Consider the following 67527-nt stretch of genomic DNA (forward strand, 5'->3'; position numbering starts at 1 on the left):
AGAGATGCTAACAGTGGGGTGTGGTGGCACACATTTTTTTTTTTTTTTTTTCCAGAGCTGAGGACTGAACCCAGGGCCTTGCGCTTGCCTACTGAGCTACCACTGAGCCAAATTCCCAACCCGGCACACAACTTTAAAAAAAAAAATTTATTAATTTAATATCTTTACAGCCTGATCCCACCCCCTCCCTCCTTTCCTCCCAGTCCCACCCCCATGCCTCCACTCCTCCCATTCCCTCCTTCTTCTCAGAGAAGGGGAGACCCCCAAGGGGTATCAATCCACCCTGGCACCTCAAGTTGTGGAAGGACTAAGAGCATCTTCTCCCACTGAGTCCTGACAAGGTGGCCCGTCTAGGGGAACAGGATTTAGAGGCAGGCAAGAGTTGGAGACAGCCCCCACTCCCATTTTAGGGAACCCAACCTGCACTTCTGCTATATATGTGTCCATGCATGGCTCTTAGGTTGGTGGTTCAGTTTCTGTAAGCCCCACGGGCCTAGGTTAGGTTACCCTATAGGTCTTGTATCCTTGACCCCTCTGGTCCCCTCTCACAGAACTCCCTGAGCTCAGCCTATTCTTTGGTTGATTCATTGGTTTGTCATTTCTTCACTCTCTGCTTCATTTTTACCCCTATACTTTTTTTTTTCTTTTTGAGACAGGGTTTGTGTAGCCTTGGCTATCCTGGACTCACTTTTGTAGACCAGGCTGGCCTCAAACAGAGATCCACCTACCTCTGCCTCCCCAAGTGCTGGGATTACTATGCCCAGTTACCCCTATGCTTCTTGTAGGCAAGACAAATTTTGGATTGAAGGTTTTATGAGTGGGTTGGCGGCCTCCCTGCTCTACTGGGAGTACCACCTGGCTACAGAAGGTGGCCACCTCGGGCCTTTGATCCTAGTACTCCCGGAGGCAGAGGCAGGAAGATCTCTGTGAGTTCAAGGTCAGCCTGGTCTGTAAAGAGAAACCCTGTCTCAAACAAACAAACAAAAAACCAAACAAAACAAAACCCAAATAAGTGAGATGCTAGGCTGGGTGTCAATGCTTTTCCAGAGTGGAGCTAAGTTCCAGCCACTATTTTCAGAGCAGACCTACTAGCACCATGCAGTAGGGATAGAAGTCTAGTATAAGCCTCCGCTAACTTCCCAGCATTCGACTTCTCTGTCCACTGAGGCTCTGCTTTCAATATAGCTCCTTTCCTGCGGTATTAAAGAGGCTTCGGAAGGGGAGGAAAATATTCTGCCGTATTTTGCCAGAGATCTCTATATCAAATTTTGAAAATTTCAGGGGTGGAAAACAGAACGGCTCTCGGGGTACTTTGAAGGTGCTTGAGCTTACAGATGTGGTGTCTTGCAGGCAGTCTTAGGGTCTTGAGACTGGATGTAGCTCAAAGCAAATGTCAGGGTAGCTCCTCCTCACACACAGATGAACATATAGATTTAAACATAACTCAGGTTTTGAGGACCAGCGTGCACATTTATTCCCGTGGGACTGTTGCCACAGCACTAGCTGGTGAACCATCTCTTGGGTTCACCTACATGTCGTCCGTTCTAAAAGGCAACTTCCTCACTAGGAAAGAGATCGTGTTTCCAAATAAATGAGGACTCCTGACTTCAGACGGACACTGCAAAGACAGCAGTCTTTTTGTTTCCTGTCTCAGCTGTCTACGAACAGAGTCAGAAGGGATCGGCCACTCTTTTCCACTTTCAGCAAGTGGACTCAACTGAAACGGGGTGCTGGCAAAATAGGTAGACGGAACTGATTCAAAGACGTTAGCCCCGAACGCCGCAGGCCTCTCCGGGTCTCCACTCCCGCACCCAAGCCCGTTCAGCCCCGCCCAACTCGGTCCACGTTCCTTACGTTAACTTCCTGCTCCGCCCCGGAAATACGCTCTAGCCTCCTTCCACGTAGCCAGGGAAAAGATCTTCTATCGCGAGAATTCCGCGTCCGGCGCCCAGATCGCGCGAGACTGTCGAGGGAGCTGGGGCTTGTGGCGCGCGCGTCGGCCGCGACGGACGCAAGATGGCGACGGCGACTATAGCTCTCGTAAGTGAGACCTTCGCGGCCGGGGGCGGCCGTCAGCTGGTAGGAGTGGGCCGTGGTCTGGGACAGGGCGTGGAGGGGCCCCTGGGTGCGCGGCGGCTTGACCAGGCCTCACACGGACCTTCCTGTGGCCCCCGGCACGCGGGGCGGAGGCGGAGCGGGAGCGCGCGGCTCCGGCCGTAGCTGTGGCTGCAGCTTCCGGCTCGAGGACTCCAGTTTCCGGCGACTGGGCGGGGTGGGCTGCCCAGCTGGATCCCCGCAGGGCGGTCCTGGCTTTGCTGAGGTTGGGGCACAGCTGTCTAGGCGGCCGGCGGAGCAGTAGGGCTTGCTCCGGACCTGTGCGACTACGCCCGTGTTGGGGACGCGGAAGGGGCGGACCCATTGGCATTTGGTGTACGCCACGGTGCACAGAGAAGCGGGTTTCCCTTTTTTTAGTTACCCCACGCAGGAGGGGAATGACACCGTCTAACACCATTCGAGTAGACGATGGCCCTTGGCCCTATTTGCCTCTGTTGGAGAACCCGACAGTCAGTGCCTCTCTCTCTAGGCCGCTGGTCTAGTGGGCATCCTAAGACTTCGTTAACTTTGTCTTGTGCTTCGGTCCGCTCTGCTCAGCGTTTTCCCTGATCACTCAGGAATGTTCGGGGGGTGACTCCCACAGGTCTTCCTCCCCAGTTACTGTAGGAACGACTTATTTCTTGGACCTTACCCCACTGCAATCCAGAGGGATGGGTCAGGGTCTGAGAAAACTTAAGCAGGTGGCTGGAGGCAGGACTGATAGGGTCAAGTAGTGTACACAGGCTGTCATTGCTGAGCCCTAGGTGGGAACTGCACCCTCATACTGGGAGAGGGGCACTTGCCCAGTTCTATCCCAGTAGGGGATAGAGCCAGTGTGTGCCACTCATATCATATGTAACTTCTTTTTTTTTTTTTTTTTAAATCATGCTCTGCTGCTTGGAGCTACAGGAGCAAATGATCTTTGTGTAAAGACAGGCAGGGAATTGAGGACTCCGTGACTGACCTTAGGTGGTTGTCAGATGATAGAAAAAAATGGGGATGTAATTTGTACTTTGACAAGCACTGGAGGAGAGCAGATGCCTCATTTCTGAGTGACCCCTGGTGTTCATGAAGACTGAAAAGTTAGCTGGGGATCAGCTCTACCATAGCTTGGTGCCAGGTAGCCAGTGTCATTGTTGAGATGGGCACAGGCAGTAAGTCTCACCCCTGAAGCAGTTGGTGTAGTCTTTGCCAGCAGTTGACCCTGAGGCCCCAAGACTTGTCTTTCTCTCTTCCTTGTTTTGCTGCATCCACAGTGCTCAGTACAAGCCTGGCTACCCAGGAAGTAGCACTGCACCCTGTGAAGGGACCTGAACAGATGGAAGACAGCATCCTGCAGCCAGTCCTGTTGTAGGGCTCTGGCGCTGCTATCAATGGTACAATAACTGCTAGAACGTGTGGCTTGCTTTCCACGTGCAGAAACTAAGGGACTTCATGGAAGATGATAACGTAAAACTTCGCTGCTGCCTGAGAGCTAGGCCATGCCCCTGCACAAGAGGAGCTTGAGGCCGAGATTTTAGGTGATTTGCTCAGGTTATTTAATATGTCTTGTAATGGAAATAACTGTATTCTGAGCTGGTGAAGGGCAGAGCTTGGCTTGTGCACCCAAGACACTTAGCAGCACTGTCTCTCAAGGGGTCTTCCCCTCTCTTGATGCACCACTGCCTGGTGTTGGGGAGCATTCTGAGTACAAGGCCTGTCATTTCCATTGCCCAAGGTGACAGCTTAGAGACTGTTAGGTCTCAAACCTGGGACAAATGAGCTGATTGGTGGTGGCGCATGCTTTTGATCCCAGCACTCAGGAGGCAGAGACAGGTGAGTCTCTGAGTTCAAGACCAGCCTGATTTACTGAGGGAGTTCCAGGACAGCCAGAGCTACACAGAGAAACCCTGTCTCAAAAACAGAAAACCTGGGACAAATGGCCGAGATGCAGATTAGTGACCAGCTGTGATAACAAATGATAGTTTTCTCTAGGCTCACCTGGTGATTGGTTAGAACAGAATTTAGACTGTATTGGAGAACTCTCTCCTTTGGTAAATGGGCTAAATGGGTGACTTGTTGTATGTACTGTCCATGGGTGAGCTTTCTCTGGAATTGCTCATGAATTATCTGCTGCTTTCAGCACTGTCCCTGTCTCTGGGTGGCTAGTCATTTGGAGAGGCAGGAAGTTACACGTGTGCCCCAGGTTCAGCATTCTTTTTGGTGTCTGGCTAGTGTTTGAAGTATGCTTTCACTGTGGGTATTGAGAAGCAGACTCTGTTCTATGGATGCCTGTGCCACAGGAGTCACCATTAAGTCACAGTGGAGCTGAGCTAGGCAGTAGTGCACACTCGTGTTGGTAGTACCAGGAGCAGCTCCAGGTACAGGCTGCGTCAGTCATAGCTTCCAGTCCCATCACTAGATCTTTGCAGTGTATTGGGTTGTGCTGCCATCCCTCCTTTAGAAGCCAGATGACCTGAGAGACATGATTTGTCTAAGTTGGCCAGCCTCTGGCTTTGTCTCAAAGAATGGGTACAACCATCTCTGTCTTTTGATACTTGTGAATCATGTCCTTGAGGGTAAGCACATTCTGTCTTCTGTTCACTTCAATCTCTGAGAAGTTGGGGTGGGTTTTAGGGCCCTTTCATCACATCATCCCACCATATTGCCCACCTTTACCTAAGGTCTATCAGGTGGCAGGGGCCACACCACTAGGCCATGGTAAGAGGTCCATCTGTTGAAAGCTGCCATTGGACAACAGTGTTCTTTATGTCCCCTCTGGTCGTGAGAGTTAAGCTCTCAGCTGTCATCTTAGGACAGCTTTGCACTTTGTCTGCCGGGTGAGGGAGCCCTGGGTTTGACCAGAGCTTGTGGAATTACTGAAATAAATGTTGAGTTAAGAGGCCTGGCCCAAGTTATAGAAGCAGTGCTCCTGCTTCCTTGGGAAGGATGGAAGGACACAGCCAGCTGGTCACCCTGTCATTTAATTTGGCTGAATCTATCAGCAAAAGGGGGTGGCTTTCCTTGGCCTTGGGCTAGAACAGTGCTTGCTCTCTGTCCTTTTCTTCTTATCCTTTCCTGGGAGACTGTCAACTTGGGTCTAGCTGCTGCTCTGCTTTCTGTCAGTATCCTGGGAGGCTGTGTGTGTGCTGGGAGGCTCGAGGTTATAAGGACAGTACAAGGTGGGAGTGATTGTGGGGAATAAATACTCAGTTGGCCTTCTTAAGCCCTTGCCTAGCTTTCCTTTTACTAGATGGGGAAGGCAGCCTTCAGCTTTGGAAGAGGAGAGGGTCTGGGTGATAGGTTTGTATGACTTCGTTACATTTCCTTCCTGCCTGCAGCAGGTCAATGGCCAACAAGGAGGGGGGTCCGAGCCAGTGGCAGCAGCTGCAGCGGCAGCGGCGGCAGTGGTGGCAGCGGGAGACAAATGGAAACCTCCACAGGTATTAACCTTTAAACATCTTTTCCCTCAGGCCTGCCCGCCTGCCTGCCCTTGCATCCCTAGACCTAGAGAGAGCTGACTGGGTCGGGTTGGAAATACGGGTGGGAAAATCTAGTGACCAGTCTCTGTCTTCTGGTTAGACACTGCCCACAGGACTGGGGCCTAGGTCTGGCCCCTCCTCAGCCTTCTTCTGTTTGGCCTCTTTTTTTGTGAGAGTTCATCTAGCCGAAGCCTGGCAGGGCCTGACAGTTGGCCAGCCAAGCAGCTGGGGGAGGAGATGGGGATGATGGGAATAACTACAGCCAGCCCTCAGTGGTGCTGGCTCTGAGCCATTAGCATTGTGCGGAAGGATGGGCCCTCTGTTTCAGAATTGCAATGTTGTGTCTAGGGCCAGAACTAGGATTTCCATTTTAGCTCTTTGTTTTCACATGAGTAAAACAACAAAATAACATGCAAGCATATGTGTGTTAAGGGACCCTCTCCCCATATTTCTTTGGGCTTCTGGGTGGGTATGAATGGATTTTGTTCTCTGGTCGCTGGCCCACGGGAGTAAGTCTTCTGAGATGTAAAGCTGGGCTCTGTTGTTGCTAAGTGATAGGTTCTTTATTCCCGCCTCCAGAGTCCCACAAGGTTTCAACAAGATAGTCTGGTTGGCCTCTGGCTAGGCCCTCCAGGCACTGGTGTGTGTAGGGGGTGCATACAGAGGTGTTGGTATGCAGCTTGGATCTTGGGAAGTTGTGGGGGCTGAAGCTCTCTGTCCTGACTGGCTGGCCAGGGTGCCATTGGTTGGTGGGAGAAGGGCCTTTTGTTCACCAAAACAAAGAAGAGATTGAAAAGTTTCTAGGGGGCTGAGAAGAACTGGCATTGATTTCCATGGTGACAGCCTACTCTAGTGTCACAGTCTCATAGGCTTGGGGCCAGCTGAGAGGGCAGAGGACAGATCTAGTACGAGCCAGACTGCAGCTCTTGGTCCCATCCATTGCTAGCTCTTGAGGAACTTTAGGGTCTTCCTGGGACTCCGTGCCCCAGAGGAGCTTTATAAGCTTCTTGCATTTTGACCCTTGATAAAAAATTCAGCACTCTGGCATTCACAATGGGGTTCACGGGGTTTGAGTCAGCCAGAACCGGCCTGCCTCCTTTGTATTTTAGTCTTGCCTGTTACTCCTATGCTGAGGACTTACCTCTCTCTGCTGTTGCTCTCAAAGGTTGTCTGAAAGCCTAGAAGAGTCACTAGAGGTATTTTGAACTGGTATTTACATAGGCTGCTTCTGTCCATTACTCCCAGGGTCTGCTGGCTCTGATTCTGGGCTTTCCAGGTTTGCAAGAGAGGAACACATGTGTTCCTGCAAACTTGGAAATGGATTTGATAGGAATGTAAACACAATTCTGGTAGCATTTGATTATGTCTGTAGCAAATGTAAAGCCCTGGCTAGCACCACCTGTTCTACATTCATTTGGCTGGGGTGCTGCTCTGCACCTGGTGTGTTTCAGGAGTGTTAATGGAAGTGGATTGTAGCCCCTTTTTGAGAGGTGTGTAGAATATCTTCAGGGCCTAACTGGACATTGGTAGAGGGAGGCCCTTTGCCTTTACTTGTTCTGGGGTGGCCTAAGGCCCTGGCAAGGGCTGTTGAGGAAACCAAGAGGCTAGAGTGCCAGGTAGTCTATGAGTAATGAATCTTTGGTCCTGGTTCTGCTCTTTGGGCTCTAGAGGACCATAGAGGTTGGCTGTTGTACAAAACATGGGACAGATTCTGGAGTCAAATTGTCAACAAGGGCAGGCAAACGGCTCTTCTTAAGTTGCAGTAGAAGGCCATTGTGTGACCCTGCAAGATGCCTGCCTGGTTTGATCTGTTCTACCCATGAGTCATGTCTGTGACAAAGGCCTGAATGGGGATACCAATATCTAAGGGGAAGACCTGCATCCTAACCAGGCAGGCAGTAGTTTGCGCTGGGGCTTGTCTCATACTTTTTGGTTCAAGAATGTAAGGATAAAGGGCCTATGGGGTTTCTGGGACCACATGAGAAATCTTGAGTTTGCTGTTGAGCAACTCTCTTGTTTCCTACTCCAGGGGACAGATTCCATCAAAATGGAAAATGGACAAAGCACAGGCACCAAGCTGGGGCTGCCTCCCCTGACGCCCGAGCAGCAGGAGGCCCTCCAGAAGGTGAGAGTACACCTCCTGGGCACAACTGCCCAGCCAGGGTTGGTGAGGCAGGCTATCCCCCTGCAGACTGGGCCCCCCAGTGCTCCTCACTGCCTTCTCTTGCAGGCCAAGAAATATGCAATGGAGCAGAGCATTAAGAGTGTGCTGGTGAAACAGACCATCGCGCACCAGCAGCAGCAGCTCACCAACCTGCAGGTGAGCTCCACCACCCTCCTGCACGCCACTGCCACTGTCTTGGGGCTGGCTCTGCTGGAGGCCCTCTTGCCCAGCCTGGGCCAGGAAGCCTCCACTGCCCCTCCCCACTACCTCCACCATCTCCTCCTCTTCTTTGCCTCCTCCTGTGCCTGTGGCCGACTGCCCCCAGAAGGTGTTATCACTCTCAGACTCTCAAGATTCATTCTCTGGACCACCAGGGTCCTCTCTGAGGCATGAGCGGCCTGGCCTTTTCTCCTGTTGCTTGATAAGGCCCCTTCTCCACCCCTTCCCACTCCTTCTCTGTGGCTCTGCCCACTTCTCCTTCTTGGTCTTCCCACTGGTGCCTCTGGGTCTCTACCACACCCTTGTCACCCAGGCTGTGCACAGCCATGGTGGCAGCATGTAGATTGTGATCCTCCCTGCCCCTATGGTCAGGCCTTTATCCCTGGGCCCCTCGACTGAAGGGGCAGTCTAGGGGTGTGCTCCACTGGGCCCTACTCTAGGCTGGAGGCTGTGATATCTGTGGGAAGAAGCCTATGTGAAGCTGACAGGTTCCTGGGCCTTGAGCCTTCCCCACCCCCAGGTCCAACCCTCAGACATTCATACTGGCTGTTCACTGTGCTCTGTCCATCCCTCTCCTCCCTCCCTTCCTTCTGCCCTCGCCGGTCCTGCTGCAAAGGCTGTGGGGCGGGGCACCTGGGGCTTTGAAGCCCCCCTGGGCAGGTGCCAGTGACCAGCCAGAGTGGCCAGCAGTGTGGGAAGGCAGGCGGGCCTCCCTGGCAGGGCGGGGACTCCGCGCCTTGCTGCTGTCTGCGTGAGGTGTTGACAAGAGCGGGAGACTGCTCGGCTCCAACAGACTGAACTCTGTCTTTACTGTCTTTCAGATGGCAGCAGTGACAATGGGCTTTGGAGATCCTCTCTCACCTTTGCAATCGGTCAATAGAAATGCTCACTTCTTCTGGGGCTCATGTCCTTAGTCAGGGCTAGAGGGGGGCAGTGCAGCCCACTGCTGGGGACCTTGCTCCCCTGGCCGGCCCTGCCCGCCAGCTCTGGACGAGCACAGCAGAGCGCCAGGCATGGTGGGGCCAGTGGTGTGGGCACTCACCCCGGGACCGCCCCTGGGGAGGCCTCCATCTGCTCTGAGGGCCCACCTTAAAACTAACCGGCCAGGTAACTGCGGAGGGCAGCCGCGGCAGCCAGCCAGGGAGGGTAGCTGCCAATGCCAGGCTCATCTGTGCCTTGCCACCCCATGTGGGGGATGTACCTTCGGACCTCCAGCTCTGACAGTCTCCAGGCTGCCCGGGCTCTTGGGTTGGGGTCAGGCCCCTTGATAAGAGAGGGGTCCTAACTGTGGCCCCATCATACTTTGGAGGGAGGATGGATGGATGGGAGTGGGGATGGGGGCCTTGAGTAAGCAAGAGAGGGAAGGGCAAACAATAACTTGGGCCACAGACCTAGCTCTCAGCAAGGGGTAGAGGTCGTATGGCTATGGCTGCAGTAAACAGAGGAGTCTGGGGAGAAGATGGCTCTTCCTTGCCCAGAGGCAAGTTGAGGTGGCCAGGCCCTATCCTGGGGAGATCCTGTGGGAAAGACATGGCCCTTTCTATGGGGTGTCCACTTGGAGGGCCACCCTTGGACAAGTTGCCCTTATATTTGAGACATACTCTGTCTGCTCTGGGAAGCATGTCTAAAAGGGAGCTGTTGACCCTCCAAGGAGTCCTGGGAGATGTGGTCAGAGAGACCTGTAGTTGGGTAGTCTCACCTCAAAAGGGAGACTTGGCATTCTCTTCTCAAACTGTGACCTGAAGGATAGATGTAGCTTCATGTCTGTGTGAGGCTTAGAGAAGGGGTGGCTCTACCATTGAGGCCCGTCATCTGGGCAGGAGCCGGAGGCTTGTCAGGAGCCAGTTTGAGGGAATGGCCCCAAATTCAGGAAGTTTCTAATATGAGGAAAGATAGGCCCCACCTGGTTATGTTGTGTTGGTGGACCTTTTAGTCCTCTCTCTAAGGGAGACTGGGCTATATTAGGTCTGCTAATCTTTGAAGAAGTAAACTGGTCTCTTGCCACAGGGACTTTTGTTAGGGTGAGAGGAGCCCTTGTTTGTGTTAAGGAGTAAGGCCCTGGCACATAGGGCCCTACCTGTGGCCCATTATGTGTGGCTCTAGAACCCCCTGCCTGGCACATCTCTAAAGTGTTGGAAGGAACCTTTCCCAGGGCATGGGGAGGTCCCTCATTACAGTGCCCAGCTCACTGCTAGTCCTGCCAGCTTCCCAGCCCCAAAGATCCCTGAGGCTTCTTCATTGGGTTCTCTGCTGCCTCGTGATGCTCTTACCTGGGCCAGCTCTTGGGGCTACAGTCATGTGCTCCCAGCAGTTCTTTTTTTGTGGGAGGTATTGGGATGGGGAGAGCATAGAACACTGAGTCCTCACCTATGTCTCCCTGCATGAGCAGCTTGCTCCTTGTTCTCTCCAGAGAGCTCCTGTCTGGGCTCCCAAATTCCTTCCCTGGGATTTCTTCTGGGCAATGGCTGCCCTGTCTTCTGCCACCCTCTCTTCTGGCCTCCATGCCAGTAGGCTTGGACAGCTCCTCCTTCCTCTTCTGTCCCAGTACTTGGCTGGGCTAGTGGGAGGATCTCTCAGCCTAGCCCAGGTACCTGGCCCCCAGACTGGAGAAGTGGGCTGAATTATAGGGCATTCAGCCTTGCCTTCTGACCACCTGTCAGCTCTGCTGCCACAGTCTGTCTGGGACCTGGGTGGGCTGGGTACTTCCATGTCCTGCTGTTGGGCCTAGCCTTCCTTGGGGTGGGGTCCTGCTGACCCCTAAACCCTGGCTGCAAGGGCCCAGCCTGCACCTCACTGCTGTGTGGGGAGCCCTACCCACAGCAGAGTTGGGCGGGTGGGCCAGGACGGGAGAGGGCTGCTGAGTCTCCTGCCTTCCTGACAAGCCAGTGGCTCTCTCCTTCTGTCCTGCTGCAGATGGCAGCTCAGCGGCAGCGGGCACTGGCTATCATGTGCCGGGTCTATGTGGGTTCCATCTACTATGAGCTGGGAGAAGATACCATTCGCCAGGCCTTTGCTCCCTTTGGCCCCATCAAGAGCATTGATATGTCTTGGGACTCCGTTACCATGAAGCACAAGGTAAGCAGATCAGAGCTACCCTGGTACTCTTTCTTGCCTTTCTTTCTGCCTTCCTGGTCTGATAGCACCTTCCTGTGTTTAGGGCTTTGCCTTCGTGGAGTATGAGGTCCCAGAAGCTGCACAGCTGGCTTTGGAGCAGATGAACTCAGTGATGCTTGGGGGCAGGAACATCAAGGTAAGGACCAGAGAGGTTTCGTCTTGGGCCTAGAGCACATGGAGTGCTAGTGAAGTTAGTCAGATACATACAAGCAGTTGCCACAGGCCTAGGCTGGTGGTAAAGATTTTGTTCTTGACCTTCTTTAGGTGGGCAGACCCAGCAACATAGGACAAGCCCAACCCATCATAGACCAGCTGGCTGAGGAGGCTAGGGCTTTCAACCGCATCTACGTGGCTTCTGTACATCAGGACCTGTCTGATGATGACATTAAGAGTGTGTTTGAAGCCTTTGGCAAGATCAAGTCTTGTACACTGGCCCGGGACCCCACAACTGGGAAACACAAGGGTTACGGTTTTATTGGTAAGTTTGGGGAGGGCCAAGGAGAAGAGGGAGCTCACCTAATACTGAGGCTGGCCTTTCTCACTGCTCATCCTGCCCTGCAGAATATGAGAAGGCCCAGTCGTCCCAGGATGCTGTGTCCTCCATGAACCTCTTTGATCTGGGTGGCCAGTACTTGCGGGTGGGCAAGGCCGTCACACCCCCCATGCCCCTGCTAACACCTGCCACGCCTGGAGGTCTCCCACCTGCTGCTGCTGTAGCCGCAGCTGCAGCCACAGCCAAGATTACAGCTCAGGTGAGAGCCGGTGCGGTGCAGTGCTGTGGGCTTGATAGTGGGTGGACGGGTACACGGATCTCTGGGAACTGGCTGTTCAGATGGTTTTGGGTGGGGGTAGCCAGACTAGAGACCAACTGGTTGCCTTTTGGTTGCAGGAAGCAGTGGCTGGAGCAGCTGTGCTGGGTACTTTAGCCACACCAGGACTAGTGTCCCCAGCACTGACATTGGCCCAGCCCTTAGGGGCTCTACCCCAGGCTGTCATGGCTGCCCAGGCCCCTGGAGTCATCACAGGTGAGTCTGAGTGGGTCAGGGTCTCCACCATTCTTTACCCCTCACCTTGAGGCTCTGCTTTCTGTTCCCCAACACATGCTTGTTTCAGTGTAATGCTTTGAACCCAGGGCTTAGCTATAGCCAATCAGCTCTCTATTTAAGAAGGGTGTATGTGTGGCTTTTAAACTTGGTTGGTTTTGCTGCAGGTGTGACTCCAGCCCGCCCTCCCATTCCTGTCACCATCCCCTCTGTGGGAGTGGTGAATCCCATCCTAGCTAGCCCACCAACGCTGGGTCTGTTGGAGCCCAAGAAGGAGAAGGAAGAGGAGGAGCTGTTTCCCGAGTCAGAGCGGCCAGAGATGTTGAGTGAGCAGGAGCACATGAGCATTTCTGGCAGCAGTGCTCGCCACATGGTCATGCAGAAGCTACTCAGAAAACAGGAGGTATGTGGGCCAGCGCCAGTGCCTCTCTAGGGTAGAGTGGGTGTAGTGGTTGATAGGCCACAGCATTCAGTTTCTTTTCCCACAGTCCACAGTGATGGTTCTACGAAACATGGTGGACCCCAAGGACATCGATGATGACCTGGAGGGAGAGGTGACAGAGGAGTGTGGCAAATTTGGTGCTGTGAACCGGGTCATTATCTACCAAGAAAAGCAGGGCGAGGAGGAGGATGCAGAAATCATCGTCAAGATTTTTGTGGAATTTTCGATGGCCTCAGAGACTCACAAGGCCATCCAAGCCCTCAATGGGCGCTGGTTTGCTGGTCGCAAAGTGGTGGCCGAAGTGTATGACCAGGAGCGTTTTGATAACAGCGACCTCTCGGCGTGACTTTGGCCTCATTTCCTGGACTTGCACTTGCCCCTTATTCCCTCTGGGTTTTGTAGAGTGTTACCAGTGGTGTCCCTGGGACCAGGCACTCTGCCCAGCCCACCCTGTAGTGTACATAAAGGTGCAGATATGGCTATCCCTGAAATCCATGTGTCTGAAGTTGGTCCCTTGACCCAGAATGGCTGTGTGTGGGAGATCCTGTACGTGTTGCCAAGACACCAGTGACCGGGAAGGGTGTTGAGCGTGCTATGCAGGGTTGAAGAGGAGGGACGAGGTATGGCGGTGGGAGGTGGGTGTTGCTTTATCTCCACTTGTGGGTAGTGCTGGCTTGCAACCCTCGCTCACGTGAGGTCTGGACCTCAGTTCGGTCCAAAAAAGTGAGGCGCTGTAGGTTAGGAACCCACGTTATTACAGCTGCTGTGATGGGTTACTTTGGAGCGGAGCCGGAAGTTCCGACATGCCCTGCGTGAGACCGCTACGGGTCGTCAGAGGCGCCACGCCGCAGGGCCCTTTGGGAACTGTAGTTTTAAGCACGGAGGGCGGGACTAGGCTTCCCGGCGGGCTGCGCGGCTGGGCGGTTGTCGCGGGCAGCGGCGGCGGTTCCGGCTGCGGTGCTGCGGGCGTACGAGCTGCTAGGTGAGCAGGCCAGGCGGGATGCGGAGCCGCCGCCGCGCCCTCAGCGCCTGAGAAAGCGCTGCCGGGTCAAGTCGCACTACCAGCTGGGCGCTGCCCTCCGAGCCTACAGCTCGTACTGAACGCGGGCCGATCCTAGCGCCGACCCCGGCCGCAGTCCCGGTCGGTCCCGGCTGCCCGCCCCACCCCCGCGCGCGCCGCTCCGCCTGCGCCCGGCGCTCATGCGGGCCGAGCCCCGCCCCCCGGTCCGAGCCCGCCGAGCGACTCCCGAGCCCGCGCTCACTGCCCGCCCGCATCATGCTGAAGTGCATCCCGCTCTGGCGTTGCAACCGGCACGTGGAGTCGGTGGATAAGCGGCACTGCTCGCTGCAGGCTGTGCCAGAGGAGATTTACCGCTACAGTCGTAGCCTGGAGGAGCTGCTGCTCGATGCCAACCAGCTGCGCGAGCTACCTAAGGTGAGCGGTCGCCGCACCTGCTGCCCCGTCCGCGGGCCCGCGCTCAGTTCTCTGGGCAGTGTGTGACTTCTGGGGCGGCCGGCTGGAGCGAGACCTCAGCAGGCGCTGCCCGGGCTCGGCACCGCAACCTCCAGCCGGCCCGGCTGGTTCCTACTGGCCAGAGCCCCGCCCCAGCCAGCCCCACCCTCCCCAAGCCGCCTGTGTTGGCACCTGGTGGCAGCCTGTTTGGGGACTGGGTGGATACTGAGCCTAAAAGGGGAGCCAACAGAGAAACCCGTGAGAGCACAGGAGGTGAATGGGACCAAGGTGCGAGGCCGACCTGGGCTAGCAACTGTTACAGTTTGCTGGGCTGCTTTAAAGGTAGGGGCCTGTTTTTGGTTTTGTTTTTTGGCTTCGTTTTGTTTTTTAAACCGTGTTGTGCTCTCCTTTTTTTTTTTTTTTTTCCCCTCGGTGCAGCGCTGAGTGGTACCATCCTAAGACACTGGCAGTGTCAGATCTATCCTGTCATCTCTCGTGGAGGGCCCACCTCTCACTGCCTGTGTTCCTTCCTGTCGGTTTGTTATTGGTTTTGTTGTTGTTCTGAGGCCACACTAGAAAGAAGACCAGAAGAAGCAAGTCATGAAAAATTTACTTTTCTGAGATGGGGGCTCAGTAGTCAGTAGTCTGATATTCTTGAGGCTTGGTGGCATGCGGGGTAGCCCCACTCTGGGTCAATCTGTGACAGCCCCTGCTCTTTATAGACCTAATGTGACAGCCATATGTGAACCCTGGAAATGTTGCACTTGTGTTTGTCTCGTGCTTTGTTGTTGTTGCCTTTTTGTTTTGTTTGTATTTTGAGACAGGGCTTCTCTGGCTAGCTTTGGCTATCTTGGAACTCTCTCTGTGTAGACCAGGCTGGCCTTAAACTCAGCGATCCACCTGCCTCTGCCTCCTGAGTGCTAGGATTAAAGACGAGTGCCATTCCCTGGCTGTCTCTGGTGCTTTTATTATTGTTCTCTTGATGGTCTTTGTGGATCTCTTGCTGTTTGTTGCTGGGATACTTGAACAGAAACAGTTTGGGTAGTGGGTAGGATACTGGGAGTGACCCATAGGGCAGAGGGCAGGGACTGTCCATTTGGGAGCTGATGACATCTTACCTGGGCTGTCTTATCTGGGATGCAGAGCAGTGTTGGTGCACATGACAAATGACACGAGAGAGACCAGGCATCAAGTGGGCAGGGACATGTTTTGCATGTTTCTCTGCCTGGTTTCCAGCACACTGGGTGTCATGGCTGGACCCCCAGAACCTTGTGTGACCTGGGACACACAGAGGTCTAGGGACCTGTGGCTGGGATCCTCCTGGTTTAGAAACTCAACTCTACCCTTAGGCCTTTGGCTATAGAGCTTGTTCACCTGATCACTTCTTTTGCCCACAGCCTTTCTTCCGGCTATTGAACTTGCGAAAGCTGGGCCTCAGTGACAACGAGATCCAGCGGCTGCCTCCTGAAGTGGCTAACTTCATGCAGCTGGTGGAGCTGGATGTGTCCCGGAATGGTGGGCAAGCAGGCCAGGGCGTCACACTGACTGTGTCAGAGTAGGGTGGGTTGGGGGGGTTGTCCTTCCTGGGAGCTCCTGAGCTGCGTCATCCTCATGGCAAACCCCTGTCTACACACAGATATCCCTGAGATACCAGAGAGCATAAAGTTCTGTAAGGCTCTGGAGATTGCAGACTTCAGCGGGAACCCCCTGTCCAGGTAAGTGTCACCCATGGGAGATTCTGTAACTCTTCAGTGGCTATCTGAGGTCGGCTGTTTCCTTTTCTCAGGCTTCCTGACGGCTTCACACAGCTGCGCAGCCTGGCTCACCTGGCCCTGAACGATGTGTCACTCCAGGCACTGCCTGGAGATGTGGGCAAGTGAGTATCCCCTTGTTGAGTAGATCTGTGTATAGGGAGTTCTTTGTCTTGGCCTTGCCTTCCTCAGCCTTGACCCTTGGTCTCTTTCAGCCTGGCCAATTTAGTGACCCTGGAACTCCGGGAGAACCTGCTTAAATCTCTCCCTGCGTAAGTTTGGGGCCTCCACCCAGACCATGGTAGAGCTGTGCTGGGGGTTGGACTGAGTGGCCACATCAAGACTTTTTTTTTTTTTTTCTGCAGGTCCCTGTCTTTCCTGGTCAAGCTAGAACAGCTGGATCTGGGAGGCAATGATTTGGAAGTGCTGGTGCAGTGAGGGCTGCCTGGGGAAGGGCAAGTGGGGTGTGGAGCAGCTGCTGCTGGAGGATGTTATACCGGACTGGTTTCTCCTGTCTTTGTCCCTTCTTGCAGCCTGACACTCTGGGGGCTCTGCCTAACCTCCGGGAGCTATGGTTAGACCGAAACCAATTGTCAGCACTGCCCCCGGTAAGTGAGGATGGGACTGGCTTTATCCCCCTACTTGATGCCCTTTGACCTCTTGCTTGCCTTCAGGAGCTAGGAAATCTGCGGCGGCTGGTATGCCTGGATGTGTCAGAGAACCGGCTGGAGGAGCTGCCTGTGGAATTGGGTGGGCTGGCACTGCTCACAGATCTGCTGCTTTCCCAGAACCTGCTTCAGCGGCTGCCAGATGGCATTGGTCAGTGTACCCAGAGGGCCCTGGGGACTTTTCACTCTCATTAGTGCCCTCATGAGGTACCAGAAGGTGCCTCGGGTTAGAACCTGACCTTACCCAGACCAGAGGTGTCCAAAAAGGGAAGGTTAACATAGGGCTGGATTTGGATACTTTGTCCAATTAATACTCAAGGGTGAGAGTAGCTTGATATGACAAGAGTAGAGAGTATGGATTTACAAGGGTCAGAGGATGGGGAAGAGCTTTGGAAGCTGAGCTGGTCTGCAGTAAGAAGGGTTGGGGCCATGGTGAGCATAGGGAATCTTGGGAGTCCTCAGAGAAACAGGTTATCGCTGGAACATGGGACCAGGCTATGGCTGTTCTGAGGACCAACATCCTCATGTGCCCTTGACCTGATTCAATCTAGTCACCATGTCTCCTTGATGCCAGGTCAGCTGAAGCAGCTGTCCATCCTGAAGGTGGACCAGAACCGACTCTGCGAGGTGACTGAGGCCATAGGGGACTGTGAGAACCTCTCTGAGCTGATCCTCACAGAGAACCTGCTAACGGTAGGACAGCCTGAGGCACCAAGCCATTTAGGGTGTGCTGAGTGCAGTCAGTGCTAATATGTAGCAGGAACACAAGCACTTGATGGCAGTGGCATGTGCTGGTGGTGGCTTATCCCAAGGGAAGTGCTTGCTAGGGCATCCTCAGGGTCCGGGGAAAGAGCTCACTGGCATAAGATGGCCTAGGACCTAGGACTCTGCCAGCTAAATTAGCTCAGGCTGTGCTTTTTCACATGTGTGGTATCTGGCCAGAGAGGACTAGAAAGAAGGCAGGGGCAAATCAGACAGGAAGGAGGCTGCACTTCAGTATGTGTTGTTCTGTTGTTATGAGGGAGAACAGAAGCTGTAGAGCCCAAACTTGAGGTGTCGTAATGTTAGTCTCAGGCTGAGACATAGACTGTCCTGTGGGTAGTGTGGAACTTTGCTATATGTGGGGTACCCACAATCATGGAAGTGAGAGAAGAGTGTGCCTTGGAAATGAAAGAACAGGTATGAGTAGTAGAGGGCTCACAGAGACACGATGACCTTGATAGACTGAGCTGAATGGCTGTAGGAGAGGGCCAGAGATGACAGTCGGGAGTCTCAAGTAGTCTGACCGAGTGTTTCCTTAAGGAGGGAAAAATGGTGTGGCAACTGGTTCCATGTCCTGGTCACCTAGCCATAGTTCCTGAGGGCTGTGGGGAACCCTCCTGAACTAGCCAGTTTACCTGAAGGGAGACCTTTACTTTCCCAAAGCCTCTTTTTGCTCCTACCCCGGGGGATTTTTTTGTCCGCTTCAGATCCTTCCTTTTCCCGGCCAGGCCTTACCCCGCTCTCTGGGCAAGCTGACCAAACTGACTAACCTTAATGTGGACCGGAATCATCTAGAGGTGCTGCCACCTGAAATTGGAGGCTGTGTAGCCCTCAGTGTCCTCTCTTTGAGAGACAATCGCCTGGCTGTCCTTCCCCCTGAGCTTGCCCATACAGCTGAGCTGCATGTGCTTGATGTAGCTGGGAACCGGTGAGTGTCTATGTGGCCCCTGGGGACCAGCCTACATCCTCTATGTGTGCTGACTATGCCTGCCTGGCTTCCAGGCTGCGGAGTCTGCCGTTTGCGCTCACCCACCTCAACCTCAAGGCACTGTGGCTGGCTGAGAACCAGGCACAACCCATGCTCCGCTTCCAGACTGAGGATGATGCCCAGACTGGTGAAAAGGTGCTTACCTGCTACTTGCTGCCCCAGCAGCCCTTGCCAAGCCTCGGTAGGTTGCTGATGGCAGGGTCTTGAATGGTGGCTGGTTGAGGTAGAGAGACCAGCACAGGTCCCTGACTCTTGCCTCCCACAGAAGACCCAGGACATCAGAGCAGTCCCTCAGAGAGCTGTAGTGATGCCCCTCTGAGCCGTGTCAGTGTCATCCAGTTTGTGGAGACCCTTGAAGGTGATGAGGATGCTGAGGAAGCTGCAGCTGAGAAGCGGGTATGGAGGGGTGGGGACTCTGGGCGGGGCGCTTCCATCCCGCCCCTGCCTGACCCCTTCCCGGCCTCTGTTCCTCATCCCTATCCCCATGGCAGGGCCTACAGCGTAGGGCCACACCTCACCCAAGTGAGCTCAAGGTGATGAAGAGGGGCATTGAAGAGCGCCGGAATGAGGCCTTCATCTGCAAGCCTGACCCAGTCCCACCCTCACCTTCAGAGGAGGTAGGTGTGAAGGGATTAGGAGACCTGGATGTCCTTCCATCCTGGCAATGGGAGCTGTGAGGGCAGAGACTCCACAGGGAAGGGACCTATAGATAAGCTGGCGAATGGGACTGGGACCGCACAGGCAGGCAACAGCTGAGGGTTGTGCTGGGCAAAGGGTGCAGGTGGGTGTGTCTCATGTAGTTCCTGCAGTGGAGTCAGAATAAGGCATAGCCAGGATTGGGGTTTCCCAGGGCCAAGTGCTTGGCATGCCGTGAGGTCGGGCTGAAGGAAGGTTCTATTGTCTTCATTTTCCCATCTGTACCTGGAAAGGAGTTTGATGTTAGAGCAGGCAGATCATTTCCATTGTCAGGGCTCCGGAATGTTTCTAGGTATCTGGGCACAGTGGCTAAGCAGACAGGGCACATGCTGGCCATGCCTGGCTACTTTCCAACTTGGATAGGAATAGAGCTCATTTGAGGCTGATGTCCTCCTGGGATCTTTTTTGTTTATTCTTCTGAATCTGGGAGAAGGCATTGCTAAGGTCTGGGCCATAGAAAAATGACCTTGCATGACTCTGGATGTAGACTGGGAGTGATTGCAAGAAATGAGCCTGCTGGGGATGTTATGATCAGGACAGTGGGAAGCCTAGCAGAGATCTGCCATATGGGTGTCGCCTCTGGGTGACAAACTTCTGTGCAGCCTGACACCACCACTTGCTGCAGGAGAAGAGGCTGAGTGCAGAGTCTGCCTTGAGTGGCGGCTCCGCCCCTTCAGCAAGCACAGCCTCCGAAGGTGAGCCTGAGATCCTCCTGGCTGAGGTGCCAGACCAGCAAGAGGCTATACCTGGGCAGGAGGAAGACACAGAGGAAGACTATGAGGAGGTAAGGGCAGGCAGGAAGGAAGCCCGTAGGCCAGAAGGACTGTCTGGGGTAGATGCTGCCCATCCTATGTGTCTTCCTGAGACAGATGTGTGATTGGGCCATGCCAGATGCTGGCTGAGCAGCAGTGGGGTGTCAAAGGGCTTCCACTGGCAGTTGGTACAAAGTGTGGTATAGGGTGGTGGTGCTGAGGGCTCCTGGGACAGGTTCTGGGGTAGGGTAAAGTTCACTTCTCAGCAGAGCTTAATACTGTCAGGTTTAGCACCTGCATGCTTTTTCTAGATGGTGGCCCCGCTTTCCTGACCCCAGTATATTCGTCCACCTAGCAGGTTCTTAAGTTCCACTTGTATTACTGTGTATGTCTGGGAAGAGCAGTGTCTTCTGGTCTCAGCTGAATTTTCTGTGTCCTTCTACATGCACTGCAGGGAACTGGTCAGCCTCAGGCTGTTCCCTGCAGGGCTCAGCCTGTCAGTGCCCCATAGCTGGACCCTAGAGGAGTGAGCCAGGGCCAGGCTGCCACCTCATCTTTCTACCCACTTAGCCCACAGTGCACTTCGCAGAGGACACACTCCTACCCAGGGAAGATGGTGAATGTGAAGAGGGGCAGCCTGAGACTCCCTGGCAACTGCCCAGTGGCCGGCAGAGGCTCATCCGCAAAGACACGCCCCATTACAAGAAGCACTTCAAGATCTCCAAGCTCCCACAGCCCGAAGCTGTTGTGGCCCTGTTGCAAGGGGTGCAGACAGACAGGGAGGGCCCCACTGGAGGTTGGCACAATGGCCCCCACACACCTTGGGCTCCTCGAGCCCAGGAGGAGGAAGAGGAGGAGGAGAACAGGGTTGAGGAGGAAGGCGAGGCCACCACAGAAGAAGAAGACAAAGAAGAGGCTGTGGCTTCTGCTCCCTCTGTCAAGGTGTGTCATTCATACCCTATCTGACCCAGGCTTCACTGGCTTAATAGGCTGCTTTGGAGACCCTACTGGGTCCAGCAGTATGGTGGGCATCCAGCCCCAGTGTCAGGCCCTGATCCTGACTTTATGGTTGTCAGGAGAAGAGTAAGGATTATGTTTGCTATAATGGACATTGTTGTCACCATGTGCTCATCACTTAGTCCCAGGGATTTCCTGATGTTGATCTTACTTGAAGTTCTGGGCAGCTCTCTGGGGCTGCCTGGTGGGGTGGGAGGTCAGGGGTGCTTGGAAGCTGAGAGCCCCTCTGTCCTGTGTGCTCAGGAAACTTGGACAAAGTCCTCCTTAGGAGCTACTGGCTCTCCCAGTATCCTTCTTGCCTCAGGAAGTGACCAGCCTTGAGGCTGTGTTCCTGGTCTGTGGTCCATCTTGTGGGTCTGGTGGAATCTCTTGTGCCTTGTCAGTTCTTTCTGGGGTTCAGGCAGATCTGTAGGGCGGTGGCACCTCTTCCTTATCCTCATACTTGATTTTGTTGGCTCAAAAAGAACCTACCCACTTAACTGGGGACTCCTTGAGGCCAGAGAAAGCCCCAGCTACTACAGTACTCCTACCCTCAGAGTAAAGGCTGATGATACATGATATCTGGGGCAATTTTGGGCTTATGTCAGGGACAACCAGTAGTGGAACTGCCCCTCTGGATGGAGCCTTCATCCCACCGGCCAATCCGTACCATATAAGTGGGCTACAGAGTTGCGCATGATTTTACAGACTGGGGGGATCCAGGTGAGAAGGGGCTGAGTCAGATCACAGGAGCTTGATGGGATCTTCCTTCTGTCCTGTCTACTCGTGGTGAGGGCTGGGTAAGGTGGTGGCAGTTCCCAGCGGTGGCTAACCTGCATGCCTCGCTGCTCCTGTCCTAACAGGGGGTGTCGTTTGACCAGGCCAATAACCTGCTGATAGAGCCTGCTCGCATTGAGGAGGAAGAGGTCTGTACTGCTCACTGCTGCTCTTTGCTCTGGGCCCGGGGCTACTGCTGACTTGCTTCCTGGGCTGCGGGCTCTCACTTCTCCCCACCTCCATGGCTCCAACTCAGACCCTCTCCCAGAGGAGTTCCTGACAGCTGCCACAGAGCTGGGGTTCTGGATCCCCTGGATCCACTTCCCAGTGCCTCCTGGTCCCCTGGCAGGGTGAGATGTCGCCACACCAGGACAGCCTGCCCTGTAGGGGGGTGAGTGGCAGTATTGGGCCTCCTGTGAGCCTTGAGTTATCCTTATGTACAGGAGCAAGGCTAGCTTCACTTTCTGGAGGACAGCTATCTCTGTACTACATGGGCTAGCTCACAGAAGTTGTGCTTGCCCTGGCATCACAGGAGCCTCCCTGCCTCTCTTTGCTACCCACGTGGGCAGATACCCAGGGGTGAGCTGAATGTGGTTGTCTGTGGCCAGTCCTTCCTGCTGCTGGAAGAACCTGGGCATCTCAGGTCTTTTCAGGCATCTGTGTCCACTCTGTTTTCAGTTAACACTCACCATCGTGCGGCAGACCGGGGGCCTGGGCATCAGTATCGCAGGGGGCAAAGGTTCTACCCCCTACAAAGGAGATGATGAGGTGAGCAGCTGCCTTGTCAATAACCAGGCCCCAGTCTCCATGAGCTCTCTCCTGCCCACACTTGCCGCTCTCGTCTCAGCAGACTTCCTCTTTCTCTAAGGGGTGTCAGTAGTCACTCAAGATGTCCCGCTCACCATCCTTTAAAATGTGTGTTGTGTGGGCCACTCCAGGGCACCAAGCAGATCCCGGCAGGTGGCCAGGCAGAACATTAGGAATCTGAGAACAGCTTACTGGGCAGCTGAGCAATTCCCTCTACAGACAGCTCTTCTGTCCCCATTTTTTTTTTTTTTTTTTTTTTCGTGCCAGCTCTTCCAAAGTTTGATTGGTATATTCTAGCATCTTGGGCTAGAGCCTCTCCAGTAGCTGAGTACAGCCTTTCTGGCCTGCTCTTCTGCTTCATACACTTGAGGTCTTTGAATCCTCCCTAGAGGCCAGGCCAGGCCTGTGTTTGTAGGAAGCAGTTCTCACTGTTGAGTGGCCACTGCACCTTTCACACCTATAAGGAGAAGGTGCTTGTCTCTGCTTGTGCTCTTGTGGACCAGCGCCCGCTTGTCCTCTAGGGCATTTTCATCTCACGAGTGTCTGAGGAGGGTCCTGCAGCCCGCGCTGGAGTCCGAGTGGGTGACAAACTTCTCGAGGTGAGTAGTGACCCCCTTACAAAGGATAGCTGTGCCCTCCTAGGTCCACATAGTCCTGTGGCTGTTTTCATCAGGAAGTGGGGGCCCTGTCTTCCCCATCCAGAAGCCCAGGGTCCAAAGATATTGAGCCTTTAAACAATAAGCTCTCCATGCCAAGTTTCCTCTTCATCTGGGTATAGGGGTATATAGGTTGGTAGCAAATCACTAGCCTACCATGCATGATACTTTGGGTCTAACCCCCAGTATTACAGGGGGTATGGTATAGCAGCTAGGGTCGGACCTCAGCAGTCCTGGTAGGAACTTGGCCCCTCTGTGGAAGCCCTGTAGGTTTTTGCCTGGCTCCTTGGCCATTTGAAATCTCACAGGAAAGCTTTGATTTTCTGTGGGGACAAGGATGAGTGAGGCAGAAGAGTGCTCTGGGGTTCTAGACTAGGAGAGTTTGGGGAAAGGGGTTCTGGTGTTCCTCATGCTTTCTTGCTCAGCACTAATCCCTGCTCTACCTAGGAGCATGTGTAGTTGGCAGCATAATACCTAGGCAGGTGACAGTTTCTGAGAACGAGAGCACCGGAGTAGGATGGCTCCAGGTGTCTGCCTGTGCCTCATGGCTAGCCTGGATCTTGGCATGGAGAGGAGCATAAAAAGCATAAGCGCACTATCTGAAGGTCAGGCTGGCTCTGCCTGGATGCTGACTTGTGCCTTAGTCTTTGTCTTCTGTTGCCCACAGGTGAATGGTGTGGCCTTGCAAGATGCTGAGCACCAGGAGGCTGTAGAAGCACTTCGGGGGGCAGGTGCCGCTGTGCAGATGCGAGTGTGGAGGGAAAGAATGGTGGAGCCTGAGAACGCAGTCACCATCACCCCCCTTCGCCCTGAGGATGACTATAGTCCCCGGGAGCGGCGGGGAGGTGGCCTGCGCCTGCCCCTACTTCAGCCGGAGACTCCTGTACCCCTCCGCCAGCGCCATGCTGCCTGTCTTGTGCGCAGTGAAAAGGGGCTGGGCTTCAGCATTGCTGGTGGAAAGGGCTCCACGCCTTACCGAGCTGGTGATGGGGTGAGGCAGCGGCTTGGGGTGTAGAGGGGCCCTATCCCTGAGGAGCATAGGAATGTCAGGTCTCCAGTATCGTGGCTTCAGTGTGCCTTCTCCATCCCTACAGGGCATTTTCATATCCCGCATTGCAGAGGGAGGCGCTGCCCACCGTGCAGGAACTCTACAGGTTGGCGACCGTGTCCTCTCGGTGAGTGGGGCCAGGTGTGGCCTGACTAGTGTCCTTTGCTTATCTTGTTCACCCTCTCTGATGTGAGTGTCCCTGCAGATCAACGGAGTGGACGTGACTGAGGCGCGGCATGACCATGCCGTCTCCCTGCTGACTGCTGCTTCCCCTACCATCTCCCTGCTGCTGGAGAGGGAGATGGGAGGGACTTACCCACCTAGCCCCCCACCGCATTCCTCCCCAACCCTTCCTGCTGCTGTTGCTGCTACCATGACCACTGCCATCCCCGGGGAACCTGTTCTACCTAGGCTGCCCCCCAGCCTGTTAGCCACTGCCTTGGAAGGACCATACCCTGTGGAGGTGAGGCACCCACCAATATCCCGCTCAACATCCACTCGGCTCCCGGGGTAGAGTAAAAGCCCTCCCAGGATATAACTGGTCATAACTGGTGGAGCACTCTAGACGGAAAGTAGTACCCAGCCTACCTTCTCTTTTTCTTTCTTTTTAAAATTTCAGTTCTTTGTTTTTTGTTTTAAGTGTTCTCTCATATATTACACCCCAACTGCAGGTTTCCCTCCCTCCCCTTCTCCCAGTCTCTCTTCCTCCAGATCTGCTCTTCCTTTTCCCTTCAGAAAAGGGCAGGCCTCCCAGGGCAGTCAACCAGATATGCATGGCATATCAAATGGCAATAAGATTAAGCCCATCCCCTCATGGGCAGCACAGTAGAAGGGAAGGGGTCCCAAAAGCAGACAAAAGAGTCAAAGATAGCTCCTGCTCCCACTCTTAGGAGTACCACAAGAACAGTAAGCTACACAACCAGAGGACATAGCTCAGACCTGTACAGGCTCCCTGATTGTTGGTTTAGTTTCTGTGAGCATCTATAAGGCCTGGTTAGTTGATTCTGTGGGCTATTTGCTTGTGGTGTCCTTGACCCCTTTGTATCACCTTATATGTGCCCAAGAAACTAAGATAACCCAGTCGGCCTCCGAGTTGTTTCCCATCTGCCCTAGCATAATCTGCCAGTGCCTGCTCTGTTGCATGCTCTAGTCAGTAAGGATGTTTAGATGTCAGGCTGTGTGTAAGTCTGGGTAGCAGACTGCTCCACAAGTAGATGGGCCAGCGTGGGCCCATCCATCCTGCCTGCATTCCTTGCGGAGCCCTTGCCCGTATATAATCCCTTTCACCCTTGCCATCTTCTGACTGGGGCCCGCCCTGTGTCCCCAGGAAATCTGCCTGCCCAGGGCTGGTGGCCCACTGGGGCTTAGCATTGTAGGAGGTTCTGATCACTCCAGCCACCCGTTTGGTGTCCAGGATCCTGGTGTATTCATCTCCAAGGTAAATAGGCCTGGCGGGCAGCTCTGCAAGAAGCAGACACCCGTGGCCCTCTGGGCAGCCACCAGTGCAGCCAGATCTACCGGATATGCTCTCCTACCCTATAGGTGCTTCCTCGGGGCCTAGCTGCTCGCTGTGGCCTTCGGGTTGGGGACCGCATTCTAGCAGTGAACGGGCAGGATGTTCGGGAGGCCACACATCAAGAGGCAGTGAGTGCCCTGCTCAGGCCCTGCCTGGAGCTGTGTCTACTTGTGCGGAGGGACCCACCACCTCCAGGAATGCGGGAGCTGTGCATCCAGAAGGCCCCTGGGGAGAAGCTGGGTATCAGCATCCGAGGAGGTGCCAAGGGCCATGCGGGGAACCCCTGTGACCCCACAGATGAGGGCATCTTTATCTCCAAGGTGAGAACTCTCCCTCCTGGGGCCATGGATAGGCATCTGGTTCCGGTCTCACACTGTTCTCCCTATAGGTGAGCCCCACAGGAGCTGCCGGGCGTGATGGGCGGCTGCGTGTGGGGCTGCGGCTGCTAGAGGTGAACCAGCAGAGCCTGCTGGGCCTCACACATGCTGAGGCAGTGCAGCTGCTGCGCAGTGTGGGTGACACCCTCACCGTGCTTGTCTGTGATGGTTTTGACACCAGCACAGCCCCGGAGGTTAGTTGCCTACCCTGTGCCGTCCTAGCACACTGACCTTTGTAGTCTGGCAGAGTCTCTCTGCTTCAGTCTCGAAAGTATTTAGCGGTTGTCAGTTAACTGCATGTGGGAATGGTGGTACTGTGTGTGGAGGCTCTTTTCTGAGCCCTCATCACTCTCCTGTCTGGAGGCTGTGGTCTGGGCAGGCGGGTGTGTAGAGGTGGGTGTATCTGTACGCGTGTCAGGTCCCGAGAGAAGAACTGCAATAGGGCTCTGGGGAGGCAGTACTTGAGAGCATGTGGCAGCTAATTGAAAGGACAAGAAGCCCTGCTCAGAGCCTCCCTGTTCCCCACCCCCCAAAGCAGGAAGGCAGCTTCCTAGCCCTGCTGGCTCTTAGGGTGCCCCTCTGGTAGACCCCTTGGTGGAGCTTACTCCTACCTTCTGGTTACTGGCTTCTCTCTGTGTCACAGGGTAGAGCCTCTTCTGCTGTCTTGCTCGCTGGCACAGAACAAGAATGTCCAGCCATCAGAACTAGGCCTAGGCCTAAGAGGCAGGCACTCTGGAAAAGTTTCCCTCTAGCCTCATTGTTCTTCATAGGGCTCATGCTTTGTCATTGTTCTTCCTTGTGACTGCTGTCCTTGGGAACCCTCAACATCTTCACCTGTAGGTCTGAGTCTTCATGGGATCTTTATGTGCACTGGCTGCCTGCTGTTCCCCAGCATCCTTACTAGCCATGCTGGTTTCCACTGTGTTGGTGGCTGTGTTACCACTCCCTGTAGCTTTTATTCCTTCAGCCTTAGGGACAGGAAACCCTCCTAGGTTGGTCTTCTTTTGCAGTGGATCTTTGGATTAGTGGCTTCCTGTCAGATGCTGGCAGAAAGGTTCACTCTGGCCACATACCCTGCACCTTGTCCCAGACTTACTGGTGAGCATCACTTGGCTGGGACACAGGTTAGCCTTTGTTTTAACATGTGGATGGGTACTGGGCTGGATGGAGCCTGTGCCAGGTGCTATTTATTCCCTTGGACTTAAAGTTGGTCCTTGTCCCACTTTCCAAGAGAATCCTTCATCCTGGTGTGTGTGGGGGGGGGGGGGGGTGACTTCTCCCTGAGTGATGTAATCCCTAGAGAAGACTTTTTATTTACTTACATTAGCACACATTTAAAACTGTGTGTTGCTTTATGCATACTACACATTTTTAGTTCAGAACGAAGCTCTCTGGAAAGAGTGTGAGCTTCCAGCACTGGAGAGCTGCTTTGGTCCTGGTTCCCTTGGCTCTGCATCTGGTCCCTGCTGTTGTAACCCAGGCTGTTCTACAGTATTTGGGTGGCTCATGAATGTAGGGAAGCGGCTGTATGTGAGTCCCGCCAAAGCCCATCTGGATATTCATCTGAATTGTGTTTGGGGATTCACATATAGCTCTGGCTGCCCTGGAACTCATTATGTAGACTAGACTGATCTTGAACTCACCAAGATCTTCCTGCCTCTGCCTCTGCCTCTCATGTGCTAAGATTACAAGTATTTACCACCATGCCCAGCTGTTTTTTTGTTTTGTTTTGTTTGTTTTTTTAATAAAAACTTCCCCTGTGGAAGACTGAAAGCAGCATCCTGTTTTCCAAAACACTGATCCCCTGCCCCTCCCTCCCACATACACACTGTTTTTTAAGACAGGTTTTGTCTGTATAGCACCACTGGCTGTCCTGGAACTCACTCTGTGACCAGGCTGACCTTGAACTCACAGAGATCCACCAGTCTCTGCCTCCTGAGTGCTGGGATTAAAGGAGTGTACCACCTTCCCAGCTTTTCTTCCTAGGCTGTTGGCAGCTGACTGTACCAGATGGTTTCATTTGGAATTACAATGTTTCTGAACTGGCTGTTTTCATGTCATAAGTTGACATAGGCAGAAGAGATAAGTGTCTGTACCATGTCAGTCCTGGGGAGTGAACTCAGCTCATCACTCTTGGCAGCAGGTGCCTTTCAACTCCTTGAGCCATCTTGCTGGCCCGGCACCTCACTTTTCTCAGACTACTTGCTTGAGTCATCTGGGCCTGTTTGACCTGTGGGATCAGTTTGCCAGCTGTTACGGTGGCTTGTTCCGTCATCTTCTACCTCCCTCGGGCTTTCGGGTAGTGGGGGCGCTGGCTCTCTCTTGCCTGCCCTGTGCTAAGGACTGGTGTTCTCAGGGCGCCTGCGGGGGGTGTGCCTAGATCTAGGCTCTCACTTGCCGTCAGACCTGCAGCTGGTCAACTCCCCAGCCTCTCCCCACAGCAGCTGCTGGGTCCTGACAGGGGTGGTGTCACAGGCCAGTGCAGCTCCCCCACCTCACTACTGCTCTAGAGGGCCTGAGTCATTGCGGGCTCTCAAAGGAAACTTTTTATTTTGCTTTCCTGTGTGTTCCGTGTAGAGTGTTTCCTGTTGCTTCTCTAGTTCTCCCCTGCGGGTCACACGGTCATCTTCTTTCTCATCACACTGGCCAACCCAGATGGACACAGGGCTTGGTGGCTTGACAGAGGTGCAGCAGTGGGAGCCACAATAGAACCTGCTTCAGCGCCCCTACCCCCTACCTCCACCCCAGCTAGAGCCATCTTGAAGAACACCAGCTCTCTTGTCCTCCTCACACTCTTAGTCTGAGTGCCTGAGCTGTGCGTGAGCGAGTCTTCACATCTCACTCTTGCTTCTCCCTGGGCATTTCCTGTCAGGGCTGCCTTCTTCCTGGTGGTGTCTTGTTCGCATCTTCTTACCCATCAGCAGACTTGTCTTTCCAGGTAGTATACATTAGTCACAGTCTTGTTTTCATTTAGATTTATAATCTTATGTGCATAAATGTTTTGTTTCACTTGTATGAATATATATTCACTGCATGTATACAGGAGCCTGGAAAATCAGAAGAGGGCATAGGATTCCCCTCGAACTGGAGTTTTGGGCAGGTGTGAGCCTCCATGTGGATGCTGGGAACCGAACCCAGATCCTCAGCTTTTATTGCTGAGCCATCCAGTCACCCCAGTCACAGTTATTTTGATTGTCACATTCAGTATTGTCTATGGAAGGGGCTTCAGCCTGGGCCTGGGTCATTTGACACCACCCGTCTGCTCTAGGCACTTCCTGACTTCTGGACTCGTCCCACACTTTCTTGCCCAGCTACGGCGTTGGCCATTTCTCCCAGGAGTGCTGATTTTTTTCTACTGCACAGAAGCCAAGGTCTAGTGCACTGCTCCTGGTATTGTGCCCAGAGATAGGGACAGTTACTGTGTGGATGGTTACTGTTTGGTTCTTTCTGGAGACGTCGGAAGCCTCCGGTCACTTCATGGCAGTCAACACCACAGGTCAGCCTTTCTTACTCGAGAGGCCTTTTCTGACGTGCGAAACCAGGCTTCCTCATTCTTGCTGTTTTTACTTTCTGCTTAGTCCCTCTGTATGACAGTCCTTCCCACCCCACCCACCTGCTCTTGGGCGTCCCAGTACCTTTTTGACCAAATTATTGCAGAAAGTAAGCCGATAGGCACCTTGCTTGTTGTTTGATATAGTAGTCCTCTCAGAACCTGAAAGAGACAAATCTACCAGTGTGATTGCTCTTACTCGGCTGTTCTAATTTCTAGCGATCCTTGCTTTCTGTGTTCAGCTGCTCATTTATTGTTTACAGTTTGTGATCATTGTGCCTTTGTGAATTCACTTTCTTCTGTCCCCTGCCCCTGCTTGACACCCTTGACCTCAAGTTCCATCTTTCCAAGTGTGAGAAGCTGCTCCCTGTGCCTTCAGTTTCTTTCTTGGTCTCTCATTTCAGTGGTCTCTGAATAGCAGGGTACGGTATAGCCACGCTGCATATAGTAGCAACCCTGATGGCAAGTATGTGGCCATTATCTGCTCTCGCCTCCTCTTCCTGTATTCCTTGGGTGGTAGGGGCCTGAGCTAGTCACTTGTGCTTTGTGGGGTAGAAGGCAGCTAGAACCACGTTCCCATCACCTGTGTTTACCCTTCATCTAAGCACATTTAGGCCCAGGCCATGTGGTCTCCACTTGCCTGCTCCCTTCCAGCACCAACGCGGACACTCCTGTGCTTGCTCTTTCCTCCTCTCTCTCTCTCTCTCTCTCTCTCTCTCTCTCTCTCCTTTCTCAGACTTGCAGTCCCACAGAGTGTTGAGTTTCCACTTACAGTGTTTCTGAATTCTTACTCAGCACCCAGACTACACATTTTAGATGCAGCCGATCCATCCTGGAGTGTTACTGTGCTGCCAAGCTGCTCCTTCTCCATCCCATCTTAGTGTCCATTCCTCCTTCGTTCTCAGAGTGACCACACGCAGCTTGCTTTATTCCCATGCCAAGCAATGTAGCTGAGCATGGCCGCTTCACATTGCTGTCATGTGCAGACATGACCTTCACCCACAGTGACTCCATGAACCTAGGACCACAGCTACTCTTTGTCCCTGGAAGGCTGGGGACAGACATACAAGGGTCACGGGTGGACCAACAGGTTGTTCACAGAGCCTTAAGTGGCCAGCTTGTCGGTAAATGGGGTCTTGGGTCCAGGCCTCAGCATGCCACATAAGTAGAACCTCATCAGCAAGTTTCTCTCATCGCATTTCTTTCAGGTGTCCCCAGGTGTCATTGCCAACCCATTTGCAGCAGGCCTTGGCCACAGGAACAGCCTGGAAAGCATTTCATCCATTGACCGGGAACTGAGTCCTGAAGGTCCAGGCAAGGTCAGGATCAAAGTGGCCGGCAGCATGGCACTGGCTCTGAGCTGCTAGTTCCTGACCATGTCTGTTCTGCTTACAGGAGAAAGAGTCGGCCAGTCCAACCCTGTCCTGGGAGCCTGAGTCTGCAGAGGCTGTGGTGAGTCCTGCACGGGCCCAGCTTTGAGCCCTGGGTAGCCCCTCCTGCTAGGGTACTGTAGTAGTGAGCACAGCCCAAGAGTGCCAGGGTACAGTAGTGGTGACCACAGCCCAGGACTGTCAGACAACTACGTCCCTGGGACGTAGATCCCCTCTTAGCACTGTGGTCCACTCTGCTCTCCAGGGTCGGAATGTGGAGCCCCTGAAGCTGGACTACCGTGTCCTGGCTGCTGTGCCCAGTGCCGGGAGTTTGCAAAGAGTGAGTGGTGCATGCTGAATTTCACTCATCTCGGCCTGTCTGCCCTACTCTTATCATCTGCCTGTCAGTCTTTTCCTTTTCTTAACTGTTTTCCTCCTTCCCTCTGCGAGCTCCTGCTGCCAGGTGGAGTGTCAAGGTCATCAGGTAGAGAACAGAGAACTTTTGTCTCGGATCAGGCAGAGCTTGTAGATGTCTGAGCTGGAGCTTTGCCTCCCAGCAAGGCAACATTTGGGATTTTTGTTGTTGTTGTTGTTTGGCAGTGCTGGGGATACAAGATAAAGCCTCTTGAATGCTATAGTCAAGCAGACATGTCCAGCTCTTGTCTGTAAAACTTTTGACCTTACTTTGTGGTAGTTTCTATGATCTCCTCTCATAGTTGCAAAGAGGAGGGCCACTGAAAGCCCCTGACCTCTCGTCTAGTATCTACTCCCAAATAGCTGAGGAGGGCAGAGCTTGACCTGCTGAAGGCAGGCTGCTGCGAAGAAGAGGCAGCTGTCATTCCTCTCAGTCGTCCTGGAGGGGATTCACATACATGGCCACTGTGGAGAGGGTGGGCTGAAGCAGCTGCAGCCTGTGGAAGGAGGCCTTGTGGGTGGGGAAGGTTCAGCTAACAGCTGGCCTGGGAGTGGCCACTCAGGGGCCTAAGCTCGGGGTATAGCCTTCAAGACAGTTGTGGGCCTGGAGACAGGCAGAAAGGACATTGGGTCCTCATTGTTCTCCAAGAGGTATTAAAACTCTCACTCCTAGAAGATGCTGGGACATCATTCTGAGACTGTGAGTGCTAAGGGGTGGGCTTGGCCAGAGCATTGCTGAGCAATGGGAAGGGCCTGGATGTGGAAGTAATACATTTGGATCTTTGGGTCCCAACTCTTCCCCATCCCCAGCAGCCCTAACAGAGAAGCCAGCATGATTTAAGAAACGGAACAGCTATAGGCTGGGATGTTTCTCTGGCTCGTTGATGATTGGGAAGGCAGCCTGGGTCAGGTGCTGGTGGTGGCTGGGCTTTTAGGTCCCAATTGTCTGGTTTCAATCTGTGCATCTCTTCCCAGCTCTTGGGGAGCTTATCGCTGCAGCCTTGGTAGTAGCCCACTGCTGTGAGCAGGCACCTGACTGTCTGTCCAGCGTAGGCCCTGGGGAGAGCAGAGGCTGAGGGCTAGGGCCACCTATGTCCAGCCTTGGGGAAGGAGGACCCTTTATGGAGATCTCCTGGTCATCCAAGCCTATCTGGTGGCATTCCTGGACCTGTTCTATACTGCCAGGAAAAATGCTCAGACCAATCCCTTCCCTGGGACACTGCAAGCCCAGCTGACCCTCCTTCCCAACTGCTGCCTCTTTCCCAAGGGACCCTCTGCGACCACTGGAGGGAAGATGGCTGAGGCCCCCTGTTCCCCTGGCAGCCAGCAAGTGAGCATCCCAGTCACAGGTGCCCCACTGGGGCAGCAGATGGGTACTAGCATGCAGGGTCCCCTTGGGGTGGTGCGGTCATAGGTCATATGTGGTTTTGCTCAGGGACACCTTCCTGATTAAACCTGGCCTTGGTGAAGGCAGGGACCTTGCTGGAGGAGTTCAAGCCTTCCCAAAAACCGAGCATAAGATCTTTTCTGTACAGTTGCCCTTCTTGTCTCTGGGTCCCCCTTTAGCCCCACCTTCCCCACTGCATGGTGAGGGCCAGATTTCCAGCATTCCTGACAGTGCATTGTAGGGTGGGAATGGGCACAGGGTCATTCCCAACCTGGTTCCTAGCCTCAACCTGCCAAGATGGGAATTTGGATGAGTGTCCCTTGTAGCCTACCTTGTCTCCACCTCTCTCTCTCTCTCCTCCTGTCTTTCCCTACTCCCACTCCTGAACCTCTGATCCTGCTCTCTTCTGCCGCTACCCCCTTCCCCTTTGCAGACAAAACCGGGGGTGATCCAGCCATTGGCTCAGGCCTGGCCAAGGGGCTCCCCGGCCCCCAGGGGCAGAGGTGGTCCCTGTTCTGTGAGTGTCTTGTTCCTCAGTGGGTGAGGGTGGCAAAGCTTCCAGAAAAAGATGGTGGGTGTGGGTCAGAGGCAGTTGGAGGATCTAGCTGGTGGCTCTTCGGGCGGTGGCTCTACTGGGGCAGCTGTCGCAGCCCCACTTACGGTATTTCCCCAGCTACCCTCCCCCGATGAACTACCAGCCAATGTGAAGCAGGCCTATAGGGCCTTCGCAGCTGTGCCCACCGCGCACCCTCCCGAGGACAGTGCTGCCCAGGTACGTGCAGTGCTGCCCTGCTGCTACTGTATGCTCTGTTGGTGGGTGCCCAAGGCGAGCGCCCCCAGGAGAACCACCAGCCAAGTCTGTGGGCCTGCTCCCCCTCTAGCCTCCAACACCTGGTCCCGCAGCCTCCCCAGAGCAGCTGTCCTTCCGTGAACGTCAAAAGTACTTCGAGCTGGAGGTACGGGTGCCTCAGGCAGAGGGTCCCCCCAAGCGTGTGTCCTTGGTGGGTGCTGATGACCTACGGAAGATGCAGGAGGAGGAAGGTGAGGAGCCTAGACTTGAGGGGAGGACTGAGTGGGATGAAGACCTAGCCTTGTCTGATCTGTCTGCCTGCCCACAGCTCGCAAACTGCAGCAGAAGAGGGCACAGATGCTTCGGGAAGAGGCAGTAACCTCAGGGCCTGACATGGGTCTCACCTCGGACAGGGAGTCCCCAGATGATCAGCAGGAGGCGGAGCAGCCCTGGGCTGTGCCAGGCCATGCAGGCGGGTGAGTGTGGAGGCCGAGCCTCACTACCTGGCTTGTCTGCTGCGTGCCCTCCCCCCCCAAGTGTGTCACGTCTGCTTCTCCAGCCGCAGCCCATCATCACCCCCACCTCTGGGAGACAGCGCCCCAGTGAGGACAGCCAAAGCTGAGCGACGCCACCAGGAGCGGTTGCGCATGCAGAGCCCTGAGCTCCCTGCCCCAGAGCGGGCTCTGTCTCCTGCAGAACGCCGGGCTCTGGAGGCTGAAAAGCGGGCCCTGTGGAGGGCAGCCAGGTGAGCACCTCCCCAACCCCCAGCAGACCCTCCCCACTGCACCCCAGGCCCACTCAGCTCCATTCCCTCTTTGGTTCCACAGAATGAAATCTCTGGAGCAGGATGCTCTCCGTGCACAAATGGTCCTCAGCAAGTCTCAGGAAGGCCGTGGCAAGCGAGGGCCCCTGGAGCGGCTGGCTGAGGCCCCTTCACCTGCACCCACACCGTCACCCACACCATTAGAAGGTATGTGTTTCCAGGGGCCAGCGGAGGGCTCCACCTACTTTGAGAACTTCTCCCAACACTCTCTTCTTGTTCTCCAGACTTTGGCCTCCAGACAAGTACCTCTCCTGGACGCTTGGTAAGTGACCTACATCTAGGGCCCTTCCCCATACCTGTGGCCTGAAGCAGGAGGGCTCTAGATTCCCCACCAGCCTCACCTCCCTTGCACTCTCTGCCTCTCCCCTCATGCTGTCCTTTCAAGCCCTTGTCTGGAAAGAAGTTTGACTACAGGGCCTTTGCAGCCCTGCCTTCTTCCAGACCTGTGTATGACATCCAGGTACTAGAGGCCAGCTGGCCCATCTGCACGCTCCTACCACCCCTCCCGTGCCTGTCACCTACCCTCTTCCACTCTTTTCTGTGTGTTTCCTACTCTGCTTCCTGTATGTGGGGTCTCCCTACCCACCTTGGTTTCAGCCCAGTGTGCTCTGACCCTGCCCCAGGCTCTGTGGGCCTAGCCCAGACAGCCTGTGTGGGTAAGTTTGGGCAGGTCTGGGACCTGCCCTGACCAGCCTGTCTCCCTATCAGTCACCAGATTTCGTGGAGGAGTTGAGGACTTTAGAACCATCTCCCAGTCCTGGTGAGTTGACACCAGTCTGGGGTGGGAGCTGGGCACCCAGAGTTCCGGCCACGCTTGGCTCATGATTTTCCTACCCCTCTGTACCAGGCCCACAGGAAGAAGATGGGGAAGTGGCTCTGGTGCTCCTTGGCAGGCCCTCACCTGGCACTGTGGGCCCTGAAGACATGACGATGTGCAGTAGCCGTCGGGCCATGCGGCCAGGACGCCGGGGCCTGGGCCCTGTGCCCTCCTAGGGCCAGGGCTCCCCAGACTTAGGGTGGGGAGCCTGCCAGCTTTATCACCTCCCTTACCCCGAGTCATTTAGCCTTGGTGTTAGCATTTTAAAGAGACCCTCAGGGGTTATGGCTTCTGACTAACTGCCCCCGTAGCCGGGATCTCGTGGCGAGACTGTAACTAGTGATGTTTGTACAACCAAAGACTCTATTTTGTGGTTTAAGGAGAATAAAGTTAACTACATTTTACCCTTGGCTGCCCTTTGATCCCTCCACCTCCCTGTGCTGCCCCCTCCTGCCCTGTAAGGTGCCAGTGTTCAGGTCTGCCTTCCCATATCCTTCTCCCTGACCTTGGTACTGGTTCCCTGTGGGACTGAAAAGCCACTGGTTTTTAGCTTGGGTCCAGCCTAGCCGGAGATATGGAATTCTGCACATAAGTGCCTGGGGCACATGCTTTATTGGGGTACAACTACAATCCTCCCCTGGACAGCTGCACACGCACTGGGAGCAGGATCTGCAGCTGCTCAGCTGGCGGCCACTGAACACGGGTGACGAAGAAGAGGCGGAAGTTCTCTAGGCGTGCCTCTTGGAACTGGGAGGGTTCATACTCAGGTCCATCAGTGGGCTGCAGCAGTGACAGATACCTTTCCTGGGCCAGCAGCTCACGACTCCACAGTGCCTGTGCCAGGCCAGGCTGCACCGCCTCCAGCTGCTGCTGCACTGATGGGAACAGGTCCACTTCACGCAGGTCAAACACCAGTGGTTTCCCGTACCTGTAGGTGTGTCCTGGTGAGAAGGCAGGGAAGGCCCAGGGTGGGGCTGTCCTGGGCCCTGCCTGCCACACCTGAGCGCCCCCAGCAGAGCCAGCCGAATCCTCTCGGGTCTCATGTGCTCCGGGTTTACAGTGTCCACATAGTTGCTGTCCTGGTATCTCAAGAAAGTGGCTGCCTGGCCAGAGGGGTCGATGACAAGAGGCCACCTGAGGGCAGCCGCCTGGTCATTGCAGTCCATGGGCGCCTCTGACTTGTACCCACACCCAGCCTGGGTACTGACCGTCCATCGGCACGGATGCGGTCACCTACATCCTTCATCAGCACATCATGAAGCTCCGTGACCAGGCACTTGAGCCCGGGTGCTGCCGTCTCCTCGTCTGTGGAGTTGTTAGTTGAAGACCATGGGAGGTCCCACTGCTAAATCCCCTCCCTGGTGCCACCTTTCCAGGTCCCCCAGCTGCCCCACCACAGCCCTGCCCACCCTCCTGGGTCTGCTCCCGAAGCTCCAGCCTGGCCATAGCCAGGGTCTCCTCGGCCTTCTGTGCCACTTGCCGCAGCTTGTCCACTTGGGCCTCTGCGTCCTTGATGGCCTAAAGAAGGGACCGCTCTGACCATTGCTCCCCCCATCTCCTCAGAGCCACCACGGACTTTGTGGAAGTGTGGGGGTGGGGTTGGCCGAACAGTCACATGAGACCAGTGCCTGCTGGGACCTCCTGGCTCCTCCACCCATGCCCCAAGGAGGCCACTGCTGCTAAATGGCACCTTAGGTTTGGACGGCAGAGATGCCTGAACCTCCCTTGGAAGGGGAGCCCTCCCCCCAGGCTGGTGGAGGGCATGCACAGTGCGTAAGAGCCCCACCTGCAGCGTGAGCTCCGTCTTGCCCATGCACTTCCTCTCACACTTATCGTGCTCCATGATCCTCCGATTGAGCTCACAGTAGGCCTGCTGGAGCTGGTGGGCAGGCGGGCCTTGTAGACCCCAGCAACTCACCCTCACTCTCACCCTCGCCCCTCAGCTCGAAGGCCCTCCCCAGGGTCTCCTTCCTAGGTGGAGGCCTAGGCCACGGATCACCTCCTTGTGACACTTCTGCTGTTCCTTGGTGAGCTGCTGCACCTTGAGGTTGATGCTGCAGAGGAGAGAAGCCGGCTGGTCAGAGTCCACGTCCGTGCCCTTGTCATCCACAGTTCCCCACTCCCTCCCCTCCCTGGGTACTCCCCGCTCTGTGCACCGCTTGGCCTCAGTCTCCTTGTGCTTTTGGGCCTCCTGGGCCCTGCGCTGCTGCTCAGCCTCCATGTTCCGGAGCATAGCCTCTGTGAGGCTCAGGTCCCACGACTGCAGCACGCTGATCACTGCATCCAGGGAAGCCACCTAATGACAGGGCATTTGATGCTTAGAGCTGTGTGTGTCCTGAGTGTTCTGCCAACCTGGGAAGGAGGCACTTCCATTTGAGAGGCTTGGGAAAGGTTAGGGTGCCATGACTGGTGACTGATAGGCGACAAGCCAAGACCACAGATTCCCACGGGCTCACTGTCCAGACTCACACCCAGCTCCGGGGGGCCCTTTCCGTCTACCCACCAACCAAGCTCCTCGCCTCTTGTCTACCAATCATGCAAAGCCACCAAGGCCTCTAGGCTACCTCACTACAAGCACAGACACCAAACACCATTGTCTGAAGCTGCTTTCATCTGCTGTCCACCTAAAGAACTCCCCTTCTAGGAGGACACAGCCCCTATGAGCCACAAAGACCCCAGCCCTTCTGGGTACAATGTTGTCCACCTTTAATCCTAACACTCCCTTCTTTGCCTGGGTGTGAAAAGCCGGTCACAGTAAGAACAAGGTTGATGGGGTCTGGCACACTTGGCCATCATCCAAGGTTACTAGAGGAGGGACAGAGAAGGGTTTACACAGAGTGCTGTGAGCCTAAGCGTGGGGACATGGCTGACCAATACAAAGCATGCCTCTCCAGCCCCCTCAGGCTGTTGGTTTGGAGTCCTGTCTGTTGACCCCATCTCATTCACTTCATATTAGCTCAAAGCCCAACAGAGACGAACGCATGATCTTTCACGTTCAACTGCTTTAAATGTAGCCCAAGTTTAGCTTTATAAATTCGGAGACTGCTTGCTTTTCATCTTACAAATCACCACCTACTCGCTGCAAGCCTCAGCCTAGACAAAGCCAAGGGCAGCCGGGCCATCATGGCCATCACTGCCACCGTTGCTCTTCACAGCTTCGAGTGCCCTTGGTGCTGAGTGGCATCAGTTGGTAAGCCACTGACACTGTTTGTCCAGGGTCCTCCTTGATCAGCATCAATCTGAAGCTCTCCATGCCTGCTCTTTCCCCTTGAGGCAACAGCCTTCCTTTCTTGAAGGACCTTCCAATTCTGTGCCATCCTTGGACATTCACAATGCTTAATGCCCTCGCCTCCAAATCTCTCCCCGTGACACGGTGTTCAGGATAGACCTCTCCAAGAAAGAGGTGGACCGCCTGCCTGTCCACCCTAGTGACACAGCCCCTTACCCTGCCCCACTTTTCACATTTCTTCACAGCGTTTATAGTATGGAGTATAACACTTGTTGACTAATTTCCCGCCGCACCCTCAAGCACCTAGGATGTTTCCTAGCATGAAAATTTGGTCAGTCCAACAGCTGGGTGAATCAACGAATGAATCTATTGATGTGCGTCTGAATGTACTGACTGACGTGAATGGACAGGATGAATAGGAAAGATGGCCATGTGGAAAGATTCGTTGATAAATTAATGTACAGAGAAATGCATAGACAGACAGTTGAATAGAGAATGGATTGCTGAAGAAATTTATGCATAAACATATGACTTTTTGAGATTATAATTCTCTTCCTTCCCTCCAAACCTTCCATGACCGACCCCTCCTTGTTCTCTCTCAAATTCATATTCTCTTTTCATCAATTGTCATTACTTGCATCTGTGTGTATACACATACATTCCCAAATACAATCTGCTAGTCTGTAGAGTAGTACTCGTGTGCTTGTTTTCAGGGCTGACCGTTTGGTGTTGGCTAAGCAGTGCTCTTCCCTGGGGGAAATTACTTCTCCCATTCTCAGCATTCCTTAGTTGCCTGCAGACCTCTGCGTAGGCTGCTGCCTCACAGGCTTTCCCTTGTCTCCATTAGCATGTCTATTGTTCTTGTTCAGCTCCTGTTTGGGCAGTCATGTGGTGAGACTTATCTGGATATATCTTCTGACATTCCTCAGAGACACAATCTCATAGCAAACCATCGCTGTCCCCTAATTTAAAGTGCTGTTCCCTGAGCCTTAGGTGACTTGTAATTTAATATAATTTTGTATTATATAGGGGTGTTTTGCCTGCATGTATATCTGGACACCATTTGTGATCCCGCTATGTGCAGAGGCCAGTAGATGGAGTTGAATTCCCTGGAACTGATGTTACAGATGGTTGTTAGTCATGGTGTGGGTGCTGGACATTGAACCCATGTTCTCTGGAAGAGCAGCCAGTGCTCTTAACTTCTAAGCCATCTCTCCAGCCCCAATAGATGATCTTTTATTTTTTATTTTTTTGAGATATAGTCATATGTAGCCATAGATGACCATAAATTTCTTGTAGTGAGAATTTTTGGTTTCTTTAAAAACACAGAATTGTTATGTTCACTATGCTTTTGTTTTAATCTGCGTGTGGGATATGGAGGTGCTTCAGATTGTCCACAGCAGTGATTATGATTTGCCTTGTGCTCTGGCAGGGGTGTGATTTTTGCCAGCTGCAGATAATTTCTGCAAGTGTATGACATTTGAAATTCTGGGGACTATTGAGAGAATATAACCCCAAAGCCTGATGCATGCTAGGCAAGAACTTTGTCAACTAAAAACCTGTCACCCAGCCCTGTAATATGTAACTTTAAATGCTTATTTTGTATTGTTTTGCTTGAGACAAGGTCTCTTCATGTAGCCCTGGCTGTACTGTCTATATAGACCAGGTTGGCCTCGAACTCAAAAAGATCTACCTGCTTCTGCCTCCCAGTGCTGGGATTACAGGCGTGTGCCACCGAGCCTGGCTCACTCCCTGCCTCTTAAATGCTTGCTTTCGATGGAAGTGATAAGGACTGCATCCACAGAACAAATTGGCCCAGAATTGGGTTCTCACGGGGAACTCAGCTGAACTTCAAAGCCCTGAAGCCGGCTGGTGGCTCCAGACTGCTGGTATTCCAGCATGCAGCAGGCAGTGCTGAACCCTCACGGAAAGATGATATGATTTAAAAACAAAATGCATAATGCGAAACAGAAAAGCTGAAAGAACTTCCACAGGGATCTGGACGCTGGAGTTATCAGCTCATGGGCAGAAGACTCACTCAGCATGGATGAAGCCCTAGGTTCAAGCCTCAGTATCTCAAAGGCAATACATTCAAGGTAATGAAGACTGGGTTAAGAATTTGATAATGAACTGCAAGACTTTATATATATTCTATAATAAATGAAGTGGCTAGGAGTTTAAATGTTGTAAATTAACAACAAAGTGTAACTATTTAACGACTAAGTGCATACAGCTGAAGAGAAAACTAGTGACATAGAAGGCACATCAGAGGAAAATATCCAGGGCAAATTGAAAAAAAAGTACACAGAAAAGAGGGTCAAAAGTGGTGGTTATTAGTGCTGGTCAAGGTCCTTCCTAGTTTGTAGACATGTCAAAGAATATGCTTCCTGACAATCATGGTCAGGATGTGCCAAATGACAAGGTCTTGCCAATATATAGCAAGTGATTTGCGCTAAGTGTTCTGGATGCCTCGCCCCTTGGACAAAGACAAGTGATATTCAAGACAGTGGCTGCTCTGTCCCCTGCACTCCCCCAAAGAGTCCACGATAAACAGAAGTTCCTGCGACCACTGAAATGGACACTGGACACAAACTCATTCTGCTTTAAGCTACTGAGCACCGCCAGGAGTTAATTACATGAACCCATGGGGACAATCAATTCTCTTTCAAACTCCCACAGCTGCAGTTATGATTTTAATTTGCATTTCATTGTTAATACCATGAGAAATCTGTCCTACGGTTTTTGGCCATTTGGGCTCTTTTTTTTTTTTTTTTAATATAGAGCCTTGCTCTGTAACTCTGGCTGCCCTGATACCTGCTATGTAGCCCAGGCTGGTCTGAGATTCACGGCAATCCTCCTGCCTGAGCCTCCTGAGTGCTGAGATTGTAGGTATTATTGTGCCACTGTTCCTGAGCCAGACGTCTTTTTGAAAGTATATTTGAGTTGTATATATGCTTATCTGTTGTATGTGTGCTTGTGTGTGTGGTCAGAGGACAACTGTGAGAGCTCTCTCCTTCCACGGTGTCCCAGGGGCTTGAACTCATAAGCACCTTTACCCACTGAGTCATTTCATCAGCCCAGGCTTAGACATCTTTTTAAAGAAGTACTTTCAAGTGAGTTTCTACCTGTCTCTTGGGTTGTCTCGTTTATTTCCCCCATTAAGAGGCATTTGTAGCTATCTCTCATATTAGAGTCGCACGCAGAACTCTTACCTTTATGTTACCAGTGGCTGACTTTGATCTTCCACACAGGAAGTTTCCAAAGCTTTTTGCCCCTTTAGATTATGTTCCTGGGATCACTTCACACCTTTTCATCGGCAAACATGAAGACAATTTCCTTCACAGTCCTTTAGATTTTTCATTTGTTAATCTGTTTATTTAACGATTTATTTACCTATTTATTGGTTGATTTTTTTTTGAGACAGGGTCTTTTTATGTAGCCCCCTGGCTTTCCTGGAACTTGCTATATAGACCAGGCTGGCCTCAAATTCAGAGAGAACCTCCTGTCTTTGCCTCCTGAGTGCTGGGGTCGAAGATGTGTGCCACCACTGCCAAAACCTAGAATTTCCCTTTAGAGTCCCCATCTACTGAGTTTGATTCTATGTGTCATTTCTGTCATTTTTGTGACAGTCATTCATCAGGTTGTATAGTTATTGTAAGCATGTTTTCCTCGCTCTGTGAGTTGAGAGCTGCTGAGTCCAGGATTGCATGATGTGTGCCAGAGTTGAAGTCTCTACGAAGAGGCTCTGAGAGACCAATGAACGAAGGTGTGAGGGTGAAACCTGGGTTGCAGCGGAGACCCCAAGATGTTGGAGATGCCAGAGCTATGCCAAGAGAACCGCATACACGGAGGGGGAGCAGCCCGAGAGAGAGAGGTGCACGCGCAGTCAGCAAAGCTGTGGCATTGTCTAAGCCTCTGAGACTGAAGTCCCAGAAAGAGGACATGGACCTACAGGATTTAGTGTTTCCCCTGCTGGGTTTCAGTCTTGCTTTGATCCAGTATTTCCTCACTATGCTCCCATTCCTCCATTTTGGAACAACAATGTATAGTCCTTACCATTGTGTATAGGAAGCATATGATTTGGTTTTTTTGTTTGTTTGTTTGTTTGTTTGTTTGTTTTTTATTTTACAGTGGGTCATGTTTAGAAATTGCCTTGAGACCCAGAAGAGATTTTGGACTTTTTAATTTTAATCAAGAAGTTTATTTAGACAAGATGCTTGACTTGAAGGGAAAACTACCAAGGAATATTTTGTTTGAGAATAATCTACCCCTGCTGAAGGACAGATTGTCCTACATGTAACAACTAAGTACAGAAAGGTTGCAAAATTGTTCTTGGTTTTACAGTGATAAATGAGAAACACTAAAAGTCTCAAACTGATGAAAAGTATACAAGGAATTTTAGGCTGTTGGTTTCTTTTGTTAAAACGATGAGAGCAAAATAGCTTACTAGAATATAAAGGTAAGAGCTGCGCAAGCATGCTACAAATGGAGAAAAGGGATATTTTCATAGCACTTTCCCTTGGACCATCTGCATCTGATGTCAGCCAAAACAGACCATTGGCCATGTAGTTTAAGAACAAAAGTTCAAGTCCAGTGGTGGTTGCACAGGCTTACAATCCCAGCATTAGGGAGGCAGAGGCAGGCGGCTCTCTGAGTTGGAGGTGAGCTTGGTCTACAGAGTGAGTTCCAGGACAGCAAAGGCTACACAGAGAAACCCTGTCCTGAAAACAAACAAACACAAAACAAAAGGAAAATTTAAATGTTCGTGTGTGTGTGTGTGTGTGTGTGTGTGTGTGTGTGTGTGTGTGTGTGAAGGGATAGGATGGGAAAATGAAAGATCAGAGAAAACCACGGGGTGGTAGTCAGGGTGTACAGCTTTCTAACTGAGGATGTATCTTGGTTTATGGCAGAGTTCTGGAATAAAGCAGCAGGCTCCTTTTTCACTAGACACCCTGTGTCTGCGGTAGCCAGGACACATCCTGAGCTCCTGTTTCCAACTGTGCAGATGTGTCTGTTTCGCTGATTGTGTGCCTGTCAAGCCGGAACCTGACCTGCCTAATTGGTAAGCTCTGTGGTTCACAGGAGGCTTTCTTTAGTTCACTAAGAGCTGTCTGCCTCGTCACCTAAAACTGCACCACAACCATCCTGCCCACTACCCTCAAATTAATATGCTCATCGTCCTCAGTCTCGACTCCTCCCCTGGGCTGCTCGTTGGCCATGGTGAGCACAGGTCTCCCCAGCTGCCACACCAGGTCCTCACTGCAGGGTACTATGGACTCTTTTGTTTTGTTTTCCGAGAAAAGGTTTCTCTGTGTAATAGCCCTGGCTGACCTGGATTCACTTTGTAGACCAGGCTGGTCTCAAATTCATGGAGATCTGCCTGCCTCTGCCTCCCTAGTGCTGGGATTAAAGCACCACCATGCCCTACCACTATGGACTTTTGAACAATGCTGGGGCCATGAAAGACTATGGGTGCCTTTGAAGTTGGGGGAAAAAATGCACTTTGCATTATGAGATGGCCATGAGCCTATGGAGCCCAAGGGAATAATGTGGTTTGATGGGGAATTGCCCCCTAATGTTCATGTATCTCAACACTTGGTTCTTAATTGGTGGTGTTGTTTGGAGGAGGTTATGGTACCTTTTAGGAGGCTGAGCCTTTGAGAAGAGACTACATCACTGGAGGCAGGCTTTGAGAGTCTATAGTCCCACCCCACTTCCTGTTCTTCCTCCTTCCTGTGTGTGGATGAAAAGGCAATCAGCCAGCTTCCTGCTCCTGCGGCCACGACATGCCTTCTGCACGACGGACTCTATCTCCCAGAACCAAAAGCCAAACGAACTCTTTCTTCTTTAAGTTGCTTTTGGTCATGGTGTTTTATAACAGCGAGAGAAAAGTACTAAGGTAACAACGATGCCCACCAGACACCTTCAGAGCTTACAGGAATCACATCATGGCGATTAGTATTGAACGGTGGGTCTGCAAAGCGCTGCTGGCTGGAGTGAGCAGGCAGCTGCAGCCATGAAGCTGTGGGTGTGGGCAGGAGACACACAGGGATACACACAGCACTCCACGGCCCCACATGGAACTCGAAGTCCCGCATAATGCATCAAACAACGGAACACTGGAACACTCATCGTTTCTCCACACTGGCGGAGGGAGATAAACCACAACTCTGTGCAAAGGACTGACTCCCGCAGGCACGGTTTATGGCAAGAGACGCCGGAAGAACAATGCCACATGGACTCACGTGCGCGAGATTCAAAACAGTGAGGCCAACCTACAGGGCCAAGACATTTGGGCCTAAAAGTGGATAGATGGGCAATTGAATGGGTGAGTGGATGAATGAATGAAATGAATGAATGGTGGTTTAAGCACAGAGTAAAGGACAGGACAGGGGAAGCAAGGAAAGTAACTCTGTACAATCCGCCAGGTAGTTCCCCGGGCAGAGGGCAGGGCTCTGGCGACAAGCCATTCCTTATACAGTTCCGCTGCTGTTTCTTGTGGTGAACCACAGAGTCACACACACAACTTTGGCTCATCCAGTGTCCAGCTAACGATCTGTATTTTCCGAAACTAAGATCCAAGATGAGTGAAATCAAAGAGTAGACAGAGAAACGGAAGCAAGGTGAGAGGAGGGATGAATGATCAGATAGATGTTTACACACGTGGATAGTCATCTGGCTAAGCCTGAAGTCCCGGTACTAAATCAACTTGTGGGTATTTATCTAAAAGAATATTTATTGAGAACCATGTGCCAAGATTTCGCTAAGGAACTCGATGGCTATCTCTAGTCCTGCAGAGATGGGCTGTGCCTTCTGGTGTGTGGGAACAGCTTACGAACGCGTGAGGGTTGGTCTGTGGGTGGAAGAGCTGTAATCAAACGAAACCAAATGAGCACAAGAGGATGATGTGAGCTGATGGACGTCACATGATGGAGGACGTCACATGGGCAGATGGGTAGTTTAATGGTAATGAAGTGGCAGGATCAAGACGGAGCTAACTCACAGCAAGACGTATCACCCAGCGTGTGGTAAGTTAGTGTGGTTAACTGACACCTAAGTCTGGCAAATATAAGACTGAGTTGAGGAATTCACTGAACGCAAGTTTCCGTAACCCACCACCTCATCGCCCCGCTGTCCTTCCCCGCTCACCACACCTACTCCTCCTTTCCTTCATGTGCAAACCAGTGAGCTGTCTTTCATTTTGTCATTTTTGCCATGTCGAGATGGAATCAGGTACTCAGTGTGTGGCAGGGGGCTTTTTCTCATGGTTCCCTGGAGAGTTATGGAAGTTGCTGACAGACCTCTATGGCTACTCTCTATGGCTGAAAGGTGTTCCAGTGTTCACCATGAGAGGGTATCTGTATCTGGGTGGTGTCCAGTTTGAGGCTATCCCCGTGCAAGCTTCAGGGGACGTTATTACGCAGACTTCACTGTACCGGGCTCAGTGCCCAAGAACATAACTGCGGAGGAACGTGGTGTGTTTAGCTCTTCAGAGCCTGCAGAGGGAGGAGCCCTTGCTCATGCTTGCAGGAAGCTGTGAGAATCCAGTCTGTCTGCACCCTTGCCAACACAGCTTCACCTCTCCCTTCACATAAGCTGTCACAGTGGGTGCTGTCTTGGGACACCTTTGTTCTGCGCCGATCTGCAGTTATCATTCCTCTCCCGATCTGTCACAAATAGACGACACATCCCTGTCCGTCATAGCTGGACATCATGTTTATTTGCTGTGGAGATGAAATTTGTTTCTATGTCCCAGAGAAGAGTCCTTGGTCAGGCATACAATTTGTGACCAGCCTCTCCCCACAGCTGGCCATTGCTTCTTGTCCGGGTCTTATGAAGGGAAGCTTTTCCTTCCTTCCTTCCTTCCTTCCTTCCTTCCTTCCTTCCTTCCTTCCTTCCTTCCTTTTTATCTTTTTTCTTTCTTTCAAGGGAGAGTAGGAATGCAGTACCCACCACCACCAATTTTGCAGTCCAGTTTCCCGATTGGGGGGGCCATCCCAGAGCACATTTGTAGTGCAAAGGATACGCCTCACCCTGGGAAGACCCCTTCCTGGCCACGGTGTCTCATCAGGTAAGTGCATGAATGGAAGCTTTGCATCTTGGTGAGGCCCCGCTTTTCTTTCTTTTGTCTTCATGGTAAGGTATCTAAGAGTGCTTCAACCTGGCCTAGGGCCCAGAGATATTCCCCTGTGTCTAAAGGTGTGTGCTTCACTGTTCATGCTGAAGTCTCAGGTCAGTTGAGTTAGTTTTGTGTCAGGTATGAGGATCAGGTCAGAACTCATTTCTGACCCAAAGCAGAAGGATCAGGATTAGTTCCCAGGCAAACTGGGCTATGAAGTGTGTGTGTGTGTGTGTGTGTGTGTGTGTGTGTTTGCATATATGTCTGTGAACAAACAAATACATAGAAGGTAAGGTAAGGACACTTCCTGGCCCGGCTTCTCATCCTCCCAGCTGGGAGGCAGCTCCGCCGACTGGGAGGGGAAAAACGGGGATAGGCTGAGACCAGAGGCTGCAGCCCAAGCCCTCTAGCACCTAGGATACCTGGCCAGCCTCTGAGGCCAGAGGACACTTTCCTAATCTACCACAGTAGCTGCATCCTCACGTGGCCGGAGCCCGGAAGGAGCTAAGCCGAACCACACAGAAGGCGTCCCCGGCAGACAGCTATTGTTCGGAAACCGGCATCTGGTTCGTGGGCTGGAACTAGGGGCAGAGTCTAGGAATCCCAGTATCCTGTCGACATTTCCGCTTGTTTGTTTGTCTTAGGAGACAGGGTCTCTCTGTCAGGCTTCTGGAGTGGAAGTCCTGCCAATCCACCTGCCCACTGCTGGGATTGCAGAGTCCACCCCCACCACACCAGAAACCTCGGGGTTTCCAGGGCCACACCTGCTCCGGAGTGCTCCCGTCATCCGCGTACACCCGGGGGTCCGCTCCGAGCTTCAGAAGCACCTCCACGGCTTCCAGGTGGCCCCCGAAGGCTGCCCGGTAGAGCGGCGTGCGGCCGAAGGCGCCCTGCGGAAGGGGCTCCCTGAGCGCGTGCGGGGGGCGGGCCACGCCGCCGCCGTGCGCACCGCGCCCACCTTGCTGTTGGGGCTGGCGCCCAGCTCAGCCAGCAGCTGGATGGCCGGGGCCTGCCCGCCCGCCGCCGCCTCGGATATGGGCGTGTTGCCGTGGCTGTCCTCGCACTCCACGGTGGCCACGCGCCTCTGCAGCCGCCGAGCCTTGCCCGCCTCGTCGGTGCCCACACCTTCGCGCGTCAGCAGCTGCTCCACCTGCGCGCGTGGGCCGTGTCACCTCACCCCGCCCCCTCCCCCCCCGGAGGCCGGCCAGCCTCGCCACCCCTCCCCGCGCCGGGGCCCAGACCTCCTGCAGCACGGCGCGGATCTCGCCCAGGTCCCCTTCGAACGCGGCCTCCAGCAGGCGGCGGCGACGCTGCAGCTCCTCCCGCCGCGCGCGCTCCGCCGCCTCCTCCTGCTCACGCTGCCGCCGGGCCTCCTCCTGCTCCCGGCGCACCAAGGCCAGGTAGGCCTGCAAAACACGGCCAGCGCTCGCCGCAGCCAGTTCCCGCAGTGTCCGCAGCTCACGACATCGTGCCCACAAGCTCTGAGATTCCTCCCCCCCCCCCAAAGCCCAAGGCCACGGCTCCCCTTCCCAGTCTGTCCGGACTCTGGTCCCGGCTCTTGGGGTCTTGTGGCTGGGCCCTCCTGCTCACCTCTCTTTGCAGCTTCTCCATCTCATCCAGGTACTGCTGGCGCTTCTGCCGTCTACGGGCCATCTCCTTTCGTGCCAGATATCGCCGGATGGAAGCCTGGATGGTGGTAGCGGCTTTGTCCTCTGCAGTCGGCTCTGCAGGGAGGAAAGTCGGAATTTTGGACCCCAGCCCTCTTTCCTATCCGCCATCCATCCCCGCAGCTTCTGGAGCCCATACAGAGGACGCAGACGGGTCTCAGAAAGCAGGAAGGCTGTCATGCCTGTCTCCCTGCACTCAGGAGGCTGAAGCAGGAGAACGCACGGAGCCCAGTAGTTTAAAACCAGCCAGGGCTATGCGGTAGACAGTTTTCAACAGCAGTGATAAAAATTCCTCAACAGCTGAGCAAGAATAATGCTTCCTCAGTAGAGCCGGGGAAAGGAAGGGGGCCGGACTCGAGCAGGAAGTCCACCCGCCCAGGGCAGCTGAAAAGACGTCTGAGGAAACCCGGGGGAAAGGACAGAAAAATGGCCTCTGCTTCTCAGGGCTCGCGCACCAAGAGCCAGAGGCCCCTCCTGGCTTAGCTCAACAACCCCTCAAGACCCAGTGGTTGCAGCTGAGGCCTGAACTGCCTCAAACGGGATGGGGTAGGTGGGGTGGGAGGGTGTTTCTCAAGTGTTCTCAGCTCACATCCCAGGGCACTCAGAAGAGGGCGTTGAGTCTAGAGCATGGGCACAAGCACATATTCAGACCACTTTGCAGAGGTCCACATGCTGGCCTGGCACAGTGGCTGCCCGGAGGAGGGGATGGGAAGACACCGTGCCAGTTCTTGCTGTCACTGGCTAATCAGTGGTGAGTAAAAGCCATGGGGACTGCTCCACCCCACTGGGTCTCTGTGTCCCTGTGTGTGTGTGTGTGTGTGTGTGTGTGTGTGTGTGTGTCTGTCTGCCTGCCTGCCATGGGGGTGGGCAGCAGTGAGATCAGCCACAACTGGCAGAAAGCTGACGATCTGGAAGAAAACAAAGGACAAGCCAGGTGACAGGAATACCTCGTGTGCAAAAGATGGATGAAAATCTTACCTAACAGGCACTCCAAGACAGGCTGGGTAGATCACCAGGATAAGTGAAAAATGAGGCAGTACAGGCAAGGAAAGAAGTGGAAAACAAGGCATAGCTAGCTGGATAGACATAAAGAGATTCGGAGCAAGAAGAGTCGGTGCTGTGTGGCTCTGTGGAAGGGAGGAGTAGAATGGAGAAGCCAGGGAGAAGGGAAACAGAGCATGGCACAGACAACAACGTCTCCAGGACCCAGGCAGATGGTGGAAGGGAAAGCCCATGCTTAGGGAATCAAAACACCCTGAAATGGAGCCAACCCTGTGGCTCACACCTGCAGCCCCGGGTACTCCAGGAGCAGAGACAGGAACACCACTTAATCCCGGGGGTTGGAGGCTAACCTGGGCATCACAGTGAGAGTCCCTCTCAACCATGTCCCTTCCCCTTCCCCACAAAAAATTCTGAAATTAACCTTGTGTGTTCATGTGTGTGCAGGTGCACTCGGCTGATTAGCCAGTGAGCCCTGGGGACCCTTCTGTCTCTGCCTCTTTAAGGCTGGAACTCTGTGGGTTTGGGGGACTGAACTCAGGCACATGCAGCAAGCTATTTGCTAAATGAGCCATCTCCTGGTCCCCAGAAATTAATCTTTTGATCCAGCCTTTGGTGATTCTTGTGAGCAAGCACCATACCACTGAGCCACACCCAGGCCCTAGTTTATTTTGTTTTGTTTTGAGATATGTCACAGCAATTAAGAGAAGCAACTATGACATTTAACATTCCTCCGAATACTTCATGGGCAGTGCAAAGGCCCTTCAAAGTAGGCAACTAAAGAAAAAGATGTGATTAAAAAAATAAAATGGTAGCTGGGCAGTGGTGGTGCATGCCTTTTAGTCCCAGGACTTGGGAGGGAGGCAGAGGCAAATGGAACTCTGATTTTGAGGTCTACTTGATCTACAAAAAGAGTTCCAGGATAGCCAGGTCTACACAGAGAGACCCTGTCTTGAAAAACTAAAAAATAATTAAGCCTGGCAGTGATAGCCCACACCTTTAATTCCAGCACGTGGGAGGCAGAAGCAGGCAGATCTCTGTGAGTTTGAGGCCAGTCTGGTCTACAGAACGAGTTCCAGGACAGCCAGAGTGAAAGAGAGAAACTCTGTCTTGGAAAAAGAAGAAAAAGAAGAAGGAAGAGGAGGAGGAAAAGAAAAAGAAAGGAAAAGAAAAACCAGAAGATAATTAGAAACAGATCCATATGGCAATAATAAGAATGTTCTAGACACAGGATAATGATGATTAAGAATATAAAGATGTTGAGTAATTAAAGTAAGAGTGAAAACTTTTGTCATGACCCAGTCATAAACTGTAGTGTGTAAGCAAATAAAACTCTAAGAGCTCAGCTGGGGCTGGGCATGGGGGCACAAGCATTTAATTCCAGCCCTGAGACACACAAGTAGGTGTCTCTCTGTGAGTTCCAGGACAGCCTGCTTTACCCCGAGAGACCTTCTCTAAAACAACAGCAAAAGAACTCAGTTGTGGTCAGGTTTGGTGGCTCATGCCATTAATCCCAGCTCTTGAAGACCAGACCCTGGCAAGTGAATCCTGAGTTCAAGGCCAGCCTGGTCTACATAGTGAGTTCAGGGCCAGCCAGGACTACATAGTGAGGCCCTTTCTCAAAAATAAAATGAGTCAATTAAGAACTCAGTGGTTAAGTGTAACAGCATAATAGAAAGAGCTGAAGGCAGGATTAGTAACCTAGAAGACAAAATAAAGAAAATATCTGCAAAAGTCAGAGAAAAAAGAAAGTGGAAAATGAAGGTATAGTTGGAATAACACATCCATTATAGATGTTGGGAGAGAGTTTTTCGAGACAGGGTTTTTCTGTGTAACAGGCTGTCCTAGAACTCAATTTGTAGACCAGGCTGGCCTTGAATTTACAGAGATCTGCCTGCCTCTGTCTCCCCAGTGCTGGGATTACAATGAGCTCCCTAGCTGGGAGCTTGTTTGCTTGGAAAAGAGTTGTGAAAGTTAATCAAAGACATAAAGTCACACCTTTGAAATGCAATGGCAAATACAAAAGCTAGCAAGCATACAAAATAATAGTTAGAGAAAATTGCCAAAACTAAAGGGGGAAAAGATATATTCAAAGAGGCAATAAATTTATTTAAAAAAAAAACAAACAAACAAAATTCACAATAGCAGCACATGTATGCTTTTCTACCCAAAAGGCACGCTTCAGACAGAAGGGGGTGCTATGACAAACTAGACTTACTGGTTCAAGAAGAGAATGAAGTAAATAAAAAGACAAATCTGTGAATAAACATGTGCAAAACAGCAAATGCAACTATTAGATTATATAATAATTAAAATTCAAATTCACAAACATGCAAATAGCATGTTTGAGAAAAACACTGCATTCCACAACACTCCACCCATCTCATGGGTCTTATGTTTTTTTTTTCTGCCCCTCCCTTCTAGGATGTGCCCTGAGCCTTGCAGAAGCTGACAAAGATGCTTATGGCTCAAACATTCAACAGCCACTTCAGTCTCGGTGCTTTGACCAGTTATGATTCACTGCAGTTACTGCTACAAAACAGCCACAACAGAAACTTTTCTAACTGTCGTGGTTTGAATAAAAATGGGCCCACTAGGCTCACAGATTTGAATGCTTAGTCACGAGAAAATAGAACTGTTCGAAAGGATTAGAAGGATTAGGGGATGTGGCCTTGTTGGAGAAAGTGTCACTGGGGGAGTGGTCTTTGAGGTGTTAAAAGCCCATGCCAGACCCAGGGTCTCTCAGCCTGCGGATCAGGATGTATGTACTACTTCTCCAGCACTATGTCTGTCTGCGTGCCATCATGCTTCCCGCTGTGATGATAATGGACTAATCCTCTAAAACTGTAAGCCAGCCCTCAATGAAAATGCTCAAAACAAACAAACAAACAAACAAAAAGAATTTCCTTGGCTTGGTCATGATGTTTTGTCATAGTAACAGAACTGTGACTAAGACACTAGCAGGAGCTGACAGCAACATGCAGCTATGCATAAACATAATTACCTAGTCACGTCATACCCATTTCACAAAACAACAGCGGGATCTTCCACACCAGAGCCCATGACCTCACCAGCCATGGCTTTTGGCCAGGTTTACAGTAAGAGATGTGAGCTCTCTCCTGCGGAGCAGGCCTCAAATCCAGCCAGAAAGCAGCTGGTTATGCCGCAACAGACTTGCCACTGCTGTACCAACAGACAGTCAACAGTGTCCCAGTTGGGGTCCATAGCTGCGTGAGACTGCTCCTGGCAGGCCCCCCCCCCCCCCCCCGGCCTGCCCAGCACCTTCTAGCACTAGGAGGGTGAGCCAGCAGGGAGGGAGCTTCATCTCAGTTCCAGCTTGATTTCTGTGTCTTCAGAGAAAATATAGTATCTTTAGCAATAGGTTCTATTTTTTATTATTATTATTATTATTATTATTATTATTATTATTATTATTATCATTATTATAACAGTGACCTGCCTGCATGTACACCTGCAGGCCAGAGAGGGCTCCAGATCTCATTATAGATGGTTGTGAGCCATCATGTGGTTGCTGGGAATTGAACTCAGAACCCCTGGAAGAGCAGCCAGTGTCCTTAACCTCCGAGCCATCTCCCCAGCCCTAATAATAGGTTCCTACCGTCCATTTCCTGTGGGCAGCCAAGCGCAGTGGCATTTGCATATGTTGTGCCAGCCTCGGGGGTCTCCCTGGCTTACATGTCATTGGGTGTAGCCGGCTCCTGGCACTGGAGCTTTCGCTTACCCATCTATGGCTTCTGGAAGCAGCTTTATCTGACCACTCAGGGACCTCCATTCAAACTCCTTTTTTAAAGAGGGAATTCTGGCTCTAAATTAGATTACCAAATATCACTTTCCCTGTGGCTTTTTTTTTTTTTTTTTTTTTTTTTTTTTTTACCCAACCTCAATTCTGGTTCATCTCCCTCTTCCTGTCCCCTCTCCAGGTAAGCTTTTCACCCTGAGTAGCTGCCTTCATCTTCATATCACATGTGTTTTGTTACTCTCTTCCCCACAACCTAAAGCCGCCTTTCTGCCCCTCCTGGGCCCCTCTCTAGCTTACTGGCCTTAAACACACTCGCTTCCACACAAATGTCAATATATAAGAATTAGAAGGTAGGGGCTAGAGAGATGGCTCGGCAGTTACCAGCACCGGCTGCTTTTCCAGAGGACACAGATTTGGTTCTGAGTGTCCACACTGTAACTGGATCCAGGGGATCTGATGCTCTTTTGACCTCCACAGGCGCCAAGTGGTACATGTGACACACACACACACGAACACATAAAATAAGAGAATCCATGTTTTAAAATTCGGAGGTAGAGCACACATAGAAGAGAGAATAGCTTGTTTCTGGATCTGGGTTAGCTCACTTAACGTTTTATTTTCCAGTTACACCTGTCTTCTTACAGATTCCATTTTTCTTCCTAGCTGAATAGGATTCTGCTGTGTGTGTGTACCACATTTTTCACTGTCCCTTCATCACTTGATGAGCATCTAGGCTCGTTCTAGCTGCTGGGGATAAGTAGGGCAGCACTAAACAAGTGTCCCTGTGTGGGATGCTGGTTTGTGCCCAGGAGTGGTATGGCTGGGCAGAGGGTAGTTTTAGTTTTAGATTTAGTTAGTGGCTACACTAGCTTAAACCCTTCCCAGCAATGAATGAGGGTTCCTTTTTTTTTTTTCAACATCCTCCCTGGCATATATAATTTGTTTTCTTGATGGTAGCTGTTTTAACTGGATTGAGATGGGATAGAACAGTTTCATTTCCCTGATAGCTACCAATGTTAAACACATTTTTTTTTTTTTTTTGAAACAGGGTTTCTCTGTATCACCTTGGCTGTCCTGGACTAGCTATGTAGACCAGGCTGGCCTTGAACTTGAACTCACAGCGATCTGCCACCCCAAGTGCTGGTATTACACTCATGTGCTACCATGCCCGGCTTTATTCACTTTAAAAAATATTGGCTGTTTGTTTGTTTGTTTGTTTTGGTTTTTCAAGCAGGATCTCTTTGTATATCTCTGGCTGTCCTGGATGTATTTCTTTTTCTAAGAATGTTGTTTAATCCCTTAGCCCATTTGTGACTGGGATGTTTATTTTCTTGATGTTTCTTGAGTTCTGCATATGTTCTAAAGTACTGGTCCTCTGTCTGATGGATGGCTAGAAATCGTTTTCTTCTGTCTCTTCAGTGGGTTCTGTTTCCTTTGCTATAAGTGCTTCAGTGTCTTGAGAATCTGTTTCTTGATTGTTGGCCTGATTTCCTGAGTAATGGCTACAACATGGCACATTGGATTTCCAAATTCTGCCACCACACAAACAAATAACACCAAAAGTCTCTTATCTCGCCTTTCTGGCTTAGGCCCGGCAGAACGGTTCCTGCAAAGGGTGGCAAGAAGAAAGAAAGGCCATTTCGCCATCAACAAGGCGGTGACCAGCGAACACACCATCAGCATTCACAAGCGCATCCATGGAGTGCTTCAAGAAGTGTCACTCAGTCCTCAGTCACTCAAAGAAATCTGGGAATTTGCCATGAAGGCAGTGGGGGCTCCAGATGTGCGCATAGACACCAGGCTCAATAAAGCTGTATGGGCCAAAGGGATAAGGAATGTTCCGTATTGCATCCGAGTACGTTTGTCCAGAAAACGTAATGAAGATGAGGATTTCACCAAACAAGCATTACACATTGTTAACTTATGTGCCTGTTACCACATTCAAAAATCTGCATATGGTCAATGTGGATGAGAACTAACCTACTGAATGTCAGATAAAGTTGCAGAACTGCCAAAAAAAAAAAAAAAAAAAGTCTCTTATCTGTAAGCTTTTTCTACTTTCTGCTCTTAAAAATCTTTTCTCTCTATGATTTTTTTGTTCTCTGCTCTAAAAAAAACAAAACAAACAAACAAAAACTCTTAAGACTATTGTGTAAATTCTTTATCTCAGGTTTTTTTTGTTTTTGTTTTTTTTTTTTTAGGGGAGTGTTGTTTTGTTTTACTGAGACAGGGTTTCTCTCTGTAGCCCTGGCTATTCTGGAACTCACTCTGTAGACTGAACTGGCCTTGAACTCGCCTGCCTGTGCTTCCAGAGTGCTGAGATAAAGGTTTGTGCCACTACCACTCAGCAAGGCAATCCTTTTTTTTGTTATTTTGTCTTTTTGGGTTTTTTGTTTTGTTTTGTTTTGAATTAAGGATCAAACCAAGGGCCAAGCCCTCTACCACTAAGCTAAATCCCCAAACCCCAAATTCAACTTTTATGTAGGAAAATAGGTATTTTTAAATAGCAGCCCTGTGAGCTGGGCATGGTGGTACACGCCTATAATCCCAGCACTCAGGGAGGGAGAGGCAGGTGGATCTCTGAGAGTTCAAGGCCAGCCTGGTCTACAAATCTGAGTACAGACAGCCAAGGCTACACAGAGAAACCCTGTCTCAAAGAACCAAAAGGAGAGAGAGAGAGAGAGAGAGAGAGAGAGAGAAATAGCAACCCTGTGGCTTGTCTCCATCTTAGCTGATTGACCTCATCATGATGGAAGCAACCATGTGGCTAAAAGCCATATTTACCAAGGTCAAAAAAAAAAAAAAAAAAAAAAAAAAAAAAAAAAGAGTATGTGCCAGTGCTGGAGAGATGGCTCAAGTGGTTAAGAGCTCTGACCGTTCTTCCAGAGGTCCTGAGTTCAATCCCCAGCAGTGACATGGTGGCTCACAACCATCTTTAATGGGATCTGATGCCATCTTCTGTCATGCAGGCATACATGCAGATAGAGCGTTCACGTGTAACTTGACCCCATCTTCAAGTGGCCATGTGGTATAAACTGACTAAGACAGCAACCCTAAAGCTCCTCAGTCCTCCTGATTCTCTGCTTATCATTGTAACTCCTTTCTTTTTAGACTAAGAAGGCAGCGGCAGGTCTCCAAAATACTTTGGATTGGATGAATTTTTGCATGATGACACATTCCTAAGGTTATAAAGTCTACTCAGGTTAACAAATGCTGACTTAGAGATTTACAGCTAACCTCTTAGGCCTTTGCTGTGTTCAACACCATGCTCCTAGGAAATTTTAAATAGGAACCAGCACATGTTTGATAAATAAGATATGTTTGATAGTTAAGGTATGTTTGATATAAATGTCTAATGCCTACTCAGGTTAACAGTAGTGAACTTGAAGATATAGATCTAGCCTCTTTGTCTTTGTTAACTTTTTGAAGCTTTAGCTGTTTGAATAAATTGAGTCATATAAGAAACTGTGATGTTCTATAAAGGTACATTATAAAAGGATCAAAAAAAGTAAAGTCTCCAGTCTCTCTGTGGACTGTATTTATGGTTTAAAGTTTTATTTTGATGTTAAAGGACCTTTAATTAAATCTTCAACTCAATCTTACTAGAGATAAAATTATAAATCCTGATCCTATAAAAGCTCCTAACTTGTTGTAAACTGTTACAGATAATTAAAACATACAAGTTAATTGTCAGTCCCCTTATAAATGATCAAATTCTTTAATGTGCTCAGAACTATGCACATAGTCATGCTAAGCACAAATGCAATTCATTTACAGGAACAAGCTTTATAAAGCCTCCTTTATAAATATCTTTTCGAGTTTAAGCCTGAAGCAGCTATAACTAAAAACAAGTAAAGTTTGTTTAAAATGAGGTATACTTAGTAGATGGCTCTCAAAACCACCCAGAGATTGTTGTTTTTAAGCAAAATCCCAAATGTTTGATTTTACCAATAAAGACTCAGGAGCCAGATGCTGGGGTGAAAGCTCAGAGAGGCAGAGAAAGCATCCAGCTGACCTCCCTATTTAGCTGACATTCCAGAAGGAAAAATTCCCTTCTACTCCGCCCTGTCTTCAAAACCCTTCAGACTGAATGTCCCTCCTTTCTACTTCCTGTGTGTCTCTCTGTCCCTCTGTGGTGTAATAGTGGCAAGTCTGTTGTGCCATAACCAGCTGCTTTCTGGTTGGATTTGAGGCCTGCTCCACAGGAGAGAGCTCACATCTGATACTGTAAACCTGGCCAAAAGCCACAGCTGGTGAGGTCATGTGTCCTAGTAAGGAAGATACTGCTGTTGTTCTGTTAAATGGGTATGATATGACTAAGTAATTCTGTTTATGCATAGATGAGCGGTGCTGTCAGCTTCAGTTAGAAATGTTGTTCTTGTTGTTGTTTTGTAGTGGGCAGCAGTAACTGCAGAGCCTGGTCAAGGTGCTGAGGTTGAGGGACTACTGAGTGCTCAACCACAAATGGAACATCTACATGGTTCTCTGCAAAGATCAGGGACATTGTAGAGAAGGTGGAAGAAATAATGCCATCAGTGAAAAGGGGTAGACTGTTGTATGATGCTGTTTTCCAGGCACGACATGGATATTATAATCTTAACCTATAGCAGCGAATATCTGCATAAGACCTGCTCAGGATTAGGTCCATCAACATCCTGCCATGCAGCGGGGGAAGGGGGCTCACGAGGCCCCACCCTGAGACCTGTGGTCAGTTCATGGTTGCTGGGGAAAAGAAAGATGTTTTATTCATTGGTGCAGTCACTGGTAAGGTGGCCCTGCTCCTGTAAATAGACCCCTACCCCCACTCCTATAATCAACCCTAGTGAAATGTGCCCCCCCCACAATATGAAAGTAGAAGGGGGTTTGGAAAGAAGATGGGGATAGGTGGAGGTGGGAGGGGGACAAGAGAGAGTCATGAGGGTGGATATAATCAAAATAGATTACATATTCATATGCAAATGTCAGAACGTACAATTATATAATTATCTATAAATAATATATGCTAATAAAAATACCAAAAAAAAAGGCTTAAAAGAAGGAGAAAATAACATTATATAATCAAAAGTTTGACTACAGGCCAGTGCTACACATAGATGCATCTAACGGTACGCCATCGATGTATGGAAGAGACATCTCAAGAGTCGAGGAAGACGCAACCAGCTCTACATCAATAGCTGGAAGCTGCCGTGCCTGTGGCGCAGGCAGAGCACTAGACAGAAGTAAGTGGCGAGACAGAGTACACAACACGAGAAAGCCATGGTACCCAGCGAGGCACTGCCCACCCCCAGTTCACACACTGCCCAAGGGCACAGGGGACATTATCTTGGAGTGTGGGACAGGGGTCTCAGGGACTCCATTCGCAGAGCACGTGCTCTACCTGTCACCAAGGGGTCAGGGACAAAAATCACGGGGAAGACTAGAAAAGGATCAGTGATGGGAGAAGACATAGTACTCCAAAATCTGCCAGGCGTCGCAAAGCAGTGCAGACGCCGGGCGTGGTGGCACATGCCTGTAATTCCAGCACTCTGGGGGGCAGAGGCAGGTGGATCTCTGTGAGTTCCTGAGGTTAGTCTGGTCTACGGAGTGAGTCGAGACAGAGAAACCTTGTCTTGAGAAAAACAAACAAACAAACAAACAGCAGTGCTGAGGTGAATTGGCAATTTAATATTACATTAGTAAACAAGACAGATGTCAAACTAGCAGCCCACTTTATGACTTCAAGAACAAGGAAAGGAAAACTAAAGTAATCCCAAAGACAGCAGAGGGGAGGAAATAAAAGATTAGACAGAAAAAAATGGAAAAAGCAAAAATCACTTGCTGCTCTTGCAGAAGAGGCAGGTTTGGTTCCCAGCACCCACATCAGGCCCCTCACAACTGCCTGTAACTCCAGCTCTGGGGGACCCATCACTCTCTTCTGGCCTCTGTATAGGTATCTTCATACACATAAACAAAGATACATGCACATAACTAAAAATAAAAACCAAAATATTTTAATAGGCATTTCAAACAATAAAAATCAATTCTTATTGTTAACAGCCCCAGTTAAGAGCTGTTCCTGCTCGTCCAGCGGCCCCGGGCTCAGTTCTTAGCATTCACATCAGTTGCTTTACAACCACTGTAGTTCCGGCTCCAGGGAACCCGAGGCCTTCTGGAATCAGCAGCCACCTGCATGCACTCGGTGCACATAAGTGTAGGTGGGTGTACGCATAAATAAAAATAAATCTGAAGAGGGAAAAAAAAAACCGCCCAACAAAGAGAAGTCCCAGACACAAAGCTTCACTGGCATATTCTGGGTAACATAGGAAGAGCGCAAGCCTCAGCTTTTCCAGGGTGGTGAGGCATAACGAACGCTTTCTACCTTAGTCCACGAGGCTGGCGTCCCCTAATACTAAAGTCAGGCAAAGAAACCACAAGACAATCCAGGTCAGCACCTCTCAGGAACATGAATATGGAATCCCTCTAGCACGCCCAAGCAAGCTGAGTCCAGGAGCGTACTGAAGTCTTCTCCACCGTGATCAACCAGGATTCATCACTGGAGCGTAAGGATGGTTCAGATATGTGAAAACTGACAAACTCGATAAACCCCACCAACAGAACGAGGGGGAAAGTGTATGACCGCCCTCGTTGATACAGAAAAGTGTTGAGAGAAGTCAGCACATGTTTGAGGCATTTAGCACATTAGAAACAGCGGGAGATTTTTTCAGTATGGTGCGAGCTTGGATTTTTTTTTTTAAAGGAGCCTATTTTATTTAGGGTTCTTAAATGCTTCTACCTCCCTTCCAACCCCCTAACACTGGGTAGGAGAGGAAGAAGGTTAGTGGGGACAGGGGATGGAGTTATCTTTGCTACTTCCTGCTTGGGTAAGGTCTTTTGGGGGCAATACTGATATCATCGGTCGTCAGAAAATCCAGACGTCCAGGTCACCAGTAAATCAGCAAACAGCAAATGCAGCAGCAGGACGAACCAGCAGCAAGCACTCCTCCTCCAAGCAGCCGCACCTTCTTCCTCCGGGATGTCATATTTATACAACTCAAAGTCCACAGAATTCAACTAATCCCAGCTGGCAAAGACTACGCTCTGCACCAGACACTTAACAGGGGTGGGCAAACTAAAATCTAACAACTAACTTGATATTACAACAAAAATATGTCTACCTATCACGAACCAAAACATCCACAACAGTCTGGTAAAGGCACTTATGAAAACCCTGTGGTGAGCATCATACTCAAGAATAACAACAACAACAAGACCAAAAGCTTTTCCTGCAAGATTAGGGAGAAATGCTGGCTGTGGTGGTGCACATCTTCAATCCCAGCACCGGGGAGGCAGAGGCAGAGAGAACACCGTGAGCTCGAGGCCAGCCTGGTCTATGTAGGAACCTGGATGGCCATGGCCATGTAAAGAGACCTTGTTTAAACAATAAAAACGATGAGGCTGGACAGATTGCTCGGCAAAAGCACCGGCTGCTCTTCCAGAGGACCCAGGTTCAATTTCTAGCACCCACAAAGTGGATCACAACCATCTGTAACCCCAACTCCAGGGGATCTAACGGGCTCTTCTGGCCTCCACAGACATGTGGCACACAAACATATATATGCATATATATTGGTGTTTTACCAATAAAATAAATAAATTAATCAAAAAAGATTAAATAAAAATAAATAAAAAAAAATAGTGAGAAGAATGCCAGCTTCTTTTCTATGTAACACAGAACTAAAAACCCACACAGCAACCAGGTGAGAAAGGCATCCAAGTAAAATAGGAAAGATGACATGACTTTGTATTCCGAAAACCCTAAACAAGCCACCAAAGTACTGTGAGAACAGTACTTGTGTAAAGAGATTCAGCACTGGTTCTGTTTGTTTACAGAGTGGAATTCAAAATGGATCATCTTTATGAACTAGGATTTAAAACTGGCACGGGTCAGTGCAGCAAGGGTCATCGTGGAAGGCAGGGCCAGGTGAGAACCCAAAAAACTTCTTCCCTCCCAAGCCATAAGCCCGTGGGAAGTATTTTCCTGGGGGAATCATGGAGATGCAAATCAACTTCTCTGGCCTCTGTGAAAGCGAGTCAACTATGATGGAAGTCAGTTGACCACGAGGAGCAATTCCTGGGCAGATCCACACATGCATGGCTCTGGCAGTTGATGGGAGACCACTAAGGTGGCAAATACATTCTCCTTTTCCATATCCTGAGGAGGAGCAAAAGCAGCTGACCCTCAAGCAGCAAAGGCAACAGTATGCTTTCCCTCTCCATCCTGGGGCTGTGGATACCCGCAGCTTGTCTGTTGCTGGGGTGTAGCTCATGAAGACCAGGGCAGGCCTATCAGTGGCTCCCAAAAGATGCCAGTGTCCTGATCCCTGGAACAACTCAGTATGTTGAGTTTATGGCCAAAAGGGAGTCAAGGTGGCAGATGAACTCAGGTTGCTGATGGAAGTGTGACGGTTGACCCCAACAACTTGGTAGGATTTAGGAACTGGGTGTGTCTGTGAGGTGTTTTCTGGAGAAGTTTGACCAGCTCATACCCTGAATGTGGCTGGCACTGTACAATGGACCATGACCACTGGCTGGGTTAAAAGCAGAAAGGGGTCTCAGGTAGGGACCATGATGAGAGAGGAGGAGGAGGACATTGCCATGGGGCAGTATGGGCCATGAGCATATGGCCCGGAGGGCTGGCCTGATGGAGCAGAAGCATCCCAGACAGGAACAATATAGCAAGCAATATTGGGGAACATGGCTGGGAAAGAGCAAAATAGCTTAGAGGGGTTGATAGCTGCCAGCTCTAGTGCTTTTTAAATCAAATAAGTCTCTGTTTTTGTTTTGTTTTGTTTTGTTTTGTTTTGTTTTGTTTTGTTTTGTTTTGTTTTGAAACAGGGTTTCTCTGTGAGGCCTTGGCTGTCCTGGATTCACTTTGTAGACCAGGCTGGCCTCGAACTCCCAGAGATCCTCTGGGCCTCTGCCTCCCCGAATGCTGAAGTCTTTGTGTCTATTATTTGTGAACTAAACCGTGTAAAGTGGAGTAGGACCTCCTAATAGATAATTAGAAACAAAAGGGGGCATAGCAACTCTGCCCCCCCCCCCCAAAAAAAAATAATTCCCCTTCAGTGAACAGGGTGGCTGCGGTGCCAGCGATCGAATCCTAACATGAGTCCTTCTTTGTACGACTGACCTGGACCAGACTCCCCCTGCTGAAGACATTTCTCTTCTCAGGTTATCAGCTCTGGAAGGTGGCGCAGAGAAAAATCAGAAAGCCACAAATGAGGGCTCACCAGCAAAAGGAAGGCCAGAAAATGGTATGCGTTCAGGGTCTCTTGGACTAGCCATGGGATAACAACGCGGTGCCTGTGTGATAGCAACCGGCTGTCCCTTCTGCATAGAAGACACAGTCAGCATGGATACAGGAACTTGTTCCCACCCATAAGCCCTGGAGTTTTGGCTGCAGGTGGCGCCCACATTCACTCCCCTCCATTGCTGAGCTTTGAGTCAGCGCCCGGTGCTGGGAAGGGACCACCATCACCCTAGCCAAGGTGAAGGTCCCTTCCAGAAAGCCCCACATGGCATTCCTGGAACCCCAGCAGCGGTACTCCTGAGTCTGGCCTGCCCAACCACAGAAGGTCTTCCCAGGATATGCAACGGCTAGGGGCAACAGAGATGGTGCTGCGGGACGAGAAAAAGCACTGATCCTTCTCCAGGAGGCCGATTCCTCCTATTTGTCCTCCTCTCTGGTCTCCGTCTCTGCTGGGAACAGCATCCCCACACATCTGTCTCTGCTTGAGTCTCAGGACTGTTTGGCCCTGAGCAGAACCCAGGGCAATGCATTAGGCATACACAAAGACTCTACAACAGCCTCCAGACCTCACGCGTGCCCTGGCCTCAGGGCAAGGATGGGAAGAGGGGAGGTTAGAAAGAGGCAGGGGTGTTCCCAAGCAACACTGGGGCAGCATCTCCCTGTGTTACACGCCTCTGTGGCTGCTCTGAGAGCTTTGGGAGGGAGAGGCGAAGGGCAAGGCGAGGCAGAGTGGCCAGCTGAGTGCAGGCATCTGAGGCTCAGTGAGACCTGGAGACCAGGCAAGGAAAGCATGGGACACTGGGGTGGCTGGAGTGGGTCTGGGCACCAGCTACTGGGAGCATCGAGGATGGAGGAACCCTGGGATGAGCCTGGAGGGACTCGGCTGGATATGCTGAGTTCAAAACACCCAAAGGGTAGTTAGGGAGCAGCTGAAGTTGGCGTTGGGCTTGTAACCTAATTGCACCGTGGGAACACAGAGTTGCGGCCGCAGCCAGGAGGCGAGCAGATTGGCCAGACCTGGTTCCTCAAGGTCCATAAGCACTGAAGGCAGGAAAGAGGCACAGGACTCCCCAAGCATGGCCGAGGCTGGATAATTTTACTGCCACCAGAGGGCGACAGGCTCAAGGCAGGAGAACTCGGTGGGACCTCTGGGAAGCAGATCAGAGCTTGAGGCTAACAAGGCATGGGGGGGAGGGCTTCATTGCCTGCTTTTGGCCCACTGTATAGACTATAGGAGCACACAGATCTGTGTACATGAAAGCATGCACGCCCTTCATGCATGCACATATGTGCACGCGCATACAATCATGCATGCCATGCATATCTGGGGCCCAAGGCAGTCTCCTTACTGTCAGCCCACCCCTCAGCAGATGTAGGATGCCCAGGTTCTCACCTGCAGGGACCTTGGGGGGGTTCTCAGAGTAGGGGCCTTTGGATAGCTGTGCTGTCTTCTTCTGCAGCTGGCGATTCTCTTTTGGCTTCCCTGAGGGGAAGGTAGCAGAAGTGTTAGGACGTGAGCTCCCCCTCACCCCATCAACCTCAGGTGGCATTTATGGGACACCAGCTATGGTTGTTCCCAGGCTATTAGGGAAGGCCTCACAAAAGCCTGCACATGCAGCAACTTTAATGAGCGGCGTCCTCCGACAGCAAATACACCTCAGCCTGGTTCTATCAAGAACCAACAGACACACCTACCCCTGTACCTGGAACTGAAACCCCATCCCTGGGGAAGCTCCTGAAAAGTGTGCCCCTCATAGTGCCGGCTGCTGTCTCCCACCCAAACAATGTCCCTGCCATTTTCCAAGCCCTTCAGCAAAGCCTTTCCCCAACTCTGCTCCCGACAGGTCCTCTCAGTCTGCTCCTGAGGTTCCTGGGCAAGGGTAGGCTGGATGGGGTGTATGTGTGTGCTGGGTAGGGCTGGGCCAGGCAAACCAGTCTGGCCAGTGAAGCAGAGTCGGCTGGGATGAGGCCCTGGGCGTGGGTGTGAGTCAGCGGGCTAGGGCTGGGGAAGCACTGGGGAGGATGTTACCTGGAGCGACGCCTCGAAACAGGAGGCCTGGGAAGGAAGGCTCAGGTGAGAGTTGGCTCTGGACCCCCAGCTCCACCCCTGGGACTAACAGGTGGGCCATCTAAAGGTCCCTTGGGCCTTGCTTTAATTTAAAGGGGGGGGGGGTGCTGGATTCCCAATCATGACAGTAGCCAGGTCCCACACCCTACCCCAGGAGACAAGCTAGACTTCTTTATCTAGGCTTTTGAAGGCTCAGTGTCTTCACCAGCCCAGTGTAGCCCAAGCGCTTCATGCTGGGGCTGTGGTGGCCCTTCATCTCTAGCAAGCTCCTGGCCAGCAGGGTTCATGGGTAAGCTTGAGGTTCCAGTGGTCAGCTGGGTTGGGATGGTCTATGGCCAGTGAGGGTCTGGGCATTTAGGTTTGGTACACTTGAGATGCAGCTGTTGGCTCTGTGGCCAGTTTGAGTTTCCCGCGACTGAGGGTAAGGTGAAGGGTGGGGGTGGAGGGGCTTTGGTGTCGCCCAGGCAGGACCAGGCATGTCCTTAAGCTGCAGTCTAGCTACTGAGAGCCGCCCCCAGTTTCTCAGTCTCCCTCCCAGTCTGGCCAGTGAAGCCTGTGGCCTGTGAAGTCCCGCACCCTGTGTCAGCACGTTAGTCAGCCTCCTAGGCTAGGGTGAGCCACTGCGCCGCCAAAGTCCCTATAAACTCCCTGGTGTGGCCCAGTGCCACAGAGTGGGGCCTGTGGGGCCTACGGGCAGAGCCGGGGCCCTGAGCTCTGCTGCTGTGGTGCCGACACCAGCCAAGGGGCAGAGCAGCCACTTGGGACAGCAGAAGCAGAGGGCTGGACCTGGCTGAGAGCAAGCAACCTACTGTGGCCTCTGGGATGTCCTCTGAGCTCCCCAACAAAGCCAGTTGATGAGCCAGGCCCCTGGGGAGCAGACATCTGGTGAAAGAGGCACTGGACCCAGGCCATGTCTGGGAAACGAGGTCGGGCTCGAAAGCCCCGAGGCAAGAGGGTGGGCAGGGCCCAGAGGGCAGCTGGGCAGCAGGGCCCTGAGGCTGAGCCCCCGCCCCCCAACACCGGGGGCCCTCAGGACAAGGTGGGGGTGGCCCTGGCAGAGCACGTGACCAGCACTCAGCCGGATCCTCAGGGCCACTCCAGGGCCACCAGGCCAGAGCAGCTAGAGGCAGCCTGGAGGCCAGTTCAGGCCACTGCTTTGGAATCCGAGCTGGTGCTGGCCCCTGAGCAGCACATGGAGGGCTATGGAGCTGGGGCCCCCATGCCAGCCCTGGGCCCTGAACTGCTGAGACTCCACGAAGTCCAGCTGTGCCTAGCCCAGGAGCAGCTCCTGCTGGAGGACCGGAGGCGGCAGGTCCAGCTGCAGATGCAGCTGTGGCAGGAGGAGCAGCTGTGGCTGCAGCAGCTGCAGGAGGAGCAGCTGTGGCTGCAGCAGCTGCAGGAGGAGCAGGCCTGGGTGCACATGGAGGGGCTGCAGCTGGCTGTGGCCCTGGAGCAGCTCCGGAGTGAGGGCCTCGAGGCACTGCAAACCCAAGGCCAGGTAAGGCCTAGAGGGGTGTTGGGCAGGGGCTCGGGCAGTCTGACGGTACAGTGGACCTTCAAGCATCTTACAGATGTGTGAAGGCTGGGAGGCCAGCTTGGCTATAAAACCTCTGTGGGCCTATACGGTAACCACTGCCTTGTAGTGTGGTGCCCACTGCACGGAATATCACCCAGACCAAGGACAGCAACTGCCCAGACCACACGATGCTTGGCCATTGGGGGAGGGAACTTGTTTGGGGTTGGAGGTGGCAGGGGACCAGAATTAGTAACTACAACAGCTGTCCAGGGCAGTGTGCATAGTGAGGCATGGGGTGAGGGCTGGGTTCGGAAACAAAACTGAGGGGCAGCCTCCACCCCAAGTATCCAGGACAACTTCTCATCCGGTCCACCTGCCCTGCCCCCCTGTTTACTGCGGCTTGGTGCCCAGGGCTTGAAATCACAGAGGCAGCACGCAGTGCTGGTGCCCATTATCCTCATTCCAGGAGGAAGACTGGCCTCAGACGCAGCTGGGGCTATTTTGGGTAACTAGGCTCTCACCCTAGCCAAAGGCATGCTGTGGAGTCACCACGGCCTGCCCCATTCCAGGGCACCTGGCACTGTCTGGTCTAAGATGCAGGGCTGCCTCTGGGTCTGGGTGGGTACCCTCGCAGCAAGCACAGACCCCAGGTAAGCTTGGGTGCAGAGCCCAAGAGACAGCCTGGGAGATGTTCACAGCTGTGGCACAATGAAAGGGACTCAGAGCAGAGGCTGCTTGCGATAAAGGCTGCGGAGGGGTAGTTACGGGGGCGGGGCGGGGTGGGTCGGGGAGGAGTCCTTTTCCTGAGGTGCTGCGGGAGCTAACCCAGGCTGGTTGTAACCTTTCGTCCTGGAGGGGCTGTGGGGAGATGGTCTGAAGGGGAATCGTGACTGTGACACCATGCGTAGACAACCACTGAGCATGAAGACTCCCAACTCGGATTCAAGCCCTGCTCTTTTCAGTGTTGTTTTGTTGTTCTTTTGAGATGGGTTTTTGTCTGTGAAGCCCTGGCTGTCCTGGAACGCACTCTGTAGACCAGGCTGGCCTCGGACTCAGAGATCTGCCTGCCTCTGCTTCCACATGGGCCACCAACGCCATGCTTCAATTTTTTTTTAATGCTATCTGCCCCTCCAATCTCCTCCTGGCTGGCCCCTTTCCTACCTCAAGGGGCTCTAACACCGTGTCCTTCTGAGCAGTGTGCTCACACCCACATCCCAGCTCTAGAGGTTCAGGCTGCAGTGGATGTCTGAGCTTTGAACTACCAAATCTATCATACCCAAGCTCAACAGAAAGATCCCTTGAGGAGAACTTGGAGAGAAAGGGTTTCTCAGAGGAGTCCTATATGCCTAGTGGTCTCATGGTCAGTGTTCGGGCAGTGCCCTGGCACTGGTCAGAGGGTGAACTCACCAGCAGCAGCTCGAGGCTTGGCCCCAGGGAGGGGTGCTGGTGCAGCTTTGGGGCCCCCCTTCTTAGTGCTCATTCTCCTGGGGTGGTGGGAAGGAAAAGTCCAGGGATGGAACATTCAGGTGGTCAGAGGACAAGGCAGTGGCTCTACGGCCCTGGCCCTGGATGAACACACAGAAGGAGCATGGGCTTCCAGCAAGCTCCCCAGCCAGCTCCTCGGGCCACTTGCCTGCCCCTGGTTATCTGAGGATGTGCCCAGTTCCTTAAGTAAGGATGTCTAGCAGGAAGGTGCCTCCCTTCATGCTCGATGTGTGCCTGTTCCCTACAATCCCGGCTCGGCCCATCCTGCTGGAATCCACAGATGGGCATCCTGGTACCGGTCTCTAAATCACTGGGCTAACAGCCGAACAGCCTGCGCTCTACAGCTGTCCTCAACCTGGGTCTGCTGGACAGAACCCCTCCCCGCCCTCAAACCCGTTCTCTTGCTGGCCTCGGAAAACTCTGCTGATTGGTTCTGGATGCAATGCCCTTTTCCCTGGTA

The 67527-nt window shown here is 52.1% G+C and overlaps 3 protein-coding genes and 1 pseudogene across 14 annotated transcripts; 3 read left to right on the top strand and 1 right to left on the bottom strand.

Annotated features, from left to right (window-relative positions):
• Positions 1-1949: 1949 nt before the first annotated feature.
• Positions 1950-13028, top strand: Puf60 (poly(U) binding splicing factor 60). Of its 5 annotated transcripts, none has more exons than XM_055626496.1 (12): positions 1950-2040; positions 5415-5516; positions 7585-7680; positions 7786-7875; positions 8760-8810; positions 10852-11013; positions 11096-11188; positions 11317-11530; positions 11614-11804; positions 11942-12077; positions 12263-12498; positions 12584-13028. In XM_055626496.1, exons 1-12 carry the CDS (start codon positions 2017-2019, stop codon positions 12881-12883), a joined length of 1695 nt encoding a protein of 564 aa, XP_055482471.1. In that variant the 5' UTR covers positions 1950-2016; the 3' UTR covers positions 12884-13028. The 5 variants fall into 5 exon arrangements, with proteins under 5 accessions (XP_055482471.1, XP_055482473.1, XP_055482472.1 ...); XM_055626497.1 differs by having other exon boundaries at positions 1959-2040; positions 5418-5516; XM_055626500.1 differs by lacking the exon at positions 1950-2040 and adding an exon at positions 3490-3614.
• A 445-nt stretch (positions 13029-13473) lies between these two features.
• Scrib (scribble planar cell polarity protein) lies at positions 13474-35339 on the top strand. Of its 8 annotated transcripts, none has more exons than XM_055626339.1 (38): positions 13474-13972; positions 15388-15505; positions 15627-15705; positions 15777-15866; positions 15957-16013; positions 16107-16170; positions 16275-16349; positions 16416-16560; positions 16984-17102; positions 17900-18099; positions 18174-18340; positions 18425-18555; positions 18651-18776; positions 19481-19639; positions 20178-20549; positions 21467-21529; positions 22059-22148; positions 22709-22786; positions 23511-23834; positions 23938-24018; positions 24097-24354; positions 25219-25329; positions 25434-25727; positions 25796-25978; positions 30543-30653; positions 30730-30786; positions 30970-31044; positions 32386-32448; positions 32939-33022; positions 33179-33277; positions 33387-33546; positions 33624-33771; positions 33855-34040; positions 34123-34265; positions 34343-34380; positions 34504-34578; positions 34827-34878; positions 34966-35339. In XM_055626339.1, exons 1-38 carry the CDS (start codon positions 13814-13816, stop codon positions 35109-35111), a joined length of 4980 nt encoding a protein of 1659 aa, XP_055482314.1. In that variant the 5' UTR covers positions 13474-13813; the 3' UTR covers positions 35112-35339. The 8 variants fall into 8 exon arrangements, with proteins under 8 accessions (XP_055482314.1, XP_055482315.1, XP_055482316.1 ...); XM_055626340.1 differs by having other exon boundaries at positions 18428-18555; XM_055626341.1 differs by lacking the exon at positions 34504-34578.
• Positions 35340-35537: 198 nt separating this feature from the next.
• On the bottom strand, positions 35538-52174 carry Iqank1 (IQ motif and ankyrin repeat containing 1). Its single transcript, XM_055626648.1, has 12 exons — positions 52139-52174; positions 47874-48050; positions 47525-47689; positions 47242-47433; positions 47048-47173; positions 37092-37231; positions 36935-36989; positions 36722-36814; positions 36345-36453; positions 36144-36240; positions 35935-36069; positions 35538-35863 (listed from the first exon to the last, which is right to left on the bottom strand). The coding sequence occupies exons 1-12, from the start codon at positions 52172-52174 to the stop codon at positions 35560-35562; spliced, it is 1629 nt and encodes a 542-aa protein (XP_055482623.1). The 3' UTR covers positions 35538-35559.
• A 2092-nt stretch (positions 52175-54266) lies between these two features.
• Positions 54267-54688, top strand: LOC129690666 (60S ribosomal protein L31-like; annotated as a pseudogene).
• Positions 54689-67527: the final 12839 nt, after the last annotated feature.

Source organism: Psammomys obesus, unplaced genomic scaffold, assembly GCF_907164565.1.
Source record: "Psammomys obesus unplaced genomic scaffold, mPsaObe1.curated_primary_1811, whole genome shotgun sequence".
Taxonomy (NCBI): domain Eukaryota; kingdom Metazoa; phylum Chordata; class Mammalia; order Rodentia; family Muridae; genus Psammomys; species Psammomys obesus.

Bases quoted from the DNA above. Each gene is read 5' to 3' on its own strand.
- Puf60 (XM_055626496.1), top strand. From the start codon at position 2,017: ATGGCGACGGCGACTATAGCTCTC. The intron at 11,189-11,316 runs GTAAGGACCAGA...GACCTTCTTTAG, and splicing joins TTGGGGGCAGGAACATCAAG to GTGGGCAGACCCAGCAACAT. The intron at 12,499-12,583 runs GTATGTGGGCCA...CTTTTCCCACAG, and splicing joins AGCTACTCAGAAAACAGGAG to TCCACAGTGATGGTTCTACG.
- Scrib (XM_055626339.1), top strand. From the start codon at position 13,814: ATGCTGAAGTGCATCCCGCTCTGGCGTTGCAACCGGCACGTGGAGTCG. The intron at 15,506-15,626 runs GTGGGCAAGCAG...GTCTACACACAG, and splicing joins GCTGGATGTGTCCCGGAATG to ATATCCCTGAGATACCAGAG. The intron at 34,879-34,965 runs GTGAGTTGACAC...CCTCTGTACCAG, and splicing joins AGAACCATCTCCCAGTCCTG to GCCCACAGGAAGAAGATGGG.
- Iqank1 (XM_055626648.1), bottom strand. From the start codon at position 52,174: ATGGACCCCAACTGGGACACTGTTGACTGTCTGTTG. The intron at 47,174-47,241 runs GTGGGCGCGGTG...CCCCTTCCGCAG, and splicing joins GCGCCAGCCCCAACAGCAAG to GGCGCCTTCGGCCGCACGCC. The intron at 36,815-36,934 runs GTGATCCGTGGC...CCTGCCCACCAG, and splicing joins AGCAGAAGTGTCACAAGGAG to CTCCAGCAGGCCTACTGTGA.